This window comes from Prosopis cineraria, unplaced genomic scaffold, assembly GCF_029017545.1.
Source record: "Prosopis cineraria cultivar Desert tree isolate PC_DT_omini unplaced genomic scaffold, ASM2901754v1 PC13, whole genome shotgun sequence".
Classification (NCBI taxonomy): domain Eukaryota; kingdom Viridiplantae; phylum Streptophyta; class Magnoliopsida; order Fabales; family Fabaceae; genus Prosopis; species Prosopis cineraria.
Genome location: NW_026555344.1, coordinates 32,347,350 through 32,419,438, shown reverse-complemented (window position 1 = coordinate 32,419,438; position 72,089 = coordinate 32,347,350). Strand labels below are relative to the sequence as shown.

At 30.8% G+C, this 72,089-nt stretch overlaps 3 protein-coding genes and 1 long non-coding RNA gene across 5 annotated transcripts; 2 read left to right on the top strand and 2 right to left on the bottom strand.

Annotated features, from left to right (window-relative positions):
• Positions 1-11,895: 11,895 nt before the first annotated feature.
• LOC129291229 (uncharacterized) lies at positions 11,896-15,183 on the top strand. 2 transcript variants are annotated; one of them, XR_008588652.1, is made up of 3 exons: positions 11,896-12,116; positions 12,797-14,871; positions 14,970-15,183. It is a non-coding gene; the product is annotated as an uncharacterized LOC129291229 (long non-coding RNA). The 2 variants fall into 2 exon arrangements; XR_008588653.1 differs by having other exon boundaries at positions 12,797-14,875.
• Positions 15,184-26,243: 11,060 nt separating this feature from the next.
• LOC129290422 (F-box/kelch-repeat protein At3g06240-like) lies at positions 26,244-27,130 on the bottom strand. The gene is made up of 2 exons (XM_054927182.1): positions 27,078-27,130; positions 26,244-26,980 (listed from the first exon to the last, which is right to left on the bottom strand). Exons 1-2 carry the CDS (start codon positions 27,124-27,126, stop codon positions 26,397-26,399), a joined length of 633 nt encoding a protein of 210 aa, XP_054783157.1. The 5' UTR covers positions 27,127-27,130; the 3' UTR covers positions 26,244-26,396.
• Positions 27,131-37,969: 10,839 nt separating this feature from the next.
• On the top strand, positions 37,970-46,112 carry LOC129290021 (cytochrome b561 and DOMON domain-containing protein At3g07570-like). Its single transcript, XM_054926745.1, has 5 exons — positions 37,970-38,178; positions 41,480-41,606; positions 42,793-43,183; positions 44,058-44,332; positions 45,819-46,112. The coding sequence occupies exons 1-5, from the start codon at positions 37,970-37,972 to the stop codon at positions 46,110-46,112; spliced, it is 1,296 nt and encodes a 431-aa protein (XP_054782720.1).
• A 13,719-nt stretch (positions 46,113-59,831) lies between these two features.
• LOC129290358 (UDP-N-acetylglucosamine transferase subunit ALG14-like) lies at positions 59,832-66,637 on the bottom strand. Its single transcript, XM_054927108.1, has 6 exons — positions 66,295-66,637; positions 62,814-63,034; positions 62,580-62,719; positions 60,878-61,024; positions 60,733-60,792; positions 59,832-60,206 (listed from the first exon to the last, which is right to left on the bottom strand). The coding sequence occupies exons 2-6, from the start codon at positions 62,986-62,988 to the stop codon at positions 60,030-60,032; spliced, it is 699 nt and encodes a 232-aa protein (XP_054783083.1). The 5' UTR covers positions 62,989-63,034; positions 66,295-66,637; the 3' UTR covers positions 59,832-60,029.
• Between the last annotated feature and the right edge of the window lie 5,452 nt (positions 66,638-72,089).

Here is a 72,089-nt window from a genome sequence, read left to right as displayed (position 1 = left end):
CTGGCCCCATAATCCGAATTCGAATACTTTACTTTAAAAGAATTCACAATTTTACCAAGTACGAAGTTATCGAGTTATCGACCAGGAGCTTAACTCACTCTAACTCTAAAGGGGCGCTAAAGGGTGGTGACTCATCATTTCTTGAGAATAAATAGGGATGGATAGGAGGATGCTTGGATAGCAACGATTGCAAAGCGGTAGGATAAAATAAAGAGCTTTACTACGAGCTCGAGCAAGCTTTTCAAAAGGAAAATAAATGTGTACCGTGTGTGACTAGCATTATTAGATTAGATTCTTATATTTGACTTTTCTGATTCACGCTAGCTTCACTGGCTTCGCCCGAAGATGAAGAGAAGATGGTATCAGTTCCAATTCCAACAATACATCTTCATTTCCTCAAAACTTCTCAACCAAGCCCCAACCAAGGTCGATGCGCCCTCTGGACCTGGATGGACCGACTGACTTCTTCTATGACCTCCTAGGGGCATTTTTCTAAGAAAACTCCTCTAAGACTAGTTTATAGGTTAGCTCTAAGACGATATTTGGAGACTCTCTTACTCTTAGGTTGTACCATAGGAAGTAGATAGAGGGGACCGCGGGGACCCCGCGTCCCTACTTCTCCCTTTTTCCCAGGCCTCAGCGGACCTTCTCTTCTTCTTGTTAGCCAACCTTGTTGCCAGCCTCCGCTCTGAACCCATCTTCGTTCGAGACCACCTAGCCCCTCCCTTTTCTGCACCGGCTTTCGCCTTTACTTAGGGCTTATTTCGATCCCTTTTCCTACCGCTCTACCTACGAGAGCGAGACCTTTTACTAATTATTGTTTTCGGCCACGGATCGGGGAGGAAAGACAGAAGGAGAGGTTCCGGAAGCGAAGTTCGTCGAGTCTATTTACGCTAGTTTTATTGAGCTAGAAGCAGTGAAAGGAGAGGCCCATTTGAAAGAAGAGTTTTATTACGGAATTTTGGATTCTCGTGACTAATAGCCTACGGATTGAAGACGCTTAGTGCTTGCTCCTACGTTCCTTAGCCCAAGCACTATTAGATAAAGCAATGATAAGGAGAGTTTTATCGACCGATAGCTTTAGTTAGGGAAAGAAGCACCAGCTTTCGCCCTTAAGTCGATAGGGGGAATTCGAGACTTCTTAGCCAGCCTTGCCAGCCCGGTCTTCAGCGCTAGATCTGGGTATATAGACTCAATAGATACTGTCGCAACTGAGATGCTCTATTGCATCAGCTGATCTTAGATATGTCCGTCCCGTCTTTAGAAAATCCATTCCCTAGTTTGAGATTGGAACCGACGATTCGATTCTAAGGTCCCATTAGATGGTGGGGAATTTCACTTAGGCAGGCCTTAACCTCTGTCTGGGGCCTACGATCTATTTCGTCAACGGATTACTTCATATCTGCGCCCCCATTTCGGGTGGGTCGTAGCTTCGCTTGCTTTAATATTCTAATTTTCTCCCGTCAGTAGCAGTCGAACCATATACCATTGATCCGCACCTTGCCATATCCCTTCCTTGCAGTCCGTACCCAACCTTAGCATAAATAATCCATAATATACCCAGACTGGAGTCCAAATGAGGAAACGCGCCTTTAACGGGATAGGGGGGAAGAGACCGAAGGGCGGGCGGCAGTAGATCGCTCGCGTCCCGACGTCCGATGGGTCATTTCACTCGCTTTCAGGAGAAGAAAGAAATGAGTTCGGGTCCTCACCTTCGAATTTTGTTAATGTAGTTCAATCCTCGCTCGGGTATAAAACAACAAAGAAGGCCTAGGCGGCTAGGGTCGGTCCCGAAATTCAATAAAAAGGATTTGGATTCTCCTGATGGGAATGGAAGGCCTTATAGGTATAGAGGAGCACTAAAGGTAGGCTCTGCTCTAATTAGCTCGAAAGAAAGGTAGAAAGTAGGCTGTGGCTCGAAAGTAGTTCGGCTCGAACAAAGAAGTGTCAGAAGAGATAGACTTTCGGACCCATCCATCGGATAATGAATGGGGCAACTAACAGATAATGGGGCAACTACCGGATATCTTATATTCTGATTCTTATAGTAAAAGTAAAGAGCTTACAAAGAGAAGAATAATAAGTTCAGTGAAGTAAGAAAGAATATCATGTTGGTACTAGAAAGATAAAGTCCCCTGTCGATGAAATTGCTCCTTTTTTAAAAGGGAGGATAAATTCTTATAATAATCTAATTTCTGTCTATGCCAACCGGAACTGGCTCTGGATCGGCTTATGCCTCTTCTTCTTTTTCTTTTCCTCGGGGATTAGGATGTATTTTATTTAGTGCGAGGCGGGGCTTCTCCTTCTTGCGGCGAGCAAACCTTTATAGAGTGATACCTTCGAGCCGACGCGAACCTTCTTCCAAGCCAACCCTCGAGTGTCGAGCCAACCTTTTCCGCGGCCCTTCTCTTCTGTCCATCATTTGTACTACAGGTAGTTAGTAGTGAAGTTCTTAATCCATAGTCACGCACTACTTAATCAACTCCGTCCCATCCGCCCTTATGTCCTTTGAGGGTGATCACTTAAGAGAAAGGACGCCGTCTTCTTCTACGATGTCGTCCGCACTAAAAGGCTCAGCTTCGGAAGCATCTCTCGCTCTAGTGCTTAGTCAGAATATCGTACACAACATTATCTGAGGTTCTCTGACTCCATTGGCTGCTTGTTTCCTAACCTAATAAACTGGCAGGCTTTGCAAATACCACTCCCATTCAAGATCCGAAAGAGAAAGCTGGGCCAGGTGCTATTAGTTAGCCCAAGGGCTCGCTCACCCTTCCCCCTCCCCTGGCTCCGGGGACGAACTCTACGACCTTGTCTGCCGCCTTCTATTCTACGCCCTCACTCAGCCAGTCTTTCAAGCCCACCTTACGAGCTCCTATAAACCAGTCCTCTTAGACCGTCTCAGTCCGGTGCTTGCCCTATTACCCGTTCCCGTAACCAGTCCCCTATCCTGGGCCCTATCCCGTACGAGCTATTGCTATTGCTATTGCTATTAGTAGCCCGTTGCTTCTTTCTAACGCGCAACGGCTTTTCTAGAGTCGGGGCTTTCGCCCAGCACCTTATCCCCTTGCCTCGCCCTGACCCGAAGCCGAAGCCTTTTGAGTCTTAGGTACGCATTCGATTCTTTCAATCCCTATTTCGTCGGATGGGTCGCTTCACTCACTTTTAGGATAAGAAAGAGGAGTGGTTTGGGTTCGCTCGTGTCCGGTGGGGAACTTCGCCTTAGTATGATAATTTTATCCCATCAAATGGTACCATACCTTGATATCGAACCGAACCCTTTTGACCCAACCTACGAGTTCGGGCCCTCCTTCGTTTCGAGCCCACCTTACGTTACGAGCCAACTTCAGATTCTTATTCCGATGATAATAGGGTGTGCTTTTTAGAAAGCAAGACAATCCCAGTGATTCAATAGCAGAGCAGGGCTCACTCTCGCAGCCTTTATTGCTTTCCTCATTCTCTTTCTTCACTTCAAGACAAGATGGACTCTATCAGGTATAGGCAAACAAGCCCTATTATCGTATAAAGTAAAGGCGAAAGCCGGTACGCTAACTCGCTGGAGTGAAGACTGCTGGCCCTAACTAATTATCTGTATCCCGCCGCAATAAGGGAGACAAGCTACAATATCCAATCACGGGACAATATAACACTTGATATAGCTCCGGTGGAATCTCCGGTGGGATCCCCGGTTTCATCTCTGGTTTCATCTCATCACCATCTCTATCTTATGATTTAGCACATAATTACATAAGCACATTGAAACAGATTTCGACTCTATTAGGGTATTACCTATTCTTAACTACTTAAGGAAGGCTTTAAACGAGGGGGACCAAAGGGACAGGACACAGATTTAGTACCGACTGAAGCCTTATACTAATAAGGGCGAAGTAGGGGAGCTAGCGAAAAAGAAGTGAGGGGCGCGATAGGCGATAGCAGCTCGAACAAAGAAGCAAGTTAGAGATATATAGGGGTATCTCGACCGAACCTTAGCAGTCCGTGTAGTTTGTTGAAATGTCCAAAAAAGAGCGCATACTAGCCACTTGGATTGGATATGGCGGACTCACTTGTGGGGTTCCATTCTGGGGGCGGAGCTGCTCCCCTATTGCTTTTAAGGTCACTTCTTGGAAGAGAAGAGTTACCCTCCTCTGGGGGGTCCCTACTTGACTTTAGCTAAAGCTTAGGCGGGCTTCAAGTTCAAGGAGCACAATCAATCTGAGCAGCTATGTTCCAGCTTGGATTGGGAAGACTGTTACCGAAAAGACAGCAGGCTCGTCTGCTGATGCTTCTTCTTCTATTCCTTGATTGACTTTTGGGAAAGAACTCCGAAATGAATGCCTTTACTAGCTAGGTGCGCTAACTCGCCAATCTTATCCTTACTCCAGTCCGTCCCTCTTTCTTCTTTCTTGTACCGGAGCGGAGCACAGACTATAGACTGATTTCTCTTTTCTCAGTGGAGAGTGCTGTGACTCATCCAAATGGGGCCAACGAATCGATAAGGGTGATATAGAGCAGAGCTCGCAGGGTGTTCTCATCGAGCAGCGGAGGAAATAAATCACCTTCTAACATCGAGTAAATCATCCGACAAGACTAGCTTTGCTTTGACCACGAAAGAGAGAACAAGGCTGCTCACCTGTTCGCGATCAAGGCGTGTAGATTGGGGAAGTGATCGGGCTGGTTAATACAAGGAGATGAAAGCAGAGAATAGGCGGCAAAATGCCGTGGAGTCTCATAACCAAAAAAAAGCCTACGTGCACGTTTACTTACCGAGCCGAAGGGATGGTATTCTTTTCTTAGTATAGTAGCGTAGCGTTCATGCCCCAATAGGCCACGTAGCAGGGGAGGAAAGAGAGAAGGAGAGTTTACGTAAGTTCGATTCTATCTATTTATGCTTTACGCTATGGAGTTCTCTTGCTAGAAGGGAAGGCCCTAAATTCTATTGATATAGCTCAAACTGAACTACATTAAGAAAAGAAGGGATTTTGTGACGTAAGCGAGTAGAAACTAGAAACTTCTGCTATCGGTAGCAGAAATTGGAAAGACCGACCGGACTGACTCACTTCTTGTTTTTGTAGTGATATGAACTCCAATATAAGTTAGGGTTCTATTCCCTCCCATATAAGCTATAAGCGAGAGTTCTGGGGCTTTACCCATAGACGAGGCTTCTCCAGCTCTCGCAAGAATTGTATGGGAGTCGTCCTCGGGGCTTAACTTCGTAATGATTTTTTTCTGAACTGTGGGGGGATCTGATCTTGGTGGGGAGCCTTACCCAGGAGCCCTGATATTAAGGATAGGGGATAGATAAGAGCAAAATTTATGTAATAGAAGAAATTCAGCCATTCTAGGCTCTAACCGAGCCTTTCCCGTACTACTATAGTCCTCCGCAGATCAGCCCTAACCCTTTTGTATCTTCGTCTTTATTGTGGTAAGGTGAAATCGCCTATTGTCTGACGTCCGTGATGAGTCTTCGATTCGTTGCAAGCCGGCCCTCAGAGTCTGCTAGCCTTCTAATCGGGAAATTGACTTGAGCATTGAGTTGTTCCAATCTCCTGGTCCATTGCCCTATCGGTTAGTGGGATAAATGGTAGAGGGGCGAATTGCCCGATTCAGTCATAACAACAGCGCCTTCATTATCCCTGTTGAATCCGTCTGCCTTAACCAAAAAAAAGGATTTTCTAAAACCTTGATAGCCTCGACGGTCATTGGTACAGGAGGGCTAAATCCAAGATTCGATCCTCTCGGACTACTACCGCCGGGAAAGAACGACGAGGAACAAAGGTAATTGAATAGCGGATCGCATGGCCCTTCTTACACTAAGCGCTCCGGCAACATCAATTCTAAGGAACTCCACTAGAAATGAAAATCCGGAATGGAAAGCGGGAAAGCCGTGCTTAGGAAGAGGAGCTAGACCAACTAAGGGATTTATCCTAAAAGGAAAAGGTTCTCAAAAGAAAAGGGCAAGGTTTTTTCCCTAAATTAAATGTTTTTTCGTAACTCTATCATATAGTAATGGATCTTTGAGAGGTATGAATCTCTTTTACCGGAGACTGAAATGTGCGATTCGTGCTTCTGAGTCAAACAGATAAAACATGTGCATCGGAATGAAATCGGGATGCATCTCAAAGTATGGAGCAAGGGACCGAGACTGTACTCTAGGAGATAAGGTTCGGAACGGAAGTTAGCTCATTAGCTAATCCAATTCAAATTGCGTAAGTGATCACTAAACCCTGGCTCCGAGAAATCCTGATTATGGAATTTCTCCCTAAGCCCTAGGGCCTTATAGAGATAGGGGAAGTAAGGAAGTAAGAATTTCTCTTCTAATATTTGCTCGAGCTGCTTAGCCCGTAGATCAAGTCAATCAAAGGGATGAAAAAGCTGTAGTTCCTACACTATTCTTTATCTGATTTAGCTGTAGTGTCTCATTCTACTTTTTAGTTCCTGTAAGTAAAGTCAAATCGTATCCTTCTTCCCCATCGAGTAAGAAAGAATTGACAAGGAGCAAACAAGAGCAAGAAGAGCAAAGCAAGAGGATGGCAAGCCTAAGCTTTACAGGTAACTATACTTATTTAAGATTTGATCATTCGATACCTCTTAGTAATGTAATAAAAAACCTTCGCTCACTGTAACGATAAGAAGAGTTACTTGATCTGATCTCAGTCTCAGTTCCCTATCGGGAGTTAAGCTACTAATAGTCTAGAAGATAGGAAAGGTCGGGGTGCTAGTTACAAGATAGCTCTTTATTGCTGTTACAGTCCTTCCTTGGTACTTTCATTCTAAATCCCTATCGGGAGAGCGATAAAGAGAGGAAGAAACTTTATCACCATCTCCTGCGCGCTCCTCTCCTTACTTTATTCGATAGGGGCGAGTGGCTTTCGTACCTGCGCGTATTGTATTTATATCTTACCTGCGCGAGCCGTTCACTGACAATCCCAACTAGTCATGCCTCTTCCCTTTTTGTTATAGATTTGAGGCAGCCACAAAAAGCCTTTTCAGAGAATCAAACTTCAAGCATACTTCTCTTTGAGAGGGAATCTTGTCTCTTTTGTTGAGACTTCTTGGGAAGAAAGGCCCGTGTAGAACGCATTGGAAACATCCCGGCCATCATTCCGTCAATGCCTGGTGGCTTCGGTCTAACAATCTGATCTGGTTCCTCTCAACTTTCTTTATAAGTCATTCTCGGATCGCAAGCAACTGTCCGCTACGCTTGCTTCTTTTGGGTCTATAATGAAAGGGGAGTTTGCTCGCTTCCCCCTTCATGCCTAGTCAAAGCTTTCGTTCAATTGATCGGTTACACCGTCTATAGCTCCCCTCAGCCCTGTAGCTCCATTCCAAGCAGTCATGCGAGAAGAAACAAACGAGCAAGACAAAGCGATTTGACTTCGGTGCTTGAAAGAGTAGATTCTACGACGAAACCAAAGCCGCTAACTACCGTGCCCAGTACTTCACTAGCTACCTTCTCTGCTCGGCTTGCTTTTTCGGTATCGAAAGTAGAGGGCCAATACAAAAGAGATATTTGTTAGACTAGGCACTTCACTTTTTCCCCCTACTAATCAAAAAAGGCCCCTAAGTCAAGCTTTCTTTGCTTCTTTGTTAAAATGAAGGGGAAGTTCGAGGTCTGATCGGGATGAGAATAGAAAGAAGGTAGGTATGACTGAAAGGTTCAGCATGAAATGAAGTGTCAACTGATTGGGCGACAGCATGGAGCTACAGTGTTAACTGATTGAATAGAGTTGATAGGCTTAGTTGAGGGAAAGGACGGAAGAGTACGTTCACCGATTAGATGAAAGAACTCTCACTTTCAGAATTTTACTGAAATAAGGATGAGACAAGGAAATATTCTGAGAATGCAAATGCTCTTAGATAGGGGGAGGAGGAGAGAACGGGCAATACCCCGAGGGCAAGACTACTGGCATATCATTCCTTTCAAAACCTTAGCTCCACCTAACGCCTTCAGTCGCAATGTGTCCTATCTATTTCCATCTCCAAAGTTTAAGAAACCCCGTGTTTTTGGCTTACTTGAGATTTTAGCTCTAAGAGGGACATAGAAATGGATACTTTTCACAAAACAGCGTATTTTGAAGCTCAAATTGAGGGTTGTCGGGTAACCGTAGCACAGCAGCTAGAATAGTTTCAACAAACAGGGATCGCTAGATCAGATGCTGGATCAGTTGCAAGAAGAAGTCGACCCAGGGAATCCGCTTACCGCAAGATCGGGTTAAGAGAATGATTTCTTTCCTACCTTCGAAAGGGGTTACTTCCTCAACCGACCAAAGGTATAGGGGCGACGAAAGCGTTTTCTAGACATCATGTGGAGAATCACTGGACGCTTTCGTTCTTCTCGTGATCGGAGTCCCGGGGGGAATTCCCCGACTCCGCAGAAAGAGATTCCTCATTCTCTGAAGATGCATTGATGTGAAGAGAGTCCCCAAAAGAAGCCGGTGAAGAGGGTGATGCCAAGGTTGACGGCAGAGGCAGCCTGGTTTCTGAATCCGCCCCAGCATTGAGTTCAGTTTCTTGCTTCCCTTCTGTGCTTGCCTTAGCCTAGTGCTACGTCCTATTCCGACTCTTTGCCATACCACTGCTCATAGAATTGTTGAATTGATTTCCTTCTTATCAGTTCCAGGGAGAGAGAAGAGAGAGAGGTGTAACTCAGCCCCGAAGCCTTAAATTTAGGTTGACTTTGCTTTCTTCTTAGTCTTTCGTCTAGTAGTTCCAGGCGTGTCTGGGAATCAATCCTCGTATAATAGGGAAGCCGGCCTTTCTTCTTTCCTTCAGGTGGTGAAATGCCTATCATAATTGCTGTTGCAGGAGCGATGTCAAAGTCAAGCCCATGATACAACATTTTGAAGTAAGAAAGCAGTTGATAACGAAAGGTTAACCCCCGGTCGGACTTGGTAGGGTAGGAGCCGAATAGAAGGCATAAAGTCAGAGGAATGAGCGGGTAAAGAATAAAGAGATTGGAAAGATGAGATTCATGTATTGACGTAATCTAGTAGACCCTTAAAGAACATCCAAACCTAGAAACAAGAGCACGCCCATCAAACGGAAAGAATTGATAAATAGGAGGCGGGCTAAGCCCGAATAGCTTCCTTAAAAGCATGATGTAGCGACTTACTATGAATAATGCGAGCTAGCATTTGGGGCTAATATCTGTAGATGTGATACCTCCTGGTCAGAGACGGAGAATCGCTGTTATCGGATCTGTTAATAAATGTATGCTTAGTAGGGGGGCTGAACCGGCTTGCTTTTGGTACTAAATTCCTCTTCCACCCGAGCGTTTATTGCTTTCTTTCTCGACGAAGGAATTGATAGAGGCGAAGAAAAAGAAGTGAAATATTGACTAGTTCGTATAGAAGTCAAGGGAAGAGTTTTCAAGGAACCAGCTCCTGGGGACTTCTATTAAGAACGGCTTTAGGTCTTAGTATGTGGTACAGCATATAGAGTCATGAGACGCTCTACTTCCTCTTGTTCAGTTATCAATTCGCTGGCTGTTTCTGGGGGGAGGGGCTCGCCCAGATGCTTTGCAAGACTGAAAGCTTCATTTTGTGTTCGGTTTTGTTATCTACCACAAAGAGGGACTCCCCCTTTCTATTAGAACAGTGTTAGTTCGCTATTACTGCCGGTCAGGCCGACGAGAATTCTATTCTGATATTGCTATGTGCACCACTAGAGCTTTGATCATATGCTTTGAGCCGAGTCGATGAGTTTGAATATTCATTCGTGTACGTATGCCATGTAGATTGAAAAGGGAGAAGCCCTCACTGATGGAGTATAAATAGCACACCAGATGGATCATTCAATAGAAAGCCGAAGGCGAAGAGTTAACACCTCCAAAGGGCTGGGTGAGAGAAAGCATCCTTTGTTGATACCTAGTGTACACCGCCACCTACTAAAATGGATTAATAAATGTTGCTTTGTTCACTGCGAATAATTCAATCTTGAGAAAGAAGGCCTTGTGGGGCATCTCCAGCAGCGCCAAAGAAGGAAGATGGAAAGTCTTCTTTGTAGACTCGCACCACTCACTTACGGTTTTATACACAGGGGGGTTGTATTGAAGGGCCATAAGCTTTGAATCAATATGCGTTAGTTCCAATCCGGATCTCGTTGTTTGGGTCTCGAGATGATATTCAGGAGACAAAAGAGCAGAGCTGATAGAAATGCTAATTATAATGGAGATACTAATTCTTTAATAAAGACTTGTGCCCATTGTCCAAGATTCCTTTGTGGGACTTTCTTTTTCTTCTTCTTGACTTGACTCAACAACCCTCCCATTCAGGACAGAACTCTAAGGGTCTCTCTGAAGATTCAAAATACAGAAGAGCGACTGCCAATCAAGACAATATTGAAGCACGCGCCTTAGGACCGATCCCAGTGAAATAGGAAAACGAATCCGCGCGCTACCGAGTTTCCTTCATCGATCGGAACAAAACTAGCAAAAGAAACTTTGAGGGAGCTGCGCTATACATAATACTAAGGGACCCAGGTTCTGCCCGAATGATATGATCAGCAACTTCTAGTACCCAAGCTATGTGATCAATAACTATTCCCTTAGAGGCGAATCCCTCAGGGCGCCCTAAGCAACCGAAGGGTAGAGAAGATGAAGAATAAGGGTAATCTACACATGCGGCTATACCACCAAAAGGAAAGAGAGGACCGATTGATACCATATATTTAAACTTCTAATTTTATATAAATTTTTAATTTAATTTTTTATTTTTATAAAATATTTTTTTAGTTCTCTGACCATAATACCGTTAGTTTTACATTATTATTTTTTGACCTAATCATTGTTATTTTTTAAAAAAAATTAAACTTAATATATCGACATTTAAAAATATTTTATCAATATTTAAAATTTTAATATATGAATTTTTTATTGATAATATTAACCATATTAGGGTTAAACAACTTTAAAAAAATTTATAAAATTAAAGGATTAAAATGAAATTTTATATAAATTTAAAGGATTAAATAATGGAAAAATGAGAAAAAAATCTATTTAAATTATGTAAATGACATATTGGCCCCACAAAATGGTATGATTTTTTTGGAGTCTTAAGCGATGTTTATGTCATTAGAAAATTATAGAAAATAATATTTTTGCCCTTTATTCATATTAACAAAATTCACAACTTTTGTTTTTATATTAACAATTTTTTTTTTAAATTTGCAATAATTCAATAGTCATTCGCAACTTTGTATCTGCAAGTCTTGATATACATTAGATGTTAAAAATTTACAACTTTTTATTTGTAACTTTTATTCCTATATTAACAACTTTTATTTCTAAATTCACAATAATTTAATAGTTATTCGCAACTCCGCATATACAAGTTTTGATATACATCAAGTGTTGAAAATTCATAACTTTTCATTCACAACTTTTGTTCCTATATTAACAATTTTTGTTTCTAAAGTTACAACAATTCAATAGTCATTTACAATTCTAAAAATTTTTGTTTTATTTGACGGTAATTTGGTTATTTTTTTTAATTTCATAATGACAAAAAAAATTTATGGGACTCCAAGAAAATTATGCCATTTTGTGGGACAAAGTCATCATTTATATAATTTAAAGGAATTTTTTTTGTCATTTTTCCTTAAATATTTACTTTACTTTAGCCTATTAATTGCTAATATAAACAATACTTTTTAATTTTAAGTTAGTTGTATAGATACATAAAATACTAACTAATAATTAATAAAATATATATTACTTTTAATATTTTTATACTTTTTTAAATATAAATAGTTGCCTTCATTTTACACTAAAAGGACGCTAAAGCTGAACTATATATATATATATATATATATTGGTGGCAAATAAATAATTATTTTATTTATAAATCTTTAAAAACTTAAAAATTGCTTCCCTCCATTGAGGCATTCCCCTTCCTCACCGCTCCCTCCGTCCCTCTCTTGTTCAATTAATAGGAATTGATACGCGACTTCGATATTTCTGAGGGTAGAAATTGATGGACCAGCAGGCAAAATCGGACCAACCCTGTAATTGATACGCGACTTCGAGTGGAGAAGAAGCAAAATAATCTCTGAGATATAAATCTCCGTCGACCCAGTTCAGGACTTGCGCGCTCACTTTCACGGCTTGCTTTCCTATTTAGGTCTGTGTTTAATGCTTTGCTTGACAGTTAGAATTAGCTTGATTTTTCTTGGTCAATGTACTGTTATTCACTCTAGAGCTCGAGCTTGTTAGTTCAAGGCTTCGCATATTTAAAGTCTCCGCTGTATGTATTTTACCCTGCTGCTGTATTTTAGAACTGGACCACCATTTTTCTGGTCAGTTAAACCATTTTAATAATACCCCAAACGAAATCCCTCATTGTTGCTCGTTTCTGGTCTGTCCCTTTCCAATCCCTTGTAATATTTTATGGCTGAAAGGTAATGCACTTGGTATATTAAAAAAGATTTGGCTTTCAATTCTTCTCCACTAAGTAGCTCCATTTCAGTGAGCGTACTCTGTTCTGAAATTGGGCCGTGGAAAAGATTTGAGTGATTTTTTATTCGGGAAAGTTGAATAAGGTTGATAATGATGATAGGAGCAAAAGAGAAGCACGAGTTGTCTAGGCTTGAAGAGCAAAAGATTTGAGTTATTTTGGTACCAACAATCCTTTAGATTGTATTTATTTTTCTCTTTAGCTTTGTTATCTTGATATATTTCTGTATTTACTGTAATTTTTATCCTTCCACAGGTATAATTTTTAATGCATTATTCTCATCTCCATGTTCTCTTTCTGTACTACTTTGAGTAATTTCCTCTTATAAATTTTCTTCTTTTATGCAGAAACAAATACTATGTGATTGGAATTTTGGAAAGGTGCTAAGTTTTTTGTAAAATTAGTTGGTCATTATTATCCCTTGTTATTGATTTTAATTATTTTTTCGATAAAAGTTTTAGTTGATTGATGGTAAGGGTAGTCAAACGGGGTGGATCGTTCAGTTATTGGGTTGAGCTACTTGAGTATCATTTTGTGGTTTAAGAGGAGAGAAAGGAGCTGGTAGTTATGAGCTGTCAATATGGTATGATTATTCTGGTCCCATTAATAGTAATATAATTAACAGCAGTGAGGTTCAAGTACAATTCTAATTTAGAAATATCATGTCTTATCTGCGTAACTTGAACTATCTGAGGAAAATCAGATGCAAATTCTTATCTTAATTTTGGTGGAAATGGTCAAAATGACTATTGTCATCACTTAGGACGTTGGCTGAAGTGTTTCCATAATGTTCTTGACGTAATACTGTCTTCTTGCTCACCCTATTGATTTTGTATGAGCAGGAGTGAGAATTTTGAAAACTAAGATCTCTGATCATTTGACTAAATGCGTTTGCTTAAAGAACTAATCTGATTTTTTTTTTTCTTTTGGTTTCTATTTGGGCTATTCTTGACCTGCAAAATGTGTTGATGATTTATTATATTTAACAATCCTTATGGAATCAAATGAGGTTTCAGCAAATACAAAATGAACTTTCTTTTTGGTCTTGCTGCAAGCAACTTTCTGTCCTTAAATATCAAACGTCTCGTTACTTGAAGATCATTTTTATTCCTTGTTCAAATTTCCTTGCCTTGCACAGTCCATTTGTACTTATGGATAAACTTTTCATTCCATATATGTAAATAGTGTTAGGTTTTCCTATGATTGTGTTAATGTCGTATTTCAACTGGCCATACCCCCTTACAGAATCTGTCATAATTAATTATGCTCTGATGAGTGGGGTGTCAAAACATTTTCCTACGGAAGAAGTGGCAGTATGTTGTATATTTTTACTTTGCTCTTAGTATATTACTCTTCAGTGCAGATTTTGGAGCCATAGAGTATATCCTTTTTTTAAAAAAAAAAAAAAAACATTCAGAAGCTTTGAACCCTGTACCATTGCCTAGATCCCTCCCGTACCACCTAAGCTAGCCTTTATGGAATTAAAAATTAAAAATTCTGATCACATTGTAATACCGTAGAAGTGAAAATGAGACCTGTTTTTATCTCTATTCCAAAAGTAGTACACTGTATATAGTCCTTGGAAGAAATTTTGATTTTTAACAGATTCTAAATTATTGATAATGTTAAGAAACTCCCCCCCCCCTCCCCCTAAAATAAAAAAGACTTTCCTAAGGTGCTTACCCTTTTGTGATGCTGCTATTTTCATACTGGACTTCCGCAGAGCTTTTACCAATATCTCCTTGGAAATCTCTTATATGTTCTTTTATTTGGTTTATCCATTTTATCTTGTATGCATGCGGGGAATGTAATGGATAAAAGTTGGATAGATATTAAGGATAGAGCCAATATCAGGTATATAAGAGGAATAGATAGTTTCTTGCAATGGGCATTTAGCCAAAATGGAGTGAAAGACTTAATACGTTATCCTTGCAAGGGGTGTAGGAACTCTTATGTTTAAATCGTGAAATGACATAAGATTTGATCTTTTAAAGAGGGGTTTTTTGGATAGTTGCAAAGTGTGGGATATGTATGGGTAGAGAAGAGTGAAGAGGGAATGTGGGACTTCCAACATTGTGGTGGAAGTATGTGATGCCAATGGAGTTCCATGTGGGACTTCCAACATCGTGGCTGGACCCAAGGATCTTGTGCTGCAACAAGACTCAAATAGTGATTGCCATCTGACCTCAAACAAGATTTTAAGCCAAGTTCTTGGTAAAAGGTCAGGGTATGCTAGAGGTAAAAAGTACGGAATGCATCCTATGAAAAAAAGGACTCAATCTCAATCTTTTGAGATGGAAAAAATACAACAGCATATGAAGGCAGATTTTGATAGGAGACTTCAACAAAAGTGCGAGCAATTGGAACAGCGTTTTTCGCCAAGGATTCAGGATGAAGTGGCTGCCATCATGGCTTCATTTCAGTCAGTAATTATTAATTTGAAATTACCCAGTTTATTGTTTAGAGTTTAATTAATTATTCACAAGGTAAATTATAATCCATTTGTTTTTTTCTCTGTAGGGACAGCCTCGAGCACAAACTCCAGCTCCAAATCCAACTCCAACCAATGATGTATGTAGTAGCGTTGCTAGTTCCTAATAATTTAGTTGTTATATTGTTTTTCCTCTCTTATATATATTGTTGAATTGCTTATGTATTCTTGTATTGTTGAACTGGATGATTGTTGTTGTGGATTCTTGTATTGTTGTTCTAGGTTCTTATTTTTGTTGCTGTATTATTGGTTGTTAGAGCCTGTCTGTTGCTATTATACTATATATGTACAGGAAATTAAATATGAAATTATTAGTTAAAAGGATTTTTTTTTTTTTTGGTTCGATTTCTTGTCGCGGCTAAAAGCTAGCAGCGACATGTAGCCACACAAGGGAATTATTTGTCTTGACCTTTGGTGGCTGTAACAGGGCATTGCCAAAGCTTTAGCAAAAGGTATTTAATATTTTTTTCTCGACTTTTGCCAAAAGTTTTATTATTAGCAGCGATTGCTCAAAGATGAGGGAGATAGAAGATCCAGTGTCAATGCTCATCACAATTTAGATCGTCGAGAATTGATAAAATTTTATATTTTTAATAAATTGTTATTTTAATAAGTACATAATTTAAAATAAAGATAATTTATAACAGTCACTCTAATAAAAATTATAGGTTAAAAATTTTAAATCTGCACTGTTAAAATTAATTTTAAATATCTTAGATCTCATCATTGGAAATAGAAGCTTCAATAATCAACTTGAAATGTTGGTGAAGAAAGAAGAAAAAATGTTTAATAAAAAGTATATTTAATAATAAATAGAAAGTAGAAAAAATATAGATGACACTATATTAAAAAGGCAAAGCGCATATTTAATGATTTAAAAAGGAGGGAATGTGAATTTGAATCAATTTCAAAAATGAAAATAGTACATCCCATTGCAAAATGAGGGAAGCCATTTAAGCTATCAAGGCGATATTATTCATATGCTTACAGTAAATTGTATTTTAAGCCTTAACCCATAACTGTTAAGAGCTAAGTTGTTATTTTTTAGTATATATATGGATTTGTTGTTCTACGAATTGTTATTCATAGCATTTCATTAAAATCTTATAACGCTGTATTTAGTTTCTCTTCTTGATTGTATGGTAATGTTTTAGCTTTGTAATATTTTCTTGTATTGTATTGTAATGTTTTAGCTTTGTAATATTTTCTTATATTTCTTATTTTATTAACTTTTGTCTTAATATCCAAAACAAAATTCTTATAACGCTATTAAGTGATGATTCATGATATATTTTTTATTATATGCATGTTTATCACGTACTAAATGAGTTGTTAATTATATTACAAAAAAAAAGTTTGTTACTTATGAAACTGTATATTCAAAACGAGTATTTAAGTAGTGAAAATATTGATATTTAAAAGGCTATAAATTATATAATAATTATTTTAAGAGTTAATGTTCATTTTTACTTCTTAGCTTTTTTTCAAGAAGCCTTTGGGCACTCTTTATTGATAAGTGAGATAATTTTTTCTTAATCATTTTTAGTAAAAAATTTCTTTCACTAGTCACTCATTAACTTTATTGTTTTCTGCTAATATACCATGTAAGTGAGGCCCATGCTTAGCGACAAATAGGACTTTAATAATGTTATTTGATACTAATTTATTGTTGAACTCTTTTTTTAAGAGTTCTAAGTATCTTAAATTTTTTTAAAATAAAATTTAATAAATATTGTTATGATATTAAATATTTTACTATTTAAGAATTTCAATATTATTATTTATAAATATTAATCCAAAACTAATAAATTATTTTTTAAATATTAACAGCTCAAATTAATTTTTCATAAATTTATAAATAACTTATATTTTTATATATCAATTATATTTTTAATATCAATTAAGTTTCTTAAAATTTTTAGGTCATTTTCAATAATTGTTTTTGGTCAACTAATTGTTTTCTTCCAAAATGTTGCACCACCCAAATTTCTTACTACTCAACCTAATGTTTTAAATACTGAATCGGACAATGAACCAAAAAAAATTAATGGGCCATTGTTCTTATTAAGAGGTTAGACCGGTAGTTGAATCAATGGCATAATAATTAAATAAAAAATAATTTTACATGCATGCATGCATGCATACATACATACATACATACATACATACATACATACATACATACATACATACATACATATATATATATATATATATAACACATTAAAGATATTAACAATATCATTCCCACTGAGAGAGTTATTCATTTATAACATTAAATTTTAATTTTCTATTTTTTTTATATATATATATATATATTATTTATTTTATTTGTTCTTTAAAATAAATGATTTTTTATTTTTCTATGGTCTTGTATTGATATAATGCCAATACGTAAATTATGCATTCAAGATTTTTCTATAATAACTTAGAAGTAAGTTGAAATTGATATTTTCGATTTGAATAAAAAATTTATTATTAAAATAAGAGTAAAAAAGAAAAAGAAAAGGGTCAAAACAGTCCAATCATCCTAGCTTTCTAGTTTTTTTCAAGGTTTTCAAGAACTGGCCAAATGAAAACTATCTAACCCGGGTCAATTGCCAAAATGATTCAAATGATTGGTCTAGATCACTTTCTTCTCCGAGCAATGGTCCAATTGACATGACTATTCAGGTTTGTTCGGGTCTAAACACAATAACTCAACCTAATTTTTAGCATGTGTTTTGACTGCACGCTTTTTCGCTTTGACTTGGTTGCCTTCACAAAATCTCAAAAATGTACTAGAAGCCTAACAGCTAAATAAATTACATTATATTGCTATTTGGTTCAAAAAAATGAGTGAGCGTAGATAGCTGCGTGCACATTTTTACGAGATTTTTCAATACACCTAAAGAGGGTAGACACTAAGAAAGTAATAATATTATAATATCATTCACCAACATTTCGTAATGCTCGAGGAATCCCACGGGAAAATCCTTTACAATCATTCCTCATTAGTGGCGCAGGCAAATGAGCTGATCTGGTTCTTATGGGCTCTGGCCCAATAGATCTATTAATGAAAAAGTTGATCATTTCTTTAATTTTTTGATTGGGTTCAAGATCATAGTCATATTTTTTTTTTTGGGCCAAAGGTCATATATCTATTTGTTTAATTCTTAACAAAGTTGGTTTGCCATTATTATATTATAAATTTATGTTAAAAAGTGTGAATTAAAATGTTCTAACATTCAAAATAAATAATATAAATCTTAATTTCAAAATATGAGCATATATTTTAAAGTTTAAATTTAATTCAAAGATATAAATATTGGAATTTTCTGGGATTAAAAAGTATGGACTTAAACAAGTAGATCAATAGATATGGTCTATATTATATATTTATGTAATAAATTGGAAATTAAAATTTTCTTAAATTTAAAATAAATAAATATGAATCTTAACATTAATGTAGAAGCAAAAGTTTAAATTTAATCCAAAAATATAAATATAACAATTTTTGGGGGTTAAAAAAATATGAACTCAAACTAGTAGCTTGATGAAAAGTTGGGTTGCACCCATATATTTTAAGATTTTTACTTTCGTAGAGGAGAAAGTATTTATGTCAATATATTTATTTTTTTTGAGAAATTCAAAATCAATATTAGTAATTATTAATAGATAGTTAAAAACTATAATAATTAAAGGATAAATATTTTCTACCTTTTAGATATCAACGATAATTCCCTGTCCCCTCTATCTCATTAGATTTCTCTGGTTAGATTTTCTACTTGACTGGGTACATAATACTATTGTAAGATCAAATCTTGTCCCAAAATAAAAGAGGTAAAATATTGAACTTTGAAATTATGACAAATTATGTCAAAAATATTGTTTCAGTGTTTAAAAAACTGTGGCATATATGAATATTGCTGTGAATAATAAATTAACAATTAAGGTATTATTAATTAAATATGTATAATCGATGAGTTTTAAAATTAACTGTTAGAATTTACCTGGATCGATATACCTTGAGATACTAAGACACAAGGATCTTTGAGACTAGGCACGCATGAGTCCTACCCTTGTGATATTAGAGTTACTATGGTTATAAGTCCTCGCCTTGAAGAGGCAGCTAAATCTATAAAGAATTTTCACTATATGAGGTAGTGATGAAATACAAGCTCTTATCTTTATGATGTCTCGTGGATAGGGCCCAAAGGGTTATAGTCGTTGAGAGGCAACAAATGTAAAAAGTAGTTTTGAGGTATTTAGGGTTGTCATGGCATAAAGCTAACTCACCTATGTGGTATCAGAGCCAGGTTTATATAGACTTTTATCTTTACCAATAATTACAATAATTCAACCATAAAAATACACAAAGGAGAAAAATTTTATAATGTATTTAATAAAAATGACTTGGTTATAATGAATAAGAGATAAGATATTACTGAATAGAAGAATAGAGCTAACTATCAAGGTTTAAGTAGATCTAAAGCTTTTATTGTAGGACTTTCATTTGGATTATTCTTTGTCATTGTCGAATCAATCAAAAACAACTCTCCTTAAGTCTTTGATTAGACACTAATGAGATGATAATTTTGCAAATTTTGCAAAAATTTATGTGAATGTGAGTGAACACTCTAGAAAAAGAGAAGAAGAAAGCTAAGCATAAAAGTTATAATGGAAAAAAAGTTTTAGGAGTTTTAAAGTTTAACTTTAAATTTGAATTACAGGGAGGTGGGAAAAATAGAGCAAATATAGCAGGGGTGAAAATGTGAGGTGGGTTACTAGAAAACCCTCAAGTCAAATTTCAATTTTTCACTCTTCCAAATTTTTCACTTTCTTTTTTAAAAAATATTTTTTAGAAATTGGATACAAATATTTTACTTATTAGTTTTAAATTAAAATTTTAAATTTCATTTTTTATACAATCAAAAACATGAATTTTATTTATTAATTTTAAATTAAAAATAATAGTGGGGAGATATTTGGGATAAGGTAGTTTTATTTATTTTTTAAAAAAATTAAAAAATAAATAAAGAAAAATAGAATCAAGGATATGTGTCATTGTCATCAAATACTGCTTGTGGTGCATAATTTTCTTGTTATTTTTGAATTAAAAATTTGAATTATAAATAAATAAGGTAATGAGCAGTTGAAATAATATAAAAATATTTGAAAGGTGATGTAGTTTTTTATTTTTTAAAATTTAAAAATAAACAAAGCAAATTAGAATCAATGGAACTGTTAGATGCTACTTGTAGTACATAATTTTCTTATTATTTTTAAATTAGAAACTTTGAAGTGTAAATAAATAAATTAATGAAAAGTTGGGATAATTTTTTCATTAATTTTAAAATTATCATTTTTAATTTTATTTATTATTTGAAATTATAATTTTGAAATTATGAATATATAAATAGGAAGTTGAGATAATGGAGAGATGTTTGGAGATAAATAGTTTTATCTATTTTAAAAATTAAAATTTAAAAATAAATAAATTAAAACAAAGTTAAGGGCACATGTCTTCATTAGATGTTACTTGTGGTTTTTTTTTTAGGAAGTTGAGATAATGAGAAAATATTTAAAGATGAGTGAAAAATAAACAAAGCAAATTAGAATCAATGGCAATATTAGAAGCAATGCATAATTTCCTTATTATTTTTAAATTAGAAACTTGAAAGTGTGAATAAATAAGTTAATAAAAAGGTTGGATAATTTTTTTGATTAACTTTAAAATTAGAATTTCAAATTTTATTTATTATTTAAAATTATAATTTTAAAATTATGAATATGTAAATGAAAATAAGTTGAGATAATGAGGAGATGTTTGGAGATAAGAAATTTTTTATCTATTTTAAAAATTTTAAATTAAAAAAAATAAATAAAGCACAACAAAGTTAGGAACACATGTCTTCATTAGATTCTGCTTGTAGTTATACTATTTTATGAAGTTGAGATCATGACAAGATATTTGAAGGTAAGGTAGTTTTTATCTATTTTTAGAAATTAAAAATTAAAAAAAATAAATAAAATATAATATAATCAGGGACACGCGTTGTCATTAGATGTTGCTTGCAGTTCTACTTATATATATATATATATATATATATTAAAAAATAGAGCAAAATGAAATTAGGAACACATGTCTTCATTAGATGTTGCATGTGGTTTTGCTCTTTTAGAAAATTGAGATAATGTGGAGATATTTGATAGTAAAGTAGTTTTATCTATTTTTAAAAATTAAAAAAATAAATAAAATATAATATAATTAGGGACACGTATCATCATTAGATGTTTATAATTCTACTTATATACATATATAAAATAGAATAAAATATGATCAGGAATTATGGTTCTATTTATATATATAGATATCATTGAAGCTAGGCATATAGGGTAGGCAAATTCGTACAGTTCATTGTTATTGCTAATGTTGAGTAAGGTAATAACCAGCAATGCAAATATATCTTAAATCTCGAGGAATTTTGAAACAATCTAGGGTTTTGAACACATCCTTTGATTAAATCTATCTTAATTTTATTTATTGAAAATAATGGGGTAGAAGTTCAAATGCCTTTTTTTTAATTATATGTTTAACCCAACTAATAAAATACAAATAATTAGAATTTCATGCCCACTCGGCCGGAGAGAACTATCGTTGGCAAACAGCTCAACTTTGTTTCTTTTTTAATTTTGATTTAGTTGTAATTTAATTTTTAAATTTTGATTTATTATAACTCGATCCTTATAATTTTAACTTGATCAAAATTTAATTCTTGAATTTTGACTCTAATAACTCATTCCCTATAGTTTTAATCATTTAAACATTTGTCCATATATTTTATTAAATAAATTTGTATAATTGATGAGTTTTAAAATTAATCATTAGAATTTATCTGGATCAATATATTCTGAGACACTAAGATATAATGATTTCTAGAACTAGGTACACATGAGTCCTACCTCTATGGTATCAGAGCTACTATGGTTATAAGTCCTCGCCCTGAAGAGCCAGCTAGATTTATGAAGAGTTCTCACTATATGAGGCAGTGTCAAAATATAGGCTCTTATCCCCAAGATGTCCTGTGGCTAGGGCCCGCAGGGTTATAGTTGTTAAGAGGTAACAAACATAAAATGTGATTCTTAGGTATCTAGGATTGTCACGGCATAAAGTTAACCTACTCCTATGATATTAAAGCCAAGTTTGTGTAGGCTTTTATCTTTATCAATAATGGAATATTTTAGACTTTTTTTTTTAGCAAAAGTTGACAAAATTTTATATTTTAGTTTAAACAATAAGATATTTTTTTCAATCAATGGATTGTTATATATATATATATAAAGATTATAATAATTAAATATTAAATATTTATACTTGATTAAAATCTTAACTCTATTATTATAAAAATAATTTGATTCAATTTAGTTTTCTTTTTGTAGTTTACAATAACCAATTTTAAAAATATTGTTGAGGTTTGAAATGTGGATCATCTATCAATATCTGTATGTTTTTAAAATATATAAGAATTTTTAAAAGAATGTTAGACATATAGAATTAGTATTATCAATAAACTAGTGTGTGGCCCATGTGATGCACACAATGTGAAAAAATAAAAAAAAATAAAATAAATAATAATAGTTAATAATTATTCATAATATAAGATGTCACTTAGTGAGAATAAATTTTCTAGTGTTAGTTACAAAGCACAAGCTAATTCCCAAATAAAATTTATAAATATCACAATAATATTTCTTATTAACTTTTAAATAAAATAATTTGTGACACACATGATATTTTTAGGTATACTTTTTATAATTATAATTATGATACAATTAAGGTCAATTAAATTTCAAAAAATATTTAAAATAAGTTTGAAAATGATAAGCCAATAATTAGTCTTGTATTGATTTAAAAAAATTTAAAATGGTTCAAAATAATTTACATCAAAAATAAATTTCATATTGATTTGTTTTTCACTAAATTTTATGAATGATTATTATATTTTATTTGTTTTAAAAGGACTTGCTATAAATGAAAAAGGAATGAATATAAGGATAAAAAGATTACAGTCACCAAAAAATAATTTAGAAATATTGAATCTTTACTAATTTAAATACATTTAACTATTTTTATATGTTCTATACTAATTTATTATTTTACTTTTAAAATTGACTTTACTTCTTATGATACATCAAACAATTAAGAGCACGTGAATTGATTAATTAATATATATATATATATATATATATAATCACATACCATAATGAGAAATGCCAAATGTCATCTAGAATCAAATTACACCCACACAATTTGAAGCATGTAAAATACATTTCCTTCAAAATATTACATTCTTTTCACTTGCACATATAATAAAAAATTGTGATTAAATGACATTCAATACCAAAAATAAAAGGGGCATGGCCTAATTTCCTCACACTTGTTTTGGAAATGAAATAATCACAATAATTTAGCCATAGAAATACTAAATTATAATGAATAAGAGATAAGATATTACTGGATAAAAGAATAGAGCTAACTATTAAAGTTCAAGTGGATCTAGAGCTCTTATTGTAAGACTTTTATTTGGATTATTCTTCATCATTGTTAAAGTGATCAAGAACAACTCTCCTTAGGCCTTTCATTTGACACTAATGAGATGATAATTTTGAAAATTTCGCAAGAATTTGTGTGAAGGTGAATGGGCACTCTAGAAAAAAGGAAGAAGAAATCTGAGTACAGATGTTGCAATGGAAAAAAGGTTTTAGGAGTTTTAAGGTTTAACTTTAAATTTGAATTATAGGGAGGCGGAAAAGGTGCAAAAAATATAGGGGGTGAAGACACCAATGAGATAATAATTTTGCAAATTTTGCAAGAATTTGTGTGAATATAAATGAGCACTCTAGAAAAGGTAAGAATAAATTTAAGCACAGAAGTTACAATGGGAAAAAAAGTTTTAGGAGTTTAAAGGTTTAACTTTGAATTTGAATTACAAGGAGGCAAGAAGAGTGGAGAAAATATTGTAAGGGTGAAGATGTGAGGCGGGTTACTGGAAAACCCTTGGGTTGGATTTTAGTTTTCTACCCTTCCAAAGTTTTTGCTTTGTTAAAAAAATATTTTAAAAAAATTGGATACAAATAATTTACTTATTATTTTTAAATTATAATTTTAAATTTCATTTTTTTATGCAATTGAAAACATGAATTTCATTTATTATTTTTAAATTAAATGTGAAATTATGAGTAAGTTAATGGAAAGTTGAGATAGTGAATAGATATTTGGGGTAGGGTAATTTTATTTATTTTTAAAAATTTAAAAATAAATAAATAAAAATAGAATCAAGGACATGTGTCGTCGTGGTTAGATATTGCTTGTGGTGCATAATTTTCTTTTTATTTTTGAATTATAAATTTGTAATTATAAATAAATAAGTTGATGAGAAGTTGGGATGATGTAGAAATATTTAAAAGGTGAAGTAGTTTTATTTATTTTTTAAAATTAGAAAATAAACAAAGCAAATTAGAATCAATGGCATCGTTAGATCTTGCTTGCAGTACACAATTTCCTTATTATTTTTAAATTATAAACTTCAAAGTGTAAATAAATAAGTTAATGAAAACTTGGGATAATTTTTTTCATTAATTTTAAAATTAAAATTTTTATTTTTTAATTATTTAAAATTATAATTTTGAAATTATGAATATGTAAATGGAAAGTGAGATAATGGGGAGATGTTTGGATATAAGATAGTTTTATCTATTTTTAAAATTTAAAATTTAAAATAAATAAATTAAAATAGAGTTAGAGGCATGTGTCGACATCAGATGTTGCTTGCGGTTATACTTTTTTAGGAAGTTGAGATAATAAGGAGATGTTTGAAGTAAGTGGAAAATAAACAAAGTAAATTAGAATCAATGACACCATTTGATGCTGCTTGCAGTACATAATTTTCTTACTATTTTTAAATTAGAAACTTGAAAATGTAAATAAATGAGTTAATGGAAAGTTGGGATAATTTTTTGATTAATTTTAAAGTTAGAATTTCAAATTTTATTTATTATTTGAAATTATAATTTTGAAATTATGAATATGTAAATGAAAAGTTGAGATAATGGAGATATATTTGGAGATAAGATAGTTTTATCTGTTTTAAAAATTTTAAATTAAAAGATAGATAAAGTAAAACAAAGTTAGGGACACATGTCTTCGTTAGATGCTACTTGCAGTTATACTTTTTTAGAAAGTTGAGATAATGAGGAGATATTTGAAGGTAAGGTAATGTTATCTATTTTTAAAAATTAAAAATTAAAAAATAAATAAAATAAAATATAATAAGGGACATGTGTTGTCATTAGATGTTGCTTGCGGTTATGCTTATATATATATATATATATATATATATAAAAAATAAAGTAAAACAAAATTAGAGACACGTATCTTCATTAGAAATTGCTTGCGGTTATGCTCTTTTAAGAAGTTGAGATACTGTGGAGATATTTGAGGGTAAGGTAGTTTTATCTATTTTTAAAAGTTAAAATTTAAAAAATAAATAAAATAAAATATAATCAGGGACATGTGTCATCATTAGATGTTGCTTGCGATTCTACTTATATATATATAATAAAATAAAATATAATTAGAGACAAGTGTCATTATTAGATGTTGTTTGTGGTTTTACTTATATATAGATATCATCGAAACTAAGCATATGGGATAAGCACCTCCATACAGTTTGTTTTTATCGCTAATATTAAAAGAACTTAAATTTCCAGGAATTTCGAAACAATCTAGGATTTTGAGCATGTCCTTTGATTAAATCCATCTTAATTTTATTTATTTATTGAAAACAATGGGGTGGAAGCTCAAATGCCTTTTCTTTATTATATTTTTAGCCAACTAATAAAATAAAAATAATTAGAATTTCATGCCCACTCGATTAGAGAGAGCTATTTTTGGCAAACAACTCAACTTTGTTTTTTTTATTTATTTTAATTTAGTTGTAACTCAATCTTTAAATTTTGATTTGTTATAACTTGCAGTTTTTGAACTTTAAAACTAACAATTTAATCTCTATAATTTTAACTATGTAAACATTTGTTTTTATATTTTTAAAGGTAAAAGAATTGAGTTACAATAAGTTAAATTTGTGAAATCAAGTTATAATTGAATCAAAACTATGATAATCAAACCATTAATTTTCTTAAAAAAAAAAACAAGAAGTAGAAGTTGAAGTGCGCATACAAATAGAATAATAGATAACATATAATAGCAATGAACATAAAACAAAAGAAAAGCATGGAATAGCTAGCTAGAATGCCTACAAAGAGAATAGAAATTTGATAAATAATGCTTCTGCTAAAAATATGTTAATTAGCTAAAATGTAAATAATCTTGCTTGTTGTATATTCCAAAACCCACAAATGACATAACGCTCCATCGAGATCAAAGCAAGAATTTCTCCTCCTTTGTAGCCTCCTCAACAGCTCAAGCTTCGCATTCCTCGAGCAGAGAGCCTAATATAATTATGAAATAGCAAGCGAGCAGACAAATCAGGCTCATATGACACAGAAAACTTTTCCGAGGCTATGTCAAACTTAACCATCATATCATAATTATCTTCTTGTTTATCCTCTCTCTCTCGTTTCCATCCATACCATTCCATCTCTCCCCCCACAGTGATCGTGCTCGAATTCATAGTCACGTTATCCAGATCCTTCACAAACCCTATTTCCTTCCACAAATTTGTGCTCATTGAATACACTTCCACTCCATCAACCTTTTCATTCAACTCATCAACGTGAATCCTCACTATCTTGTAATCCTTAACTCGGAGACTAAAACCAAACCCTATGTACGAGTGTCCATTGGATTTGACAATACTATTTCCAGGCACATGTTTTACCTCTCTGGTTGTTGGATTCCACAGTAAAAGGGGATTATTAGGAGCCATGTCCTCGTCGTCGTCGTTGTCGTCGTCGCGATCGGTGAATTCAAGACAGAGCCAATCTTTGCAGGAATAGAAGATATTGACAGGAGTCAGAGAATTGATACAGCAAGGACCTGGAACACTGACATAATCAGAGGACATACGAGAGAATACAAAATGTCTCAAATATATGGGATTGGGGGGTTCTTGAGTGCGGGAGAGAAAATCTACGATGAAATATGGAGTCTTGAAGAGATTTTTCCAGTTTTTGCATACACATCGGAATCGGATTAGGGTTTTCAGAGGAAGCCTGCTAAGAATGTTGACGAGGATATCCTCTGAAAACACTACATCACCTGCCATTATACTAGCGGACTAAAATTGATATTTAAAATTGCAGGATAATAATTAGGTCGAAGATTACTCTTGAGCCTTGTGTGTGTATATATAGGAAGATTAAAAGAATTACATGAGTTGATTTAAATCTATTATCATAAAAATAATTCAATTTAGTTTTTTAGGCTCATCATATTGTTCAGATTTAAATGAGAAATGTAATTCATCTATATCTATATTTTACTAACATCTCGGAACAACCTTTCAAAAACATATCGGGCATATGGAATAAATATTATTTTATCACATAAGCATATGGGATAAATATATCTTAATGTTCATCATTATTGCTTTTTCTTTGCAAAAAAAACCATTAATGCAAATCGAATATATGATTAGAGTTTTAAATTTTATATGGAACTTTATTAATAGTATATTTTTTTTATCATTTACCGTTGATTGGAATTTCTCAAATTCATTCAGATTAAATTTTAATTACCATTAGAGCTTTGTTCTATTGAAATATGTATTCCCCACCACAGAACCACCAAAATACACACACAGACAAAAGACCCCTCAAAATAATTAAACTATGTTATTAGTGTATATTATTTTTGCCTTTATTAAATGTTAAAAAATTGATAAAAATAATTCTTTTTGTTTTTATTAGGAGATCGAGGTGAAAAAGTATCATTATATATATATATATATATAAATAGGATTTAAAGTTATGAGAAAATACCAAGTGTTTAATTTGAAATTTGCTGTAATTTTGTGCTTTGAGATACTTTTACTGCAATTCTATGATTCAAAATCAGGTTCAGGATTATTTATTATTTTTTAATTCATATAAAATATATTATTCAGATTTTGAGTTAGGTGTAGAATGAATTATTAATTTTTAAATGTATATAAAAATTATTTTACCTATTTGAAATTCAAAGCTGATTATATTTAAATTCAAATTAATATTTAGCTATTTAAGGTTTCTATCGTTCTTAAAGATAGGTAGAAAATCTAAATTTATATGATCAAGTGTATACACACATATATATATATATTGAAATTCAAATTTAAATTAATATCTATATGTTTAAATATTTAGAAAAAGAAATATGTAGTTGAGTACTTAAATATATCATCATGATTTCTGAAAATGAAATCATGAGTTTTAAATTTCAAATTAGATTATTTTAATTTGTTTAACCAGCAGCGGGAATATGAGGAAAAGAGAGAAAGGAGTGGAGAAATTCTTGCATGTTACTGGAAAGTTGGAACATACAATAAATTTCATTCGAAGGGAAACAATCTAAATGATGACGATTTGATTTAATTAGATACAAAGAAATTGGGATTAAAAAACTTATAAATTAAAGTTTATATGAATTTTAGGGAATCGGATATTCATTACACTTATATAATAAAAGATAATTAAATGGCTGGGTGGTTAACTAAGTATGGCCCCCACTTTCTCTCTCCCTATTCATCAGTATCTTTTTAATACTTACATGTATTTTCTTATTAAAAATAATATGAAAATCAATGAAATGATGTTAGATTAATGGTATTGGTGAGGATCCTACTCAATGATTCTAATTGATTGTGATCAAATTGATTCGTACATTTGGTTGGACAAGTTATGTTCTGCTTCGGGACAAGCGGACAACCTTTGAACTGAACTCTTCCTTGAGCACACACCATGGGTCCTAGCCTGCCAACATTGTCAAAATTGTCGATTGTGTTGGTTTTTGAATTTTTCTTTTCCCAAATGAATGTTGGTTTTGGATTCTGGAGTCTGGACGAATGATGCAAATGCATTCGTAGTCGGTCAGTCATTGGTTATTGTATTTGTATTCTGTTTGATCAGCTTCCAGTTCTAGGCACATTTTTATTATTTTCTCTCAATTCCCTTTCACTTGTCAATTTCTGAATGTTAAATCTATTTTCTCTAATTCTTCAGCTTAATTATTACATTGTTATTTTTTAAATTAAATCAATTAAACTTTTATCTAAATCACGTTAAAATATACTTTACAGAGATGAATAGAGTTTAAATAGCTCAATCTTTTGTTTAAATTTTTTTACAGCATAATGCTATTTTGACAAGACAAAATACTTGACCCTGCTTCCCATCACAGCTTGGGCTTTTTGGAGGCCCATGATTGGTCCGAGGAGGCTGACATTTTTGGCTTGAGCTACATGAAACCTGAAAATATAAGAAGGATTAAGGTTGTGGGCGGTAAAAGAAGTGGTGAAGGAAGTGCCAAAACAAAAAGTGAAGATATGGGCCCCCAATATTAAATCGTTTGATAGCACCTATGGTCCAATTGATTTTCATTCAGATCTTTTATAACTCCTCAGGGCCCATTTGGTTTAAATAATCCCAGAGTGGAATTTAATAGTAGAGAATGCAATGAAATGGAATGATAATTTTGGCTGAAATGGTCAAAACGATTATTGTCATCACTTAGGTTAGGACATTGGCTGGAGTGTTTCCATAATGTTCTTGACTCAATACTGTCTTCTTGATCACCCTATTGATTTTGTATGAGTAGGAGTGAGAATTTTGAAATCTAAGACCTCTAATCATTTGACTTTGTGCGTTTGCTTAAAGAACTAATCTGATTTTTTTTTTTCCCTTTCGGTTTCTATGTGTGCTATTATTGACCTGCAGAATCCGTTAGTGATTTATTATTTATAACAATCCTTATGGAATCAAATGAGGTTTCAAAACATACAAAATGAACTTTCTTTTTGGTCCTGCTGCAAGCAACTTTCTCTCCTTAAATATCAAACGTCTCGTTACTTGAAGATCATTTTTATCCTTTGTTTAAATTTCCTTGCCTTGCACAGTTTATTTGTACTTATGGATAAACTTTTCATTCATTATATGCAAATAGTGTTAGGTTTTCCTACGATTGTGTTATTGTCATATTTCAACTGGCCATCTTAAAGAATCTGTCATAATTAATTATGCTCTGATGAGTGGGGTGTCAAAACATTTTCCTACAGAAGAAGCTGCAGTATGTCGTATGCTTTTACTTTGCTCTTAGCATATTACTCTTCAGTGCAGATTTTGGAGTTATAGAGTATATCCATTTTTTTTTTTAAATTACATCCAGAAGCTTTGAACCCTGTACCATTGCCTAGATCCCTCCTGTACCAGCTAAGCTAGCCTTCATGGAATTAAAAATTAAAAATTCTAATCACATTGTAACACCATAGAGGTAAAGAATGAGACCTGTTTTTGTCTCTATTCCAAAAGTAGTACACTGAATATAGTCCTCGAAAGAAATGTTGATTTGTAAGAGATTCTAAATTAGCGATAATGTTAAGAGACTCGCCTCATTTAAATAAAAAGGACCTTTCTAAGGTGTTTTTTTTTTCATTGATCTTTAAAAGGGTGTGAATATACTTGTGATACCATTTTGTATTAGATAGTTTCTTGCCTATATCAAGTATATAAGAGTAATAGATAGTTTCTTGCATTAGGAAAGTTAAAATCAAATGAATGATCTTGAAGTCTAAAGATCATCCGATAATGGAGGTGGCCATAATAGCTTCTGGCTATTGTTCAGCACCTTAAATCTAGATCAAAACTTTCAATTTGATAGAGAGAGTGGAGTCTGTGAGCTTAACATTTAAATCAGGGGCTATGATGAGGACTACACTTCCTCGGTTAAGGGTGGTCAACATGGCTTTGATCAGGGCATTTTCATATGACTTGTTATAGGTAGTATCAAGCAAAGTTATCCTAGCTATAGCTATCAAACCCTTAATTTCTCCCATGAAGGGTTAGAACTAGACGGATGACTCCAACATGAAGGTGAGTATATCATTGGTTGATCCAGGTATAACACATTGATCAAGTTTAGACGTTTGAAAAACTTCTTTTGGTTAGGGCTGTGAATTAGATTTCTGATTCCTAGTGAAAGAGTTTTCTCCATGATAAAGCTTATAAGGGTTAAGGAAAGGAAGTTCTATAGGAGGGACACAAGTATTTTTTGAGACAATAGAATGCTCAATAAGGTTTTATATTTTTTTTAGAGAGTTGTCTTTTCATAGAGGAGGGAGCCTGATTTTAAAAAAAAAAAAGCTGAAGAAAGATGAACAGGTTCAAGAGAAATAGAACTTTATGAGATTTCACTCATGATTTTCGAACTCTCCTTACTCACTTTTCATCTTTAATATCTTCTTTTTGTCAATAAGATTGATGGCTCTGATACCATCAGAATTAAGAAAAATTTTAAACCTTAATAACTTTGTCTTAAAATTTAATAAACTTTCACCTCCATCCCCTAATAAAAACAAAAAGAATTATTTTTAACAAATTTTCCTAACATTTAATAAAGGGAGAAAGGTAGAAAATGAACATAGAAAATAGTGAAGTGTTATAAAAATGACCTAATATGATTCCTTCCTTTCTTGTCATACACTAATAATATAGTTTAATTATTTGGGTGGCCTTTTGTTTTTGTGTGTGTTTTTTTGGGGGGGGTTTTGTGTGGGGAATACAGTTTTTTATAGAAAAAAGCTCTAAGTGTAATTAAAATTTAATTTGAATGAATTTTAGAAATTCCAATCAATGGACAATGATAAAAAAAATACTATTAATAAAGTTCCATATATAATTTAAAACTCTAATCATAAATGTTTCAAGATTTTCCAAAATTTAACATACAATTTGCATTAATGGTTATTATTATTTTTCAAAGCAAAAGCAATAATGATGAATATTAAGATATGCTTATCCCATATGCTTATGTGATACAATAATATTTATTCCATATGCTCCATATGCCCAATATGTTTTTGAAAGATTGTTCCCGGATCTTAGTAAGATATAGATATAGATGGATTACATTTCTCATTCAACTTAACAATGGTTTTAACATTGGTGAGCCTTAAAAACTAGATTGAATTATTTTTATGATGATAGATTTAATATTTTAATCAACTCATGTAATTCTTCTAATCTTCCTACCCAATAATTATCTTGCAATTTTAAATATCGATTTCAAGCAACTAGTGATGGCAGATGATATTGTTTTTAGACGATATCCTCATCAACATTCTTAGCAGGCCTCTAGTGAAAAGCCTAATCCAATTTTGATGTGTATGCAAACTCAAGACTCCATATTTCATTATAGATAGTATTAGGGCATTTCTATATGACTAGTAGGTAGTATCAAGCAAAGCTACCCTAGCTGTAGCTATCTTACTCTATCTCCCATGAAGGATTAGAACTAGATAGATGGCTCCAACATGAAAGTGAGTATGCCCTTTGTTGATCCAATTATTAATCAACATATGGGCAATCTCAAGAGTGATGTACTGTTTAGTTGTAGTTGTTGGAATACCACACTAATCAAGTTTAGAGGTTTGAATAACCTCTTTTGGTTTGCGTCAATCTTCATGAATCAAATTTTTAATTTCTCAAGTAAAAGAATTTCCTCTATGATAAAGCTTATAATGTAACATCCCAATTTAAATTTTAATAGTTAATTTGGGTTAATAAAAATTTTAAAAAATATTTAGAGGTAAGCAAATTAGTAGAAAATAATTATTAAATCTAACTTAGGATATAATTCTAAATTAATTTTTTTAAAAAATTAATTAATTAATTAAAAAATATTATTAAATTATTATTATTATTATTAAAAAGAAAAGGTATAAAAACAAGAAAGGAGAAGAACAAGAAAACTTTCAGCGCCGCATGAAATCATCACACATATAAAATAATAAAAAAAAGAAAATAAAAGAAGAGGAAATTAAAAAAATGTGGGACCCACAGTATTTTTTTTTAAAAACCCACCTCCTTCCTTCATTTCTTCATTTCTCCTTTTTTTCATTTCTCTTCGTGCGCGAATAGAGGGGGCGACGGTGCGCAAGTTCGCCGGTGCTGGGTTTTAAGGTAAGAGTTTTTAATAGGATATTTAGGGTGTGATTTCAAGCTTTCAAGATTAAGTATGTGTTCTAAAAAATTTTCTTAGTCATCCTTCCTCTTTGGGTTCTGATTTTGTGGTGGTAGAAAATATAAGATCTGGAAGAGGGATGAATTTATGTTGAATAAATATGATTTTTGAGGTTGTTAGTAGTATAATAAATGTTCTAAAGTATAAATTTATTGATGATCTTTGAATTTGTGACTTATGGATCAAATTCTAGACTAAATTTTTATTAAATCTGAAAATATATGTTAATTTATTGAGGTTTAGATGATTATTTGGGATGAGAAATGAATTATTATGGCTATAAGATTATGATTCTAAGCTAGAGATTCAATTTTAAATTTTTGGATATTTTAGGTGTGAATTTATGAAATAAAAAGAAAATTTTGATAATAGAAATTAGTTTAGAAGTTGATTTTTAGATTATTAATATTTATTGATGAGTAAAAGAGGAGTTAAAAATTTTACTTAATAGTATTAACTCTAGATTTGTATTAAGATTGAGATTAGGAATTATGTTATATTTTTAATTCTATTATTAGAATTATTTTATTAGTTTCAATAATTGAAACTAATATTTATAAATAATATGCTATTTGTAGATTGTGTTGTTAGTAAAGATTGTGGTGGGAGAGAAATTGTAAGGAATAATTTATTGAAAAAGCCACAAGGTAACCATGTTTTTAATTTGTGATTTGTGTTACTTCATGTTAATTGGGTGATTATTGAGAAAATTATAAATTTTATAATATTGTATAATTGTGCAATATTATTATGAATTTGTTTGATTATTGTGGGAGGTGTTGGGAGATTTGCTATTGTTGTTGTATTTATGTGCCACGTGGTACGCCCCTATTGAAGCTCAATAGGTGGCTTGTAAGGGTTCGAGCTAATCTACCTTTGGCCGGGTAATTTAGCACCGAGTGAGGGTTACGGCTCGAGGTTAATGGGGGGATATAAGGATGGTTATTTGTGTGTATTGTAATATTTTTTATATTTGTTGGAATTATATTATTTTTTGTTTCCACTTAGTAAGCACACACTTAATTGTTTGTACACACTATCATAAATTAGCATTGATTACTGGAACTTTTGAGTCTCATTATGTGGTTAACAATTTTCAGGAGAAGAGCCACGAGTGACATGTGGAGGAGTCCTAAAGGCTTAGTGGCATAGATCCACTGTCTCTTTTGGGTATTTGATTTATGATTTATAATGTGTTATATTGCTAATATTAAGGCTTTTTGTTTATTGACAATTATATGAATATATAAATATAATCATGCCTTTCAAACTATTTCTATTTTTGATACACTTTGAGTGACTATAATTTTAATATTTGATTTACTTTAGATTGGTTAAAATGGTATGATTATGAGGCCAAATAACTGGCTTGTTTTGAAAATTAACTAAATTATTTATTTTACTTGTTGGGAGTATAAGGATGGACAAATGTGATTTAGTTTACTTGTTGGAAGTATAAGGATGGACAAATGTGATTTGGCCTAATGGCATGTGGGAGGTAAAAATTTAGCTAAAATGTTGTATTGTGCAAGTTGAAGCCAATTATAAAATATTTTTATATTAAAATTATTGATATAAAATGTGTTGGGTGGCTGTAACCCAACTATGGTTGAGTTAAATTATTAAAAAAAAAATTTGGTGTGTTACATATAAAGATTAAGGAAAGAAAGTTTTGAAGGAGGGACATGAGCATTTTTTTGGGATAACAGAATACTCAATAAAGTTTTTTATTTTTTTTTAGAGAGGTGTCTTTTCATAGAGGAGGGAATCTGATCAAAAGAAAAAGCTAAAGAAAGATGAATGGGTTCAAGAAGTAGAACTTTATGAGATTTCACTCATGATTTCTAGATACTCCTTGCCTATTTTTCATCTTCAGTATCTTGTTTCTATCAATAACACGAAGAAATTGACTTATAAATAGATCCAAATAGAGTACTTCCTTTGGTTTACACCATTCGCATTGGCCACCTCCTTATGAGCATCGAATGCGAATGCCTAGTTTGTAACATAGGGCAATTTCTAAAAGCTTCTCTTAAATTCAAACTATAGGGCGGTGTGTAGGTTTTTAATCCTTTTTTTATATTTTTTTTCAATTATGTGCTTATTTTTTTGTTAATTCTGTCTTTAAATGCTCAAAGCATTAATTAGCATAAAGAAATTAATGCATTTCACTCAAGGGCATAAAATGAAAAGATGTAAATATTTTTTTAAAAATCAATGTTGTCACCACCTTTTTTTTAAAAAAGAAATGTATATTAGGTGACACCATCCTACATTGTGGACCGAAGGGAATATATACCATATAAATTGATATGTGAGAATCAGACAACTTTATCCTATAATTAAGAACATATGCAATATAAGATAATATGAAATATATATATATATATATATATAATATAAGATGTTGCAGGAGAGTACCTCTAAATTTTATTAACTGCACTCACTTAATACGACAAATATCATGGTTATATTAAAGAAACTTATAATCAAATACAATACAAAACTTTAAACTATGACTCTGAGTCTTCCTCCAAGACTTGATCAGAATGGGTAAAGCAGTATTTTTAGATTTGGATCAATGCCCGGAGAATAAAATGCTCTAGTTCAACCATGTGGTCTGTTTTAGAAATTGACTTGGATTGGCCCACTTTGATTTGGATGGTTCTTGAAGATCTAGAGAAAAATTTGGGACTTACAATGATTAAACTGTTTTGATTCATTTTTCATTTAAATATTATTTTTATCTAATTGTTATGTTATTAGTTCGACCTCTAGTTTAGCTAATTAAACCATAATAACCATGACACTTTGACTTTTTCAGTTCATCATCTGATCTAGTTTTTAAAACATTGGGCTAAAGTGCAATAAGGCTACCTGCAAAAGTTTCTCTCACAACATTCATATGTGCCAAGCGAATAATTAAACACAAGGGGTTAGCTAAATAATCAATCAAGTAAGGTAAAATAAATGAATGGAGACTTAAATAATTAAATGAACAAGTAACTAAATAAAAGAAATTAGTGTATTAATAACAAAAAAATGCTGGAGCAACATCCTCTATTATCATTGACGAGACATATCAAACATTTAAGAAGAAACAAACCTTGATTCAAACAAACCTTTGAATCTGCTCAAATTAACTTCATAATGACATAAACTTTGTTTGTCTGCAATCCACATGACATGCTTAAAAAGAGACTTATCTGAGATACATTATGTCAAGGGTGCAAAACAGTGCCTCTCTAATGGTGAATAAGTTTGATGCAATTTCCATTGATCTACCATATGCGCGACTTAAAGAATTATATGTTCCTGAGGTGAGCAGGTTTAATTAGTTTTTAAATAAGCATGAAACATTCCATTTGTTAAGTATAAAAATTTATTAATTAAGATGATTTTTTTTGGAGAAATTACATATGTGAAGAGTTAATACATCTATTTTCTTTTATTCAAGGTAGCTTCTTCAAATAATCAAAAATATGTTTTTTTTTTAACTTTGATTATTTTAAAATTTTAAACAGACATTATAACAACTCACAAAATATCTTTTTTTTTTTCAAAAAAATATGTATTTTTATATAATAAGTTGCAATAAACAGGCCCTTTATAAAAGAGACTTATTTTATAGAGATTTCATTGTAGATATTATTTGTGTGGTTACACTAATAAAAAGGTAATTATTAGTTATTTTTAAATTTTATGATATTTTTTTATAAAAATAATTTATTATTTAATTATTTTAAAATTATATGGTATCTTTCTATATTATATGTGTTTAGAATATTCTTTCTCATCTACTACATCATATTATTTGTAAAAATTAATCAAAATTGCTTCTTAAAATAATCAGATATCTCCTTTTCTTTTCCAATTCTGATTATTTTTAAAAATTTAAACAAAAATTATATAACTTACAAAATAACTTTTTTTCAAAAAATTAAGTGATTTTCTCATTAAAAAATTGAAACAAACGAGTCCCTAAAAATTTAATGGATTCTAACCTTGAAGGATTAATAAATATAACAAATCAAGCTATAAGAGCTTAATTTAAAGAAAATAAACTACATGGACCTAATTTAAAATATAAAAAATATAAGGACCTGCACATTAATTTTTCATATATATATATATATATATATGTACGTATGTATGTATATAATTTTACAACTTTCAATAGTTGAACAGATATATTCCCTCGCCAAGGAGGTAAGACGCTTAGCTCTTGCCAAATGTGGAGTATTTGGGAAAAAGGAGCAAACCACGAGGTGAATATAACTTGACCCACATGTTGGCCAGCAAATTAATTAAATAATTATCAAATAAGTAATAAGACAAGCATACCCTTCCACGCAGAAACCAACATTTAAAACATTCATATATATCAACCCACACAAGAGATATTAAAATAGGAAATAATAGGGCAAAAGCATTATGAAAAAGAAAAATGCATAATTAAGGTATTGCTTATGAATTTGGATTTCCTTTATATGTAAACTAAAATAATTTATTTCAAATAATTTTTTAATTTGGCATGGAGTCGATCTTCCATCTATATGGTTTAGATCGATTTTACTTCTATAAAATAAACAAATAAAATCATTTTCTTAATGAAACTGAATAATTAAGTTTTAGTTAATTCTCCCTTAAAACAAGTAATTATGTTTCCTTCACCAATACCATTTATTTAGATTAGTTGCTTTCGATTATTTATTCAATTTTAATGTTTGTATTCATGAGATATACACACAGGCACACACAGACATACTGATTTACTAATAACACATTATCATTTTCATAATAAACCAACCAATGGGTTACGTTGATATAAAAGAGTTTGGCTTTGACTATAAAAGTCTAATCATATTCGTCGATGACATTGGCATCGGGGCGGAGATCCTGGAGGAGTTGCTGAAGAGGCTGTCGGAGGACGGAGGTGTCAGTGGCAGGGAGAGAGGTGGAGAAGAAGAAGAAAAATGGCTTCAGACTTCAATGACAGATGTAAAAGTTGGGTCCCATCAGTGCAGGAAAAGCTTTTTACATAAATTATTGTCAACTTTTTACCTTGATTATTTTGAATTTTTTAGGCTACTGGTGGGGCATTTTAACACTTTTTTTTAAAAAGGTTTGGGATGATATGTTGAAAATACTAGCTAGCTGCCCCTCCAGAAAAAATTTTATAATATTTTTATCATTTAATCAAAATATAAAATTATACTTGAGCAAACATGAAAAGGTTGAGCAATCCCAATACCATTTGTCTCAACCTCCTAATGTGCACGCCTCATATCAAATAAGGCCGGTTAAAACTATTAATGAATGGTTAACTTTTCAAAAACCAAAAAAAAAAAAACAATGTTAAAGTTTATAGAGAATTTGATTTAACAATTTCGGCAAAAATAAAAATAAATTTTGATTTAATATCATGTTTACATTTTTATTATTTTTTTAAATTATATATATATGAAAATTAATTAGAAAACAAAATCCAATTATATAAATTTTTAATTATAAATAGTAGATAATTAATTCTAAAGTTAGATATTTTTTAAATAAAAATATAAAAGTTCTTAATTTCATTTGTAGGGCCCATTTTTGTAAAGTTAAAAAATAAGTTATTTTTAGATCGTTTAAAGATTTTATAATAAGATATTTATTTTGTAGAGATTTTATAAAAAAATAGATATTATTTTATGTTTGATTACAATAATAAAAAAATTATCATTAGTGAGTTATTTTAAATTTTATGATATTTTTTTTATTTTTTTATAAAAATAATTTATTATTTAATTATTTTAAAATGTTATAATATATTCATGTATTTCACATTTTTAAAATATTTTCTCTCATCTATCGAATTATATTATTTTTAAAAATTATTCAAAGCATCTTATTAAAAAGTAATATATCTCTTTGATTTCATATTCTTATTATTTTAAAAAATTTAAACAAACACTGAAAAATTTAAAAAATATTTTTAAAAAAAAGATGATTTTCTCATTAAAAAAGCTGAAATTAAACAAATGGGTCCTTAAAGAAAAAGTTAACATATTTTAACCTTTAACGATTGAAAAGATATAACGAATCAAACTATAATTGCTTAATTCAAATAAAAATAAATTTCATGAACCTATTTCAAAATTAAAAAAAATTATAAGGTCCTGCATATTAATTTTTTCCTATATATATATATATATCATAGATATATATAAAATTTTACAACTTTAAATGGTTGAACATTTTTATTGGCCTAGCCAAGGAGGTAAGACACTTCACTCTTGCCACTTGTAGAGTACTTGGGAAAGAGGAGCAAACCGCAAGGTGATTACAACTTGACCCAAATGTTGGCCTGCAAATTAGTTAAATAATTATGAAATAAGTAATAAGACGAGCATATCCCTCCACGCAGAAGCCAACAATTAAAGCAATCACATATATCAATCCACACTAGAGATATTAAATAAGAAATAAGGCAAAAGCATTATGAAAAAGAAAAAATGGTCAATTAAGGTATTGCTTATGAATTTGGATTTCTTTTTCATATATAGAATAAAATAATCTATTTGAAGTAATTTTTAAATTTGTCATGAGTAGTCGATCTTCCATCTAGATGGTATAAATTTTTCTTCAATAAAATAAACAAAAAAATCATTTTTTAATGAAACTGAATAATTAAGTTTTATATAGTTAATTATTCCTTAAAACAAGTAATTATGGTTACTTCACCGATACTATTTATTTAGATTAGTTTCTTTCGATAATATATTCAATTTCAACATTTTTATTCATAAGATATAATGACACACACACACACACACACACAGAGGCATACTAATTTGCTAATGAATATATTACCTTTTTCACAATAAACTATCAATGAGTTACGTTGATATAAAGAGTTTGGCTTTGATTATAAAAGTCTATCGTATTCCTCATTGCATTAAAATCAAATAAAATCAAACAAAAGTAGCATGTCTTAAACATACGTCGTTTTTAAACAGTAAATCAAATAAAGACATCGTTAATTTTAGAGTTGAACAATGGGACTGCTAGTCCTAGGGCATGGCTCTTTTGACCACAAAATTTGGAACATCCTATCTGTCCCTAGCTAATCACCCCTCCCTAATCATGTTATTACCCTTAATATATTCTCCTTCGGATATTTAATATAAGGAAAATTTTAAAATTTTTTTATTTTTAATATAAGCCAAAGTTAGAGTACGTAATTGATTATTTTTTCCCAACTTTTATCCCTCATTTATTTATTATGGTTTGAATTCCTGAATAACAATTTAATATGGTTAATTGGAAAGTTACATTTTTTTTAACAATTTTAAGAAAATAAGTATTATTTCAATAATCCCAAAGTTGATTAAATTTATGTATACTCCCTCTATCCCTACATATAAAATGTTTTTTTAGAAGCTTATTTTTGTCCCTAAATATAATATAAAGGTGTCATGATAATTTTCAGTAACTTAATAATTTTGCCCTTATTATTTTCCACCACCATAATATTAATTATGACACTATTAGGGGAAGAAGTGGAAAATTGTTGTGGTTTTATGTGCTTTTAACTAAATAAAAAAATTTTTATTAGTATGAGAAATTTGATTAAAAATACCTTATATATAGAAATTTAAAAAGTATTAAGGACCAATGGGAGTGTGCACATATATAAACACACCCACATTCTTCTTATTAAAAGGCACATTTTCCTAATATTAGGTACTTCATGAAATATTAATTGCATTTTCCTAATATTATCCCTATTTAATGTAACGTAATGTAAATTTAAATTTTTTTCATTTAAATATGGGAAAATTTGGATGTTCATTCATTTTTTTTAATACAAAATTGTTGACTTAACCACATTTTCTTATTATGTTAGAAATGTCTTCTAATATGATCGGAGAGAGCATATATATTGCCAACACCCTAAATAATGTTTGCGCGTGTGTCCTCTCAGAGTTGAATAACATTTAGAGTTTTGATTTATCTTCATTCGTTTTGACCATAAAATGGATTTATTTGGCAAAGGCGTAATAAATTAACGACAATATTATAATTAATGACAAAGCCTAGGCATTCACGAACCAGATCGATCGTAAACTCCGAGGATTGTTACTCTTTGCTTCACCTATAAAACTAAACTGGATCAGAACGATGGGATGCGAATGTCATTCAACATCAATAATAGTGTCTCTGATTTGAAATTCCCTAAGATAGACGCTGGCTTAATAAATTAATTACACAGAGGGAGATGAAGAAACCAGCTTCTTCCGTTGACTGTATGCTCTTCCTTATCATCATTTTGTGTAGTTCATCAACCCTCGTGTCATCACAAGACTCTTGTTCTCTGAAAGTAGATCCAAGGCTCTCTATTCCTTTTGATTCAACTTCATTTCGCTGTGTTCGTCTTTGGCCCGCTCACAATTTTCTTCTCAGGGTAAGTATGCCCGCGCATACACACATATGCATTCGATTCCAATTCATATATATACATGGAAGAATGACATTTGATGCCCTCTCAGAAGAATTTATCACAATAAAAAGCCCATGACTTTTGCATTGGATATTTATAAATTATTGTTAAAAGGTGAACCTTTACTTGTATTTTCTTGTTAGGATTTCTTTAAATATTTAACAAATTAAGGTTCATCTTTTAACAATAACATACACATGTTTTTACAAGAAAATATTTGATGCAAGACTGATAGGCCCTTATTCTGATAAATTTTCTTAAGACCTTAAATGTCATTCTCCTTATATACATATATACATATATACATATATATATATATATGTATGTATATATTTGTTTGGTTAGAGAAAGTTTATTAACAGTTATTTTGGGTTAGAGAAGCAGGGTTTGCACTAAAAAAAATAATAATAAAAGAGGTCCTGCAGTGCTTTATTTTTACTTTAGTGGCGTTTTTAAGTGCTAGCAATATTACTCACGGCGCTTTTAGAAAGCATTAAGTATACATATATTTGCTAAGACTGTTATAATAGCCTTTCTTTTTTAAAAAACAAAATAATAGTGCACATAATTATGCTTCTAATGACCGGTGCTTTTTTAAACAATGATGTTTATACCAGCGCTTTGCCGCGTTGTTTTCATAAAAAACTGAGAAATTTTGCTTTTTAATTTGTGGTGCTTTTCTGCAATAAAACGTCTCCAAAATTCAACTTTTTTTAAGGATAACTAGATAATTCATATGTTAATGCACACACACACACACATATATATGAGGACTTTATTGTCACAAGGCACATATATACTCCCTACCTCATGCTTACTTTCATAAAACATATTTTTAAGGTTTTATAATTAATGTGTTTATCTCGAAAATTTACAACAATTATTACTTGATCTTCGTTATTAATTTGGTTCATTTTTCAACAAAAGAGTCAACCATGTTGTATAATGTCTGTGGGTGTGTGTGTGTGTGTGTGTGTGTCAAAATTAAGGTTAATCCAGTCAGCTAAACGGATAAACCGTTAAACTAGTATATTTTATTAATTCAATGAAATGTTTTGTCCATGATGTGTCTGACTACAATTTGATTAGAGTTTTAATTATTACATAAACCAGTGCCTAAACAGTTTGCATTTACTTGAACATGCAACAGTATGGAAAGGATTCAGCAGACACAATAAACTTGGTGTTCTCATTCCCAGCAGACATAGGTGCATATGCAGCACTAGGGTTCTCGGAAGACGGCGGAATGGTGGGTTCCGACGCCTTCGTGGCGTGGGTCGACGGGGGTAATATCCAGACCCAAGCGTACAGGTTGAGAGGGAAAACACCTGAACAGGTGATCCCTTATAATGATCAACCTAATACAGAACCTATTGATCCTACAACTCAACCCACAGCATATGTGTACAATGCAAGTCCAGTGACGGCAGCTCCGTATCTGATTTTGGCCATTGGACCCAAACACTCCTTCCCTTCTGCTCCCAATTACCTCCTCTCCAAACACCGTGATTACATTGTCCTCAAGATCAATTATAATACTGGTAAAAGTGTGTGTGTGTGTGTGTGTGTGTTGGCTTTGACCTTCTTTGCAAATTTAATAGTCTTTTTTTTTTTTTCCTTTTCTGTATGGGTTTGAATATTTTTCTGTGTATGTATGTAGACTTCAATTTAGGGAGATTTACATAGAAGTCCTCGGCAAGGGAGAAAATAATTACCAATAGGTCTCTTAAAAATTGAAGTTAGAGTTAATATTCCTACCATAGTATAGAAATGAACTAGTTTAGTTTGTAGTTAGGGAACCCCTTCTTAAAGGAAGCCAAATTCCCATCTAATTAACCATGGAATCATGCTCTCATTTATATGGAATTATATTTTTATGACCATTTTGTCCTCCATTTTTAATATTTGGCCATTTTTCCTGTGACTGCCCCTCATCTCTCAATTCCTTTTTTTCTTTTTTTAATTCTATCATTTGGTGTCATGAAACTTGAGGTTATTACCATATTCCATCTAGACTAATCTAAATTCCTAAGATGTTGGAAAGTTATTACCAATGTAGCCTCATATATAGGTACCTGAAGGATACATTTAACATATTTTTTTTTAACACGACTACATATTTCAAAATTCAAACTATTAAAAACTCATGAAAAGCTGGTTTAACTCTCTTAACTAATTGAACCAAATGGCCATCAGTTCTATCCCTTTCTCTCTCCCTTCCTATCCATTCTCCCTCCTATCCCCTTTCACTATATTTGACACAGTGGACTTCCCATACTAACTCAATTTTACTCATATTTTAGCTTTCTACCTCTCTCTCCTTCAAGTCTCCCTTCATCTCCATATTCTCTCTCTTATCCAGCCCCTCTCATTTAATATTTGCTTGATACGACTAATTATTGTGTCATGCAACAGGTAAAGTGACCTTAATATCTTCGTCGATGCTAAGAAAAAGCCATGGATGGCTGAACATGATAGGATGGAGTCTTCTTATGATGATAGGAGCCATCGTTGCTAGATACTGCAAGCAGTGGGACCCACATTGGTTTTATTTGCACACTTCCATCCAAGCATTTGCTTTCCTTGCTGGCGTGGTTGGAATCATATGTGGCTTTGCCTTGACTCAGAGAATCTACATTACTCATCACAAAAACATAGGAATTCTCATTCTCGTCCTTGGATGCCTCCAGGTCTGTCTCTTCTGCTAATTTATGTTCAACATAATATATATGTCATACAAACATATTATCAAATGGGTATATGCAAGGCAATCGGAATTGGAAGGGCATTTTGATAGTTTCATAGTGGGTGTTCTTTCAATGAGACATATATATTAGACAATCAACTGCAATATTTTATCCATTAGACAAATATGCGTTGTGAAATTTTTAGTTCCTTAAATTTATTTTAAATATCACTTTAGTTTCTCAATTAAGTTTAATTTTTATTGATTTGATTGTTAAATATTCTTCAGTTATCAATTTGATCCTTATTATTATTGTTGTTGTTGTCGTCGTCATTGTCATCATCGTCATTGTCATCGTCGTCGTTGTTGTTTAAGAAAGGTAATTAAAATCTATTGACATAAATAATTGAACAAATGGTAGCCACATAGATTAATAAAAATAAATTTAATTATTTATGTCTAAAAAATTTTTAAAACAAAATAACAAAATGCATCGTAAAGGGTTTGATTGATAAAAATTAAACTGATTTTCTCACTTAGCAATAATTTAGACAACTAATTTGAGAATAAATTTGTATTTTAAAATTTAAAAGACTACTATAATAATTTAAGAAAATGTAAGGAATCAAGTTAATAAAAGTTAAACTTCAGAAGACCAAATCAATAACTGAGATAAATTTAGGAATTAGAACTTAAAAGTTTAATTCTCCCTTACTTGTAATGAGAGCTAAATAATTGTTTCATGTGCATGCATGCATTCAATTTTGTGATGCCCCATGCTAATATGAACTGGGTTTTAAGTAATTACCCCTACTGATATGTTATTTTTGAACTCACCGATTAAAAGAAAATTAGGAGAAGAGAATAAAAGTGGGAGAGAGACGTTAGTCATCTAGATCTAGGTGAGGACTTGGGGTGCAAAGTTTGTTAAAAAGAACAGACACTATAGTTAGATAATAAGAACTACTTTAAATTTAAAATATTCGGAAAAGTGAAGTTGATAATGGGATTATTAAAATTTAGAACAATGAGTAATGAGAGATGATTGATATTTTATAATAATTTAAGTATTATGAATAATCATTTGTTAAAACCTGTATTTCAAACGGTTAAATTCTTATGTTTTTAGTGGAATCATTTATTAATTTTTTCTAGATTTCTACTAAAATCATGTATAGGGTTTGAAATAATGTTGACCTCTATACATTCAACATTTTGTTTAAAACATTTTATTTAATCAAGTGGTCAGACTCTGAATATCAATTATTTCGCACATTTAAAAAAAAAAAACCAAGTTCATATAGCTTTATCCACGTGTTGAATTTGTGGGTCAAATTAAATTTTTCTACCATTGATTATGTATCATTTGTGTCTCAAAAATTGCCCCCACCGGCCTTGGGTCCTAGGTCCATCACTGGAAGCATTACTTAATCTGGACATATAGTTATGGCTAATGATTAAGCTAATGTAATCTTAATCTTCCTTCGTAGGTTATAGCTTTGGTATTGCGACCACGAAAGGAATCGAGTTTAATCCGAAAATATTGGAATTATTATCATCACAATGTTGGCAGGATCTTATTGATCTTTGCATTAGTTAACTCATTTTATGGACTTAGCTTGGGAAGAGAAGGATCGAGTTGGTTTGCCGGTTATGGAGCAACGATTGGCTTCTTGGTTATTGTCGCCATTATTTTGGAGATCAGAATGAGAATCCTGTCTAAAAAGGAGGTCAAACTTGGTCAACGGAGGAACAACAACGACCTTGAATTAGTGGGCGCATAAGAATTATTAAATTTTGGGATAATGACAATAAAATTCCTTTAAAATATATAATGACAATTTGATCTTTTGAAATATAATAATTTCATTGAAGTCCCTTAGACTTTTCTATCATTAATGAATTTATATAAATAATCAAATTGTCCTTATTGAAAATAAAATAATTCACAAATTTTGTTTAAATAATCATAAATTTTCTTTTTGTATTTGCAATAATGTAACAGTAAATTATAACTTCCTATGTTAAATTTTTGATTTGATGATGCATTGTTGTGAATATAAGAAAAAAAGTTTTAATTATTTAAACAAAACTTGTGAATCATTTTATTTTCAATAAGAACAATTTGATTATTTATATAAATTCATTAATGACAAAAAAATCTCTCAGAATTTAGTGAAATTATAGCATTTTGAGGGATAAAATTGTCATTATATATTTCAGAAGAATTTTATTATCATTTTCCCTTAAATTTTCCCCCTTCTTAATATTTTATATTTTGTTAAAGAACTCCTTTTATAATATATTGTTCAAATAGAAAATGAGGTGTCCATTTGGATATCCGTTAAATAAATTGATTAATATATGATTGATTTTAAATATAATTAATTATGTTACATTGTATAACTTATTTATAAAATTGATTGATAAGATTAATTCTAAGCATACTTGAAAAGAAGGGTTAAAAAGAAAATTGAAAATTAGGTAAAATCATGGTTTGGTGAAAATATATCCAAGTATCCATATTATATGCCAAAACCAATTATGAACTCAAAATTATAGCTTTCTTAAAAATAACCAAATACTTATTATACATGTCAAAATGAATTATGAATCAAAAATTATAGTTTTCATAAAAAAGCCCAAACATTCCTAAACACGCCAACATTAATTATGAATCAAAAATCATGATTGTCTCAAAAGTTATTATATACATGCTTTTCAATTTATCATTTCAATTATATTTTTAAAAAAATTATCTTGAAAATATATAAACTCTTTATAAATCATGCATAGTTTTGAATACATAATTAATTTTGTCATGTGTAGGGGTGTGTGGATATTTTTAAGAAAATAATAATTTTAAATTTATAATTGATTTTAACATATAATACTGATGTCTAGATATATTTTCATAAAACCATATTTTTGACTCCCAAAATTGATTCATATGATCTTCCAAACAAGCACTTAATTATGCTATGTGGTATAATTGATTTATAAAGTTCATTAATAAGAGCGATTTTAAGCCTAATTGAAAATTTAGATAAAAAAACTATATTTTGTGAAAATTTATCCAAACACTCCAAAATCAATTATATATGAACCTAAAATCATGATTTTTTTAAATATATCGAAACGCCTCTATTACATGTTAAAATCAATTTTGAAATCAAAATCATAGGTTTTTTTTTTTCAAAAACATCCAAACACTCTTGGACATGCCAACATCATATCAATTGTAAACCTCAAATCATAGTTATCTCATAAGTTATCATTACATGCTTTTCAATTTATCTTTCCTAAAATTTTATCCAAAAAAGGAGTTGAATCTAGACAAAGGGGCTAGTTTCTTATAACATGATAAATTAAAGTTTAAATCTCCATTAAGAGAGATGCTCACATTTAATACTCAATAATGCCTTGAATAAGAGATTATCTTTAATAGAAAGATACATGTGAGTAATAAAACAAACCACATAAGGTCTATTATATAAATCATGATTTTTTGTTTATAATTGGTTTTAATCTCCAACATTGATTATTTTCACTATCCAAACATTCATCAATCTAAATTGTCACCCTAATCAATTAATTAGACAGCATGTCTCTTTCTTCAACAAAATTTGCAATATTTATGATTCATGTTACCTTTTGAGGCTGCAAAATGAGATAACCAAGTATAAATTGTTGCTTGCAATGTTATTAAAACTAGACTAGCCATTGAACTAGTTGAGATATTAGTTCACAATTCAATGGTTTGGTCAGGGTTAGACTATGGTTGAACCAGTTATAATTAAATTAATATATTTAAATATTATAAAGAAGTTTAAATTAAATTTCTTATATTTTGTGGGGCTTCTAAATCATTGTTGATTTTTTAGAGATGATTATCACATTTTTTAAAGGAAATAAGAACTAAATCTATTTAAAAAGATATGTTAATAAGTAGGTGGATGAACATAGATGAAAAAAATGTTTTACATATGAAGAAATAAGTTAAAAGAATCAATTTAAAAAGAGATAGAAAGGATGCATGCTTATTTTTTAGGTTGGTCGTTGAGTAATTTTGAGAGGCAAGTTATAATTGAATTAAAATGATATCATTTGAAAAACAGTATAGATAGATAGTTAGAATAACAAAGATAAAAAAGATGTTCATATATAAAAAAAATAAGTACGAGGACCTCACACAAAAAATTAACAAGCATGAGGGGTAATTTTTTAAAATAAGAAATAGACATATAGCCATGTGGGATGGGACATCGGACTAGGGGTGTTCATAGGTTCGGTTTGATTTGGTTTTGGGCAAAAATCAAACCGAACCGAACCGAACCATTCGGTTTACTGATAATTGAGACCTGATCGATTTTTATGAAGTTCGGTTTGGTTTGGTTTTATTTTCGGTTTGGTTTAGTTTGGTTAAGGTCTTGATCAAGTTTTAATGCATTTGTTTAATTTTTTTTCCTTTTCTCCATCTTCATAATGGTGCTATGTACTAAAATTAAATTTAATTCTTTTTGACTCCTTTTTTTCATAAATAGAGGTATAAAAATATAATAAAATTTCAATGTGATAACAATAATTAATCATAAAAATTGATATAAGTTTTTAAGATTGAAATTATTTAATATTATGTATTTTCATTAAAATCCTTTGAACATGTTTATCTATGTATCTATATTTTAATAAATAATGAAAAACTTATTATACAAAATTCAAAACAAAATGTTTTTTGTAGATAAATTGAATGCTGAGGCTTTTAAGTTGTAAATAATTAAATGATGATCATAACATGACTATTATAATTACTTAATATCATGCATTTTCATTCAAGTATTTTAAAAATATTTATTTATTACTATAAAAAATTTAAAACAAAATACTTCTTGTAGATAAATGATTATATATTTTACAAATAAATAAATAGAATTTTTTTAATCAAGTTTGGTTCGGTTTTTAGTACTCAAAACCAAACTTGAACCGAACCAATTGATTTTTATATCATAAAAACTAAAGTAGACCTGATTGTTGTTCAGTTTTGATCGATTTTTATCAGTTTGAATTAATTTAGATCGGTCCTTTTAATTTAAATCGGTTTTAAACACTGACTGCCTTTGTCTTTGACGGAAATAAGCCCCACATCGCCTAATTGTTGCGGAGGAAGATGCCTGATGCTTACATAATGGAAAGTTTGTTGGCGCATGTTCGCTGCTTTATTTTGGTGACACCTTGCAAAAGCTGTAGCCTGTAGGCCTAGTCAAGTTTTTTTAATATTTTTATTTTTTAGTAAATTTTAGTTTCAATTTGACGCTTTTTGTTTAATTTTTTAAATATTTTTTTTTACCCGGTTCAATTGAAATTGCAGTCTGGTTCATTGGTTTTTGTGTATGTTTGGATAGCAGAAAAACGTGCGTTTTCAGCTCAGAATTAATTTTTTAAACAAAATCACCCAAACAGCATAAAAATGTAGAAATCGATCAAAAGAACAAAACACACGTTTTTCCATAATCTCCTCCCACCAGCTTTTCACCAAAAGTTTGTCAAAAATGTTAAAAAAAATTATAAAAAAAGGCTCAAGAAAAAATTACAAAAAAAAGCACATAATTTAATAAAAATAAATTAAACTCTCTTCTTTTTTCTTTTTTTTTTCTTAATAAAATTTAAAATTTGTATATTCAAAAAATTAATATTTAATATTTAAAAATTAAATTATATAGTAATTTATATAGTTAAAAATTAATTTTGATTAAATTATTTAAACATCTTTAATTCTGTTAAAATTAATTTTAGGAAAACAGTATCCAAATAGATTACATTATAACATAATTAATTATGATTAAAATCTACCACTTAATCAATTATTTTCATAATTTATTATATCCAACTGAAATCTAAACAGATCCTTTAGTCAGTTCACTAGTTTGATGTTGGGACCGAAGTAGGCACCGAATTTCAGTTAAATCAATTTTGATTGATTTGACTAGATGGTCCAGTTCAGTTTTCATAACAATAATTGCTTGTCATCAGCATATGTTGTTCATGGATTAATGTTCTTTTTTTTCGTGATCTTTGGTGTTGGATATATTATCCCAACAAAAAAAAATCAAGAATAACATGCAAGTACTAATAAGAGATCAATTAAAAAGTAACATTTTTACTTAATTTTATAACAACATTTCAAGTTTGTATTGTGCCATATAGTTAATTAGTTTCAAGCAAGTGTCAGAATGAACTTTTATAACCATTTTAAAATGTGTGCATCAACAATATCAATTTGGATGAAAATATTTATTAATATGAATTTTTAAATTATTTAAAAATTATGTGACAATTTGGGGTGGCAATCCAACTAGTCCAACTTTAGTTATTTGGGAAAAAAATGACAAACGTCATTCAGATGATTTAAGGTTATAATTCACTTTGAGTGCTTTGGTCCTTTTTTTTTCCAAAATAAATTTACTTGTGATCCTTCTCACCAACTTCACCTGATATTTTTCCTTCCCAATATTATATTTTATTCAAAGAATGCTTTTACAATATTCTGATCAAATAATTACAAAGCGCAATCTAAAACACAACCTAATTAGGAGAGTATGTACTTTAAGATTGCCCATGTGAATGTACAAGATTCATACTATTTCGCTTCACCATACCATTTGGATAGTTCAATATATAAGCAAGATTTGATGGATTTAAATATCCAAATACATGTATTAATTCCAAGAATCTGATCTGCTGTAGAACTTATAGGATCAATCCAATATTAGTTCTTAAGAATAAGAGATGAAACTTGAAATTAAAATGAACTTGAATTCATTGCTTTTAATCAATCTTTGAATTTACAAACGGTTGTGCTTTGAATCGAACTTTGAATTCTCTAGGAAGAGTACATAATGTTTTTAACATATGGCTAATTTGAGGACCATGGCACGTATTCATAGATTTAAGTATATAATATTTTTAATTTAGCCCTTAAACAAATTATAAATATTACTTTAACTTCTACACAATATTTTGATGAAAACTGAATTTTAGACCCCAATGAATCCTTGATTTAAGAGGAATGAAAAGAAGTTGGGCAAAAAAAAAAAAAACAGAAGGAAAAGGAGGGAAAATGGGAAATTGACTGTTTGTGAATTAAAAAAAAAATAGACTGAAGTATTTTGGGGTAACATTTCAGGCTATCCTTAACCATCATAAATTTACATTTTTCTAACCCAATTTTTTTTTACCTGGATTTTCTAACCTGATTTGAGAGTGAAGGAATGAATAACCTAATATAATATTGTCACAAAATTATCTCATCTTGCTTACCTGCTCTCGCCTTTTCACTTCTCTTAGTTTAAAACTGGAAAACCATAATTATAAGTAATTTAAATTTATTAATTTTACAATAATTTTTAAATATGATTAAACAAAATCAGCCATCCATCTCTCCAATAAAAACTCCCAAATAATGAAATATTTGGTTCCCTTTTACTCCATTTTATTTCATTAATTGTTGTTCTATTTCATTCCATTTATAATCTGAGACATTCTAGTCTACACATTATTTATATTAACATAAATTAAAAATATTTAACAAATTATTTTGTTTTAAAATTTGTTTCTTTCCTATTATATAAATGACTTGTCTTATTTCAGATTTTGTTATCCATACATACATACATACATATTAAGAATGCAAAACCCCTTTTCGTTTCATCAATCTTATACAAAATTATTTAGAATTTGTTGCCTTGTGTAAATTAAAAATTAAAAAAATAAAGAATAATTTTTTATTTCAAGATATTTGAACCCCATGTAAATCAAACTTTCAAAAACTTTTTTTATTTTAAATCTCTCATTTTTGGACAATTTCAAAAAATAAATTACACTTTGTTTTATTTAAGGGTAGATTTTACACCCTCTATAGGTAAAAAAATAAATTATATGCCATGTAATTAAGAAATAGAAGATATTTGTATTAATTATAAATAAAACTTATTTACTTCTGACTAAAAAAAGTTGTTATATGTGTTCATATGAGTAACTTAAATAGCATATTTTATTTTAATATGGTTACATCCATGCATATTAAAAATTTTAAAAATATAGGTGACTCTAAACCTTATTACCTTCATATTTATATTATTCACAATTTATTACCTTTATGCATATTTAAATAAAAATGAGATTTTTATAAATATTATTTTTTAAAAAATAGCTTTTTAGGTTGTGTCAAGCACCCCAATCCTCCAATTAAAGAAGTTGTAGCACACCTTAGCAACTTGAAATGGCCACCACCAAGGCACTTAATTCTAGATGGAGCTCACACAATTTAATAACATTAAACATGGTTTAATTACTGTAGAGGCAACTGTATATCTACAGCAAACCAATGCCTTTCACAATATAAGGGGATTACACCCCTAAGTCTCAAAATTTAATTTCAAATAGATCATTTTATTCAAACTTAATTCAATAATGGCCACACATTATATTTACACATATGACCTTTATTCCAATAGGTTTAGGATATGTTAACTCATGCAATTAAAAGAATATGAATCTTATAATTAATTAGCACTTGCTTTCTTTTGTTGAAAAATCAAATTTTGATACCACTTGTTAGGAATGAGAATTGAAAACGAGAAGCGAAAATCAAAAACAAGCAAAACTAGACTCTAATATCACTTATTAAGAATTAAAATTGTGAACGAAGAACAAAACAAGCCCAAAATGGAGAGACAACACATTCAGGTGTTGAAAGGGCAAAATCAACACATTGATATGCAACCCAACATAGGTAGAGAAAGAAAGTAATCAACAACTCAAAGTGAGGCTTAACATAGAACAACAAAACATTAATTGGCAACTTAATGTGCGACTTCAAAAGCCTCAACAACATATTAGTGTGCTTCAAAAGCAGTTAAGCATAACAAAAGCTCATGTAGCCTCAACACTAGATGCCCTTATCCCTAACAAGATGAGTATAATAATCCAATATTAGTTCAATGCTACCCAAATCACTTTTTAAAATTGTACTTTCTTTCATTTTATTATTTTCTACTTTTTTTCATTTCCCCCCTTGTTTTTACTCAATTTCAAGCCTTGTACAACATCCAACCTAGGTTACAGATATGAGTATGAGTATTAGATACGATGTGGCAAGATACAGTGATATGACAAATTTTAAAAATTTTAGGATGCAAGTATAGGGATATATAAAAAAAATTTATATAATGGCCACAAAACAAATAGAGTAACAAGCCTATCAGGTTCTTCAGTGTTCTACATATGCAAAAATAAATAAATGATAGGAGCTAGTGAACTTGATATGTTAGATAGTCAAACAACATAATATGCTTTTGTCAACAACCAAGAATTGAGCAAGACATGAGAAGAAATTGATCAAGAAATTAGCCAAAAATGATAAAACTTAATCATCATTCATTAGTTCGTCACTTCATCAATACAAAAACAAAGCATGAGATTAAGGAAACAATTGAGAGCCCAAAAGAAGGTATGGTGGCGCGTCCATGGGTCCATAGAGAACTTGAGTTGTGGACTCAATGAGAAGGAGAGCAATAGATAAGATGAGAGAATTGTAATAACCCAAGGATTTAAAAATAATAATAATAATAATAATAATTAAATATATGTTGTTGTGTTTTAACTGTAGTTGTATTAATTTTGAGACAATTATAATAAGAAAGAGTATTGGTGTAGTGGAGCTATGCAAATAATACACCCCTTTAGGTCCCAAGTTCGAATTTGACTTTGGCCTAAGGAGTTTTATTCAATTTTATTACTTCATGAAATTACCAATCTGTCTTTGTCTCTATCAAATTTTTTCCCTCTCCTTTTCTTGTCTTCTTCAAACATTTGAGAAGCAGAGAGAGTTAGATAGCTGTGTGATAAACCCTTGCTTGTATCCCATCAGTTTCTACTTTCTCCCCTCTCAATCGTTGATCACTCATCATCCATGTGAGTCATTGTCGTTAGTGTGCCTATTGCCATTTTGTTTGTCACAATTGTGAATTTTTCCCCTACTTCATCGCCATTCCTCCGCCTCTATCAGCATCCCAAGTACATTCGGCCCCTCTTCTCTTCTTGTTGTTGTTTCGTGTATATGTAATTGCTTGGATAAGCTAAAATTCTTTCTTCCTTTTGCTTGTTTGGTCAGCTACCGATTTGCTCATCTCTTTTCTATGCTCAATCCCAGTCTTTGTTTCCTTCCTTGTACAAATAATATTCTCTTCCTCCTCCCTATTGTTGGCTCATCTGAGGTGAAAAGCTTTGGTCTCTTCTCCTTTCCTTGGACAATTGATGTGCGTGTAAGTGGAAGAAGTGATGGAGTGAAATTGCAAATTTTTCTCTTAATTTTGCCACTACCACTGCTATGCTGTGTAGGGAGGAAATTCAAAATTTGGTTGAAAATTTAACTCAAAGCTTGATAATGGTATACTTATGGGTTATAATTTTTGAGTTAAATTAGACTTGTTTAGATTGATTGATGTTGAAGTATTTGTTTAGATGAAATTGAAAGAGAATAGCTTGGATATAAAACTTGAATATCGGTACCTATAAGATGGTTGTTGAAACGTTTATTAGAGGAAGTTTCAAAGGAGTTTTGACATTGGAAGTAATATGCGATTATTTAAATTCTTGGAAATTAATTTCCTAAATTGAAATTGACATCTGATGGGAATTGATGTTGTGAAGTATGATAATCGTGTTGATAACTATCAAGGAAAATGATTTAAGAAGTAAGGAGTTTAATTGATTTAGTTGAAAATTTATGTGAATTAGGTGTTTGTAAAAAGGTTTAAAAAGGGAATTATATTCTAATAATTTAATATGTTGGGTTAAAAATGATATGAGAAATTTGGAGACTTAAATGATAATGAAGGATAAACTTTGACTTATTTAAGTTGATTGTGATTCTACTATTGGAGTAAGAGAGTTTGTTCATCTGGTAGCAAATTTATTAAAATTCTATCATGTTTGATAGGGTCATTAGAAGAAGAAAAAAACTTAATTGCAATTGTAAAAAGAAGGAATTTTGGAACTATGTGATATATCAGGTAAGTAAATAACGTTCCCTATAAGTTAAAGATGATGATTTTTCTTTTTTTTTCAGTTTGAATAGATAAATAGAACTTTCCTAAATTTAATTTTTGTGTTTATATTTATTATGGAGCCTTGGAGTGTTCGTGTCGAAGTGTGTACATGGTTTTATAGGATTTAAATTTATTGACAAATATTTTCATTTGATTATTTTGTTTTCCAAAATACATTATCCATGCGTGGATTGGACAATTTACTAATGGAATGATCAAGTATGCATTATAAATTTGTGAATAATTTGAACTACAAGTATATTTTCCTTCTATGCATGGCAGAAATGTTTTATAGAACTGTATACAAAACGTTAGTTACTAATGACAATTTAGTTAGCCCTTGGCGTGCCATGGCACACCTAGCTAACAGTGCATATAAGAGATGCTAGCCCCATGGAATGGAGGATGTGATTTAGTGAATTTAATCCACGCTTATTATTTATAAAATTTATGCTTGCGTTTGTTTTTTGTAATTTCTAGCCATGTTAGATGTTACTTACCCTCATGAACTATATGTCCATGCCTGCTATTCATTCTATTTAGGTTTACTCTTAAGATCAACTATATTTTTATGATTTGTTTTATATAAAAGATATATTCTTAATTTGTTGATCATGATTCTCTATCTCCTCCTTTCTATTTTATTACATGATTATCATTATTTATTTACTTATTTATTATTTTAGGACATTATTTACTAAAAATTTTTTTGATATTCAGATAGTAAAAGCAGACCTCCTCTTCAGTAGATCTTGTGGGACTCCTAGAGACAAGAAATAGTTTACTGCTTCAATTACATTATGGATTAATGTAAGTATCTGAACATTTTGTCTTTTTGTTTTAGAATCACTGCACGAATCATACAGCAGGACCCTTAGTTAGATTATTTTGAGTTGTATATGTGTATACTATTTCAGAGCCAAATTCTGATTGTTGCCTGGATGTTCTTTTTGGCAAGTTATAGAAATTTCAGGAAGTCCAACTTACAGTAAAGACTCTGCCAAAATTTCTACAGCTAGTTCAAATATTTTGTACCTATTAACAATTACTCAATATAAATGATGATCGTATGACAAAATTATAATCAATATGATAGATGTATTAAGGGTTTAGGCTTATGGAATATGAGTTTTTTTGTATTCCAACCAATCACATTTTAAAAGTTCAGGGTGTGATAAGAATAGAGGATCTGAATACTCGAATGAGTCTATGAATATATGGAATGGTTGAATGGAGTTTGAAAATTAGGGCTTTAGTCAAAATATTTTAAGCAAAATGCAGTGTCCCATGTCCACCGTGTCTCGCCGTATCGCCAAAAAAAATGTGTCATACACGAATGCACTCAAGAGAAGCAAATGTCCATGTCTACGCCACCTAAAATGGCACACCCATGCTTCATATCCAACCATACAAATTTTTGAACTTGAGTGCAACATGTCATACTGGACCTCGCTATTGCTTTGCCCCATGGGGCTGAAAAAACTAAGATAGTATCCAAAAGCAAATGAGCCATGCAAATTCAGTGCCAATTGCAAATATCTTGCTAAGGGACTTTCTTTTTATTGATACGGTTAGATTGCAATTGAAAAACTTCTGATTTTGTCCATAATTTAAAGTTTTAGCGCAAAAATTTAAAAATACAATTAATGCATTAGAATTATTTTTGAATTAGTATGTTTCAATTACATACACGTAAGTTGATTTTACATACAAAGATAAATTGAGATCTAACCAAAATTTAAAAGATATATCCCATACATATTCTTATGAATTAGGAAAAAGAGATACTGTATTCAAGAACATGATTTTACTATATTTCATGATCCGACCTGAGCTTTCAATTTTGAACTACTTGTGCGTGTTTGAGAATGTTATTGGATAGTGAGGAATCATCATTGAGAGAACAAAGTATCATCATATTGGGCCTGCTTCTACAAGTGAACTCAAAAATACAACATACTTAGGTTTGACATCGATGGTTAATAGCATTGATTTTGAATCAATCACTTATTCATGTATACATGTTGTAAGGTGTAGATTCAAACATAGAGTCACAAACCAATCACTATGGTTTCTTTTTGTTTGGATGAGTTATTTGTACCTACCTATGTCATGAATCTCTCATTACCTTTTGACCAAAAAAAATCTCTTATCACCTATTTTTGGTGCACTGAGATTGAATACATTATTATTTCACCATATATAATACATGATATTTATGTCACTATTATTAATTACCATAATAATTATTGACACTTTATCATTGTAAATTATTCTACAATTAGAACTATCTTGTGAGGAAGGCAATATGTCACATTTCAAGAATCAAACCAATATGGATGTAGTTATAAATTAGAATTGTACATATTCTTAAATTTGATTTTTTTTTTTTAAATTTGTCTTCATGGTATAGTATTTCATAATAGGTATGAATTTGTAAAATTTTCTATCTTAGTTGAAAAGTGATTTATGATCATGAAATTTGTAAATATAAGGAAGCGTCTACTAAGTTAAAACAAATTGCCACAAAAACCTCAAATGTGAGAGCTATGATACCAAAATGTATTACCTAATTTTTCAACTATAACTTAACGAAAACTACCATGATAATAAAGAGACAAAACACATGTCTCATAATTTATAACCGAGAGATCCTAAGATTGAAGCCTAACTTTAATACCAAAATATAGCACATAATGTTTCAAATCATAACTTAACAAAAGCATAGTAATGAGAAGGCAAACTATTAATAATAATTACCATAATAGAAAAGCTTTAAATATAATTATGGTAGGAAAAAAACATATTATAGAATGTCTATGATGGTTATAGAAGATTCAACCTAAGTAAGACAGTTATAACCAAAGATTGATGATGATAGAAAAGATTAAATTAATTAATAAAAATACTACCATAGTTATAAAGAATTGAACATGTAACTTCAAATCAATACAAAATCTCAACGATGATTGGTAGAATTGAACCTGATAAATGGACAATTTAAACCACAACAATATGGGCTGGGGCAATAATTGAAACCCAAAGACATGCATATCATATAATAATCCTATAAATCCAATTACAACATAATATCCGAACCATAATTTGTCACATATCAATCATATCAAATAATCCATTTCAAGCATGAATCAACAATATCTGTTCACATGCAATTTACCTTAGGGCACAATTAATAACACTCCCAGACAATAGATACAAAATGATCAATCAAAAGTATCAAAATGCGATGATATCTTAAACTAGCAAAAATACAAAGTCTAAGATAAAAATCAAAAGTTAAGGCTTCACTTCACAATTGAGCACCTCATCTCATGTTGCTTCTCCTTCGCACCCAACAATACCTTGCATGAAAATATTAAACTATAATAACAAAACACATGGTCTTAGTGACTACAATTCAATTTACACAAGCATACAAGGTTGGTTTAGAGTTAGTTAAGTCGGATTAAGAATTCAAATGATAGGACTCAATCACAAAATCATAAATCAAATATAACACAAATATTCTATTATATCCTCTTTATTACTTATGATTGAACCCGTGAGCTATAAATCCTCCTTATTATTTCTTATAGAACCCATGAGTTATAATAACTATAAACAGGATCAGTCCATGTGACTAGGCTTCTCCAAGTACACCAATGCTAAGGTTTAGCTTGCAGAGCTCACCACTAGTCCATGCATTTCCTTTCCTTCAAAATTTTCTAGAGAGGCGTCATATCCTAAGGACTCCTTCTAATCACAGCCAAAGAAAGAAAGAAATGAGGGCCCTAGACATGATCAATCACTAAGCGCCTAGGGATGGCATACCGCGTGGTTTGCATAACATGAGCTTACTCAGTACTCATGTTTATCGTTTGATATAGTTTATTAGTGATAGTTCCTATTCTATGCGGAAACATGACTCTGCTCCATTTTCGGAATTGGGATTCAATTGCTGAACACAGTAAAAATTAGTTGCCCAAAATATGTTACAAATTAAAATTATACACAATTTCACATTTACCCATTACAATTACATCACACTTGCTTTCTTTTCCAAAACCTGATCCGCTTCTTAGAACAAGTTTCAGGTATGGCTCGGAGATGACATTCAACCTCCCGGGGCATTGGTTCTAATACACATAATCGTCCAATTCTTTATATAATAAAAACTAAGAAACAAACATGCTAGAGACATGTAAGCTGTATTGATATTTCTTTACAGATGATACTCCAATCCTAAATATAGAAACTAGAAAACTAATTTATTGTGATTAAAAAATTAATTATTTGTGAAAAGAATGTTCTAATTTACCAAAAATATCCTTTTAATCATTTGCATTGAAACCCATTTTTAATACGTACAATTAATAAAAATAATTTTTAAAAAAATTATAAATTCGGGAGACTGGACCAAAACTTTATACATATAGAACAAAGCATGCCCCTCAATTATTTACACCCATTCACAAATTCTCAAACAGTACATACTGTAATTGGAATGTAATTTTCTTTTTGGCCCATAATGGCAATGCATTTGGAAGAAACAAAACAAAAATGCAGGATTTAACGGCATCAGGAACTAATAAACTACATCAAACGACCAACATAGGTAACTCGTGGATATTTTCTTTGCAACTGAGGCCATTGAACAAAAAGCTGATCGGCCATCCAGAACTTGTACAGGAGCAGACCGCTTAAGGAAAGTCTTCTAACTCTTGCAATACTCTCAACATAGAAAATTGATGACCATCGGATCCCCAGCACCTGTGCAGTGGGTTATCCACACATCAATAACAACTTTATTTATCAGGTAAGTTCTTCAAAAAAAAAAATTAGGAAGATTAATCATTTAATCCTCGTAATTTTGATTTAGTTAATACTTAATCCCTGAAATTTAAATCGTTGTAACTTAATTTTTAAACTTTGAATTAGAATAACTTAAGCCCTATAGTTTTAACAACTTAAAATATTAGTCTCTATATTTTAAAAATAAAATGATAAAGATTAAATTATTTACCTATAATTTTATTTTCTAAAATATAAAGACCAATATTTTAAATTACTAAAATTATAAAGACTGAATTACACTAAGTCCAAATTTAAGGACTGAATTACAACAAAGTCAAAACTAAAAATTAAGTTATAACAAGTCAAAATTCAAAAACTAAATTACAACTGAGTTAAAACTACAAGATTCAAATGATTAATTTTCCGAAACAAATATTGACTGAAAATGAAACTCCTGTGAAAGAAATTATGGGAAAAATTACACAAGGAAAGGCATAAGAACCTTAAATAAGAATGCAATTGCACAGATGGGAATGCAGGTTCCAGGTCCATTGCAAAGAATCTGGATATAACGGCACAGAATTACTAAAATTTTTCCATGACTGCTCTGGCAAAAGGAATCAAGCATATAAAAACAGAAATAGTACCACTTGAGGCCTAATTTTAATCATTAGCCATAATGCATGTATCATTGCAATCAAAGTTGTGCAAATTGAGGTTATATATGATTGACCAACTTCCCTGCTCCGATATATCTGCATGAATTGAGCAGTATCGGGAACCCTGGTTCCATTCTGCAGTGAAACCTACTTTTGATCAGAATCCATAAACTGGTGATATCAAACAAAAATTCCTCTCAACAGGATACGCATGCATCAATGTCAATTGAAGGGAATTTATTGAAGGAATAGCAAAAAGCATACAGAAAATGTCGTTCAACATCCTGTTTTAGGTGGTAATAATTACCACTGAGATTCATAACAGCCAAACTACATGTAACAGATAGCTAGTTCATCCTTGAATACCCACAAGAACAGCTACATGGGACAGAGCAACAACCCTTTGAATCCAGAGACAGCAAGATGACCTTTTAGTAATTATATTTATAATCATAGGTCAAGTGTAATTATCCCACACAAAAAGAAGTTGATGGAACTTAAAGATTCTCGAGCAATTTCATGAAAATGTCACCAAACAAGAAAAAAAAAATTATGGCATTTGATCTCTCAATCTCCTACAGCTACACAACACCTTGAACTGGAGGCATACAGGGTTGGTAACGTAAGCCATAAATAAATTGACACAAGCATGGGAACAAATGGAGAAAAGCTAAAGGAGTTATTTTTGATCGAAAGGCAACTAAAAAACTTAAAAGAAAGTTAACCAATAAACTTAAAAGAAAGTTTTATCAAAATGTTATAAGACCAGCCGTGTTATATAGTAATAAATGTTAAAGCTTTAAAGAGACAACAAGAGTATAAAATTGAAATAGCAAATATGAGAATATTGAGATGGATGAGACTACATACACAAAAAAGAAAATACATCACGAAATGAGCACAACAACAACAAGCCTTTATCCCACTAGGTGGGGTCGGCTACATGGGTTGCAAGACGCCATTGTGCTCTATCATTTACCAAGCTTTTAAAAATATTATTAATTAAGAGATCATGTTCAACAACTTCCAAAAGTGTTCTCTTAGGCCTTTCTCTATCCCTCTTAACAAGGCTCAAAGTTATATGTTCCACTTTTCTCACTAGTGCCTCCCGCGATCTTCTTTATACATGCCCAAATCATCTCAAACAATTTTCTACCATTTGAGAAAAAATAAGTGTGGCATCTGTTATGAGACAATGGAAGAAAATCATTTGAGATGGTTGGACACATACAGAGAAACCATGGGAAGCACCAATAAAGAGAGTGAAACAAATAGCCTTAAGCATTGTAAAGAAGGGCATAGAAAGACAAAGAGAACACTTATGAAAGTTGTAGAATAAGACATCTTAATTAACCCTATTCCTAAAAGTTTGATTGATGATAGAGCACAATGGTGCTATGTAATCCATGTAACCATCTAGTCAGGTAAGCCTTGTTGTTGTTGTAGTAGTAGTATATGGGAACAAATAAAAACGAAAAAAAAAAAAGAAAAAACTGCATGAACTATCCCTCATAATCAACAATCCCAAAGGACAAGGCATCCTTCAAGGTCCATGGGATTGATGCCCCTTTTTAGGTTATAACCCTAATTCTCCAACTCAAAAGAATTTTGTTCAAGATGGATAGAAACAGAATAAATGTAATAGAGTTCATTGGATTTAAGGGCCTTTTCAAACAACCGAAAATAGCACCTCAGCGGCAAGGTTGTTCTCCAGCAACTGAGCTTTTTGAAGACTCATATTATCTGTAGCAGCAGCAATATAGAATCTTGGAGCAAACCTATCTTTCTGTAGCACTACCAGGAGATTAAGCATCTCAGCTGTATGACCACCTACAGTAGCATAAAACTGTAACTAAACTGATAGAATCACCATATATTGCTTCAATATGAATGGAAGAACAGGACAAATGGCATAGCTTCAAACCTGATCCTAGAACAATCAGGGTGCTAAGAGGTTTTGTAGCTCTACGGCTAAATGGTCTACTGCTCCATAATATAACATAAAGGATGCGAACCAAGATCAAAGTAACAACAGTGGTACATGAAAAGGTACTGATGGAAACCATTCCAGAGAAACGGCATCCATGGCCTTTTTCCATCAGAAGAAGCTTCAGGTATTCAATCAACGTTACAATGACATCTCCCCTACAAAATTTTGGGGCAAAATGTGAGGGGAGGAAAAAAAGTTAGTATCATAATTTCAGATTAATTTGTGAGTCAACAGAAACCTCCATTAAAATATACATATGGATGGACACTAATTTAGTAAAATTTTAAATTAATTGCCAACAAATCCAATGATGAATGCATATATAACTGCCATAGATGTGAGAGAGAATGGAAATGCAATGTTAGAACACTTAAATGGATGGACACTAATTTAGTAAAATTTTAAATTAATTGCCAACAAATGCAATGATGAATGCATATATAGCCGCCATAGATGTGAGAGAGAATGGAAATGCAATGTTAGAACACTTACAATGACTGGGAAAAAAAAAAAAAGGCCGCTGATTTTACAAGAGCCAGAGTAGAAGACTAGCTTAAGGAAAAAATGGAGATTCAACACATATAATTTCATTTAGTTTTGTTGTGAACAAGCTAAGACTCAATTCCCGGGACAATATATTTTGATAACAGAATGTAGATAGAAGAACGAATCATGAGTAGGATATCAAATTAAATCAAGGCTTGTGTCAATAAATCAGCATGTGAACTGAGACCAGATAGGCAGATATGGTGTGTCAGCCATGCGGAAGATGGCTAGGGCTCACTCAATGGCAGAGAACAGCATCAATATATTTGCAGAATTACAATAAGGACCATAATTTTATGAAGTTTACAGTTAACATCTTGTTATAACAAGTTGTTACTAAAATTACAAATATATCTCCTCCAACAAAAAGAGCATAAAGTATCAACTAATGTCTTCAGCGATTGTTTGGCCAAAAAATAAAAGTCTTCAGCGATCAAACTAATGGCAGATTTACTAAATGCTTAACTAGCTGTCAATTTGTTATGTTAGATTGAGTAATAAGAGACTCAACATTATTTAAGCAAGTTCTCAAATTGAAGCCATGTGAATGGAGAAAGCCATGTGGGGAGAGTTTTTTCCACAGTTGAGACTCGGGGCCCAAAATGGTTTGAATTTAAATTAATTCATAGTCACAGAAAAATTACAAAAACTATTATCATAGTATCTTTTATTTAATAGGAAAAGTAGATTAATATTTACTTTTCATAATTTGACACAATCAATATCTCCCAAGGACGCAAAATTGCCTCTCTCATAACTTTGCACCATCTGGTGCTTTTCATATGGCTAAACATTTAAATAAATAACAAGACATTCAATTTTATGCTTTGAGCAAGTGATGACCACTGTGAAGCTCATCACTAAACAAATCATTTCAATAATAGGGGAAGGATCTCAGCCATTTGTTTCATTTTAATCCTGAGCATCTATTTGTTCCTCAATTTTCCCCATGTAGAAGTATAAAGTGGAGAAGTGGAAGGAAGGAGCATGTGTGCTTTGGTGCCAATTTTTCTCACCTCCTGAGCTTCAAGTTCGGACATGAGCATTTTGTTCTGGTAAGCTCATTCACGGAGAAGTTGATTCGTTTCTAGTAAGGTCAAGCTCCATGGAGACGGGTCCATTTTCTTCTTATTATTAGTGAAATATGAGATACCTTAGAAAGTTAACTAGACCCAATGTGAATGATGAAGACCGAAATTGGTATTTCCTAATGAAAGGAATAATGTGTGTGTATGTGTAAAATTGAACAAGATGGAATAAACGAAGCAGTGTATATATATATATATAAACTAAAATTAATAATATATATACATGTGGGAAGGAAGGAAGACCGATAGGAAGGAATTATATATATATATATCCTGTTATGTATATATATCCTGAAACATCTATAAGACCCAGACTGCAATTTTTTGATTAAAAGAAGAATACATACATACATATATATATATATATATATATTCATATAACAACAGTATATAAGGGAAGAAGTTTGCTCGCTCTGGAGACTATACATATAAATATATATCAAAGCTGATATCTCCCTCCCTCCCTCTCCCTCTCTCTCTACACACACACACACACACACGGAAGGAACAGTAGATAATTGATTTTTTTTATAAAAACATGTACTGAAACTGATATATATGGGTTATTTGAAGAAACTGATATCTAATGTTCGAGGAATATAAAAATGCTTTTATCACAATGTCTTATGTTTTGGAAAATATATTTTTTTCATACAAATATATAATGTTTTTATTCTATACAGGTACAGTACAAGTGGAGGATGAAGTTGAACCCAAAATAGAGAGTGAATTTGAAAGTTTGGATGAGGCAAGGGAGTTTTGGAGAGAATATGGTAAAAGAATTAGGTTTAGACTTTAGAGTTAGAAATGGTACTTCTACAAAGAGTGGAAGAGACAGGTCCATTACTATTATTGGAATGGCAATAGAATTGGGTTTGAATTAACTTGAAAATGGAGACAGAAATTAAAGGAACAGACCATAGTAATGAATACGTTTAAGGAGTGCTCCAACATACTAATTCCTTGGGAATATTAATCTGGAGTAATTTAGAAAAAGGCTTGCTAGGTTTAACAAAAATGAAAGGGTGCAATACATATCACAGTCCCATAAATCTACTTGAAGTTCATGTAGCACGTCAAGCTTTTGATCTAAATGGAACATGCAATGAAGTGTGATTTAATCAAGTGGTTCTGTGAACCTTATCCATTAAGAGAACTTGAGAAATGATTAAGGATTTATTAGCATTTGAAACAATTTATAAGTAGTTCACACTCATTCTTTTGGTCCAGGAGCTTATTCTAGGCAGAAGACTTTTTCACCTTGCATTTGTTTACTTTTTTCTTTGTGCGGTGAAAGTAAAAAAAATAAATAAATAAAATAAAGTAAGGTTTCCATCCCTCGATAGATATCAACGAACTGTCGTGCTATCACGAGAACTTACGAGCCAAATCATTTCAAGTCCTGCTGTCGATGTTTTTTTAAATTTTTGTGGCGAATCTGGACATCCATATCTGTAAGCTTTCACTAATTTGGTATTTATCATTTAAGCCCACTTTTAAACATTACATATCTAGAATTCCATCTAGTGGGACTATCTGCTCTTTAAGCCGATTGATATGTCAACACCCCAACTTGTTCAGAACAGTAAGATATAGTCACAAATCAAAAGTTGCTAAATTGCTATGGTCCTGCTATCTATTAACAAATCAAAAATGATAAATTCACAGATTTACAAATCACAAATTCATAGATAAAAAATTCACACATTCACTGTCGGATTGGAGAAACAACCTTTGGAGAAAATCCCAACAAAAAAATAGAGAATGAATTTGTTACATACCAACGTAGATGACGAAGAGGGAGCCGACGAGTGGAGGAAAGGGAGATGAAGTGAACCTAGTCGAGCGGCGACAGCGAGTAGAGCTGTGTGAGGTTTGCAAGCGGAAGATTCCAGAGAGGCGCTCGTGACAGTGAACACCGCGGCGCGACTAAGCCTGAGAAGAGAAGATCTCGAAAAGTTGGGGCAGAGGCGTGATCACTCGTGTTCGTGTGTGGGGATTTTGGTTCGAGATCGAGGCGAGCCAGATTCGAATTGAGGCAGCGAGATCGAGCACTGAGTAGACTTCACGTGTTCGCGACAAGCCAGAGCAGACACACCCCCGAAATTGGGATGGGAAGAAAAAGCTAAAAGAAAAATATTGCCCGTACAAAGTTGTTAAACTCATAACTTTAAATAAATTCATAATAAAAATATAAATTTATATCACAAATTTAAATAATAAATTTATAAAAATTTATTTCTATTAATAAATAATCATTAAAATATAACTATAATTTAATTTAAATATATTAAAAATATAAATTATTAAAATTAAATTTGTCTATATTGATAAATTATCATATATCAAACATAAAAATTTTAAAATAAAAAAACTTATTTTTATTGTTTTTTTATTAATATTAATTTTTTGCATTTCAAATTTTTTTTGAACTAGATTATATAATTTTTATGAACTTGACTTTTTCATCGTATATACTTAACTCCTTTAACTTAAAAAAAAAATTGATAAGCTTAATAAGTTTAACTAAATTTGTATTTAATTTAAGTTTTCAAGTTAGTTGATATGATTTTATAAATTAGAAACATAAAAAACGTTAAACTCAAAGATAAACTTGTGAGTTTAACTGAATTTATATCTAATATGAGTTTATGAGTAAATTAACATAATTTTATAAGTTAAAAATATAAAAATTTTAAACTCATAGGGTCAATTCAAAAGTTTAACAACTATGGTTTGAAAAACCTGAAAAGTTTTTATATCACAAAAAAATAAAAAATAAATAAATAATATGAAATTTTCCTGAACTTATTTAGAAATTAAAAAAACATAATTATTTTTAATATTTAATAATTTAATTGGTTGTTATTGATTATGTATAGTTAGTTATCAAAATCAAATAGATACTTATTTGTATAGGATCAACATTTATGTAATTAAATATGCGTTATCCATTACAGTCACCTATTAATTTTGAATAGATTGTTATTAATTATGTAAATTTATTTTTCAAAACCCAAATGAATTTTTATTTATGTAAAAATAACACTTGTACAATTAAACTTGTGATATAAATTTTTGCAACTTGTTCATTTCCAAATGAGCTATTATTAATTATCTATAGTTACATGTCAAAATTGGAATCAATGCTTATTTATACATCTATAAAATATTAGTGGTAATTACGTATTTTTTTAAAAAAAATCTTATTTTCAAATAAGTATTTGGGTGTCGTGAGATTTCATATTTAAAGGTCCTTCTTAATATAAAAACACTTCGGGAGTCCTTAGATGATATTGTCTCTTTTATTACCATGTTATGAAATTATGAAGGTAGACAAATCTTTTTAACTAAAATAAGCAAGATTTTACCTTATTTAGTTTTAATTTATTTTTTTTATTTTTTCTTGATATTTGTGTTATTATCAAGATTGTCAAACTCACAAGTTTAAATAAATTTATAACCAAGATGTAAACTCTAATTGTAAACATGTATAATTTACCTCCATTAAAAAATAATCATTAAAAGTATATGATTAAATAATTAAAATATACAATATGATCATAATTTAATTTAAATATATTTTAAATATAAATTATTGAAATTAAATACATCTATATTGATATATTATTATAGTCAATATAAAAATTTTAAAATAGGGCAACTTATGGCTTGTTTGTTTTTTATTTTAAAAAAATGCTTTTTTCCAAAATAGAAAAATTTCAAAAATTTCTTTTCTATAAGTGTTTTTCATTTACTTGTTTCTAAAATTGTTTTCATTTTTTTAAAAAAATATAAACAACTTCAAGTTGTTTTGATTTTTTTAAAAAATATATTATATTTAATTATTAAAAATTATAGCTACTTTAACTAATTTCTATCATTAATCATTATCACTACTTACATATAATCATCACTATCAATCAATTTTTTAATTTTAAAATTATTTTTTTAATTGACATGACCAAACAAATTTTTATTTTATTTTGTTTTAGAAAACAATTTTGAAAACTATATAACAAAACAGTTTTTAAAGATAAAAAATGAGAACAAAAACTAAACATGCCCTTATTTTTGGCATTTATTTTTTTTATTAATATTAAATATTTTTTTACTTGAAGCAGGTCATCCCACTTTTGTGATCAAGTTCTACATAATATATACTTAACTCATTCAAGTTGGTAAAAAATTAATGAGCTTTGCAATTTTAGTTAAGTTTGCATATAGTTTAAATTTATAAATAAATTGATATGATTTTGTAAGTTAAGAAATGTAAAAACAACAAACTTGAGAAGTTTGACAACAATAATTATCACTTACTATATTATTTTTTTATTTTGAATAATTGCTCCAATTATAAAATGTTATTGTTAGATCTGTTAAAGAAATTTCTATTAAAAAAACCATGAAAGCAATTTAATAAAAACAGTAACCAAAAATTATGAAATATCACTGTAGAATTAGGGGACTGATTTGAAAATAACTTTAAATAAAAAGACTATAATATCCTTGCTTTTCTTTTAAAAAAGTTGTTAACTAGTGAATAGTTTTTTATTAAATACAAATAGGTACTTGTTAATTAATAAATGGCTACTTGTTGAAACATAATTTACGCTTGTCCCATCCCACAATCAAGTTCTTTCAAATTTTTTAACTTGTCGATTAGCAAATAGCTTCTTGTTAAATGTAAATGAGTACTTGTAAATTAAATAATGACTACTTTTTGAAAAATTAAATATACTTATCCTTTCTCACAATTAAGTTCTTTTAAATTCTTAAACTTGTTAACTAGTGAATAGTCTCTTGCTAAATGTGAATAAGTGCTTTTTAATTAACAAATGGCTAATTATTGAAATATGATCCACATTTGTTCTTTCCTACAACCAAATTTTTTCATATTTTTAAATTTATCAATTAGCAAATGACTTTCTATTAAATGCAAATGGCTACTTATCAATTGAAAAAGAAAGAAAAGGGTATTATAATCTTTTTAATCTAAATTATTTTCAAATCATTCTCCTGATCCTGCAATGATATTTTAAAATGTTTTGAATTTTTGATCATTGATTGATATTAAATACCCTAAATGATTCTTGAATGATATTTTTTTCAAAAAATATCACCATATATTTGTACTCTTCACTATGCATAGTTAAATAAATGCACATCAACAATAGAATATGGACAATGGAGTATATATTTCTATGAATAATTTGAATCTAACCTAATAAGTGATAAAACATCAGACAAAAAAGTATGAAAGTTGAGACGTTCTAGATCTCTGCAGATTGGATTAACTATATATTTACCGTCCATTAACTATGAATTTTTTATTTGTAAAATTTAAATGCATAACAAATTTAATTAACTCAAAAATAAGTATTCACTACAAAAAAGCAGCGAATTAGCGATGGAATAAATTTTCATCACTAATCCATCACTAATTCCATTGCTAATTTAGTGACGGAATGTTCTTGCTAAAATTTTATTATTATTCTGTCGCTAATCTATCGAAAATAATTTATTGATGGAAAATTTTGTTACTAATAATTATGATATCTTATTCCAATTCAGTGACAGAATTTGTGATGAAAAATTCTGTTACAAAGCTTTATATCATAATTTCATCGCTAACTTTGTCACAAATTATTTTTAGTTTAATTTTATTATTTATAATATATATTTATATATAATTTATTAATAATTTATTATTATACTATAAATAAATAATTTAATGATTATAATTTTAAAATAATTTATTATTTTAAATTATTTGTATATTATTAATAATAATTTAAATTGTATACTTAATCATTCTTATTTAAAAATAAAAATAAAATAAAAATTTAAAATATTATATATTATATAGATACAAATTATAATAAAATATATAATGATAATAAAATATTTTTCAATTTAATATTAAATTTATTATCAAAAATAATTTTTTTAATAAAATATAATAGAAATAATTATTATATATAAATTAATTTTGCCATATTAATAAATAAATATAATGTTAAAAAATAAGTAAATTTAAATCCTATATTTAATAATAATTTAAACAATATATTTATTAATTTATGTGTGTGTGGTTAAGTATTATACATTTAATTTAATAAATTAAGACTAAAGATTCCTTTCATCTCAACTGGCAACAAGGTGGATGCAAAGGTACTAGGGAGTATAAGGTTGCAAATTCGAACCTAACCAAGGCACAATTAAAGATGACAGTGACATAGCGGTGAGGTAGCACTAGTCCACTAGGTGACATGGCATTGAGATGGCATTGGTCCACTGGGTGACATGACAATGATATTTTGGATGGTTATATGTTAATTAATTGTTAAATGCGAATTATGAATGTGACATGCATGGAATTGATTTTCAATGTGAAACTATGTGTTAGTTTCAATGAGTGTATAAAAATTTGAATGTGCATAATGCTATTTTTGGCTTGAAATGCAAAATGCAAAGTCAAGAGGGTTTTCGAACTATGAACATGCTTATGCTTTTGGAAAATGAATGTGATGTTATGTATAGGTAAACATGTACTAATGAGAAGTGGATTTTAAGATAAGTGAGAATAATGTTGAAAAAATGATGAGAATGCATGCTTGGGTAGCACACAGTCGTGAGCCCAACGTGATTGTTGTGATAATGAGTAAAAGAAACGAGTGAGTATTGATTATGGCATGATCAGTGGTAGGAGTTTGCCTAGGGACTGGGAGTAAAGAAAATCCATATGATATTTAGACTACCCTCTAGTGCACAGGGATATAACCTTGTCTTACAGTTTGTTGAAGGACTATCTCATAGTTTGTTGAGGGATTAGAACCTACCTATCTCCACCGGTTCAATGAAGAGAACAACCTAGGGTATAAGACACCCCAGAGATTCGAGAATGGGAGAAGCTATGATCCAAGAATGAGTCATGTGATCTTTGACCGGGTCACACCTCACAATTAGTGAGCTTGGATAGTCAATCACATGGACGGAGCTCTAATCAGTGTTATAACCCATGATTTTGGTTTGAGGAAATAAGGAGATATAAGAGTGGTTGATCATTGCCTAAATAAGTATATGACGTGTCACACGTGTGAGTTGTGGCAAGTCACATGAAGAATGAGTCACGGTCACATATCTAAGAATATGGTAACAATGTACCTAATATATATGAGATAAAGAAGCTATTAAATTATAAATTGATAAGTTATGGTATGTATGAGTATGTTTTAAGTGCTTGGTTTCATATGCATGTGTTTGGCATATAATTGATATATAACTGCATAAGATAGGTTTTACCTTGATTACTGAGTGGCTAGACTCACCCTATTCATTTAATATTTTTCAGGCTTTAGCTCTAGTGCTGAGAGGGAGAAAACTTAGGAGGCTAGGAATTAGCAAATTCCTACTGTATGCCTCTAGTTTAAATTTATTTGTGTAATAGTATGTGTTTGCCAATTCTAGATTGCATGCCACTACACTTGCATTATTTTGTTGTTAAAAATGTATTATTTATATTTAGGGCCCTAAGTACTTGTGTATGATATATATATATATATATATACACACA

What these genes read in the sequence shown, in the direction of transcription:
- LOC129290422 (XM_054927182.1), bottom strand. Translation starts at nt 27,126, where the DNA reads ATGTGTATGCAAAAACTGGAAAAATCTCTTCAAGACTCCATATTTCAT. An exon ending in TCAAGACTCCATATTTCATC is followed by an intron (nt 26,981 to 27,077) that starts GTAGATTTTCTC and finishes TCAGTGTTCCAG; the next exon opens with GTCCTTGCTGTATCAATTCT.
- LOC129290021 (XM_054926745.1), top strand. Translation starts at nt 37,970, where the DNA reads ATGGGTTACGTTGATATAAAAGAGTTTGGCTTTGACTATAAAAGTCTA. An exon ending in GTAAAAGTTGGGTCCCATCA is followed by an intron (nt 38,179 to 41,479) that starts GTGCAGGAAAAG and finishes CATTTTGTGTAG; the next exon opens with TTCATCAACCCTCGTGTCAT. An exon ending in TCGTCCTTGGATGCCTCCAG is followed by an intron (nt 44,333 to 45,818) that starts GTCTGTCTCTTC and finishes CTTCCTTCGTAG; the next exon opens with GTTATAGCTTTGGTATTGCG.
- LOC129290358 (XM_054927108.1), bottom strand. Translation starts at nt 62,988, where the DNA reads ATGGAAAAAGGCCATGGATGCCGTTTCTCTGGAATGGTTTCCATCAGT. An exon ending in AGAACAACCTTGCCGCTGAG is followed by an intron (nt 61,025 to 62,579) that starts GTGCTATTTTCG and finishes GTTTCACTGCAG; the next exon opens with AATGGAACCAGGGTTCCCGA. An exon ending in CAATTGCATTCTTATTTAAG is followed by an intron (nt 60,207 to 60,732) that starts GTTCTTATGCCT and finishes CCCACTGCACAG; the next exon opens with GTGCTGGGGATCCGATGGTC.